The 72,089-nt window shown below is 44.2% G+C and overlaps 1 protein-coding gene across 14 annotated transcripts; it reads left to right on the top strand.

Moving 5' to 3' along the window:
- Positions 1 to 32,713: 32,713 nt before the first annotated feature.
- LOC100216660 (Armadillo/beta-catenin-like repeat) lies at positions 32,714 to 43,860 on the top strand. Of its 14 annotated transcripts, XM_020547463.2 has the most exons (10): positions 32,869 to 32,981; positions 33,702 to 33,720; positions 33,826 to 33,894; positions 33,979 to 34,160; positions 34,934 to 35,061; positions 35,705 to 38,756; positions 39,678 to 42,222; positions 42,504 to 42,958; positions 43,035 to 43,151; positions 43,263 to 43,860. In XM_020547463.2, the coding sequence occupies exons 5-10, from the start codon at positions 34,967 to 34,969 to the stop codon at positions 43,419 to 43,421; spliced, it is 6,423 nt and encodes a 2,140-aa protein (XP_020403052.1). In that variant the 5' UTR covers positions 32,869 to 32,981; positions 33,702 to 33,720; positions 33,826 to 33,894; positions 33,979 to 34,160; positions 34,934 to 34,966; the 3' UTR covers positions 43,422 to 43,860. The 14 variants fall into 14 exon arrangements, with proteins under 14 accessions (XP_008667329.1, XP_035820473.1, XP_035820470.1 ...); XM_035964580.1 differs by having other exon boundaries at positions 32,779 to 32,981; positions 33,720 to 33,894; positions 34,111 to 34,160; XM_035964577.1 differs by having other exon boundaries at positions 32,779 to 32,981; positions 33,720 to 33,894; positions 33,984 to 34,160.
- Positions 43,861 to 72,089: the final 28,229 nt, after the last annotated feature.

Below are 72,089 nucleotides of genomic sequence, written 5' to 3'. Positions count from 1 at the left end.
TAGGATTCCAATTAAAACATCTCAATGATGGAACATTCATCTCCCAAATGAAGTGCACGCAAGATCTTATTAAGAAATTTGGGATGAAGGACGCAAATCCTATCAAGACGCCGACGGCAACAAACAGACATTTAGACCTCGACGCGGGAGGTAAGTCTGTAGATCAAAAGGTATACCAGTCTATGATAGGTTCCTTGATTTATCTTTGTGCAAGTAGATCAAATATTATGCTTTCCATTTGCATGTGTGCTAGATTTCAATCCGATCCTAAGGAATGTCAACTTGTGGCTGTGAAGAGAATTCTTCAATATTTAGTTCATACGCCTCACCTCGGGCTCTGGTATCCTAAAGGGTCTACCTTTGACTTAATTGGATACTCAGACTCCGACTATGCCGGGTACAAGGTTGATAGGAACAACACATCAGGAACTTTGTCAGTTTCTAGGAAGGTCCCTAGTGTCCTGGAGCTCAAAGAAACAAAATTGTGTTGCCCTATCTAATGAGGACATTACTCCCATACAAACAATAAATGGACCGACAACACGAGCATGCGCACGATAGTTAAATCTTCAGGTTCATTCTTACCTAGTCAATTGTGTTTTAGAGCTTATGCTTGGTGCCATGGATGTTTTGATTATTAGGAACCTTGGAGAGGACCAGCAATGACTTGGAAAAGGCCAAGATGTCTAGGAGCAGAAGCTAGGATGTTCACAACAATAGAAAGCTAAGTCTGACTCAACTTCGTCTCCACATCGAAGTCCAGGACCAATTTGCACTAAAACGGATGTCTAGGACACATGAACTCCGATTGCATCGGGCTTGTTATGGTTGGAAAGCTAAGGAGATGAGCTAACCAACTCAACCGGTCCCGATTAAAATTCTTCCGAAGTCAATAGGGATCATCAAAACAAGTCAGAGTCCAGATTTTGTTTTGGTGTTGTGACACCGTCTGTTGGGCTATTGGGTTGTGTATTGTGTTGGAGCCCATTAGGAATACCTCCAGGGATTGTGCACGCCCCTAAGCTCTATTCTATCAGCAGTCGCCACCACATTAGGGTTTGGGTTTTGCTTAGATCATATCTGTCATCGAACAGTATCGCTGTTCATCGGTTTGTGAGACTCCAACTTGTAATCAACACAGTTTTGGTTGTGTTTTTCCTATTCTTGCTTGTGTTCTTGATTGCGCTTGTAGGGATAAACCTTCTTGGCGAGGTTACTCGTGTGTCACGAGTGATAACCAACGGAGTAGTGGTGTAGTGATTGTGAGGATCCGTTCACTCAGAGTCTTAGATCATCAATCTCCACCCAATCAAGTTATCGTACCTCACGGAAGATCGGGTCTTTCCCTCTATCAATTGGTATCAAGATTTAGGTTTCCTGTGAGGTATAATACTACCTTTAGATTCGTTTTGTTTGTCCTATAACCCACAAAAAAGCCAAAGAAAAAAAGACATAACAATATGTCATATCTTCATATGTTTTAAAACCATTAGTGTATCCTGACCTACAGACTTTGCCTTAGCCTTTCCATAATTTGGTTTAAGATTCCATCGTATTGAGTTTATGTCCTATGTCAAGGTCTTATTGCTATTTTAGTTTTGTTTTGGTTCAGTTTAATCATTTTTATCCGCTGCGATCTCACAATTTCAATATCCAAAATAGATCACATCATTTTTCATCTAATCATCTCGTTCTTATGAGATCAGTTTATGCCTAGTTCGGTATTTTAAACATAAATCTCGCATACAAACTTTAATGTTCTTGTACTTTATGGAAAGCTTAGAAAATAATCTACAACTTTCTTATTTATGAGATTTCCAGAAAATGACAGTATCAGAAAGTTATCTGTATTCGAAGTAAATCTATTTTTTATCATGAAATTTCGGACCAGTCTATGTTTAGGGGTCCATATCTCCCACTTCCTTTATCCAAAATAGGTGATCCGTATATCTAAAAGAAAGAAAAAACAGAGACCTACAACCTTCGTGTTGTGAGTTTTTGCGTATGAGGTCTCTAAATTTGTCAAACAGTCTATTGAAGTTAGAGCAAAAAATATGTGTCAGACGTACGAGATTTTTTGATACTCTTCTATTATATCTTGATTTTGCAGCACTCTTGTGAAAAAAGAGAATTTAAAATACAATTGCAAAAAAGCCGCACAAAACAAAAAAAGAAAAAATTTAGAGAAAAAGTGATAAAGAGTGCGCATAAGCTGGAACATAATTGATCTATGTACCTCTGTGATTGTTTTTATTCCAACTTGTTCCCTTGTTCTTCCTAGATCATTGTCACCTCCTTTGTGGATTCCTCTAACTATACTAATACATTCTCTAGGCCAACAGCTAAGACGAGTACTTTGGACACTTATTCAGCATCTGTTACTGACTTGTGTGCCATAGATATATATATTTAGTGAGCCTTGTCCGGTGAGCCCACAGACACGAAAGTTTTCTAGCTTCCATGTGAAGAAAGTAACGGCTACTAGGCCTCTTGCGGCTATAAATGGAGCCCCTTGGCGCTCTATCTTGATACCCCAAGCATCACAAGTGCACACTATAACTTCGAGACTTCGTGACTGAAAGTCGCCTAAAGGGGGTGAATAGGGCGAATCTGAAATTTATAAACTTAAGCACAACTACAAGCCGGGTTAGCGTTAGAAATATTAACGAGTCCGAGAGAGAGGGTGAAAAACAAATCGTGGGCAAATAAAGAGTGAGACACGATGATTTGTTTTACCGAGGTTCGGTTCTTGCAAACCTACTCCCCGTTGAGGTGGTCACAAAGACCGGGTCTCTTTCAATCCTTTCCCTCTCTCAAACGGTCACTTAGACCGAGTGAGCTTCTCTTCTCAATCAAACGGGACACAAAGTCCCCGCAAGGACCACCACACAATTGGTGTCTCTTGCCTTGGTTACAATTGAGTTGATCACAAGAAAGAATGAGAAAAAGAAGCAATCCAAGCGCAAGAGCTCAAATGAACACAAGTCACTCTCTCACTAGTCACTATTTGATTTGGAATGAACTATGGACTTGGGAGATGATTTGATCTCTTTTGTGTGTCTTGTATTGAATGCTATAGCTCTTGTAAGGTGTGTGAAGTTGGAAAACTTGGATGCAATGAATGGTGGGTGGTTGGGGGTATTTATAGCCCCAACCACCAAACTAGCCGTTTGGTGAAGGCTGCTGTCGCATGGCGCACCGGACAGTCCGGTGCGCCTGCCACATCACCTGGCCGTTGGAGCTTCTGTCTTCTGGGCCACCGGACAGTCCGGTGGTGCACCGGACAGGTCCTGTAGACTGTCCGATGCGCCTTCTGGCGCGAGCCTGACATCTGCGCGCACTGTAGCGCATTGAATGCTGTTGCAGGCGACCGTTGGCACGGAAGTAGCCGTTGCTCCGCTGGCACACCGGACAGTCCGGTGAATTATAGCGGAGCGGCCTCCAGAATTCCCGAAGGTGAGCAGTTCGGAGTTGGAGTCCCTGGTGCACCAGACATTGTCCGGTGGTGCACCGGACACTGTTCGGTGGCACACCGGACAGTCCGGTGCGCCAGACCAGGGCACACTTCGGCTGACTTTAGCTCTTTATATTTGAATCCTTTCTCGGTCTTTTTATTGGTTTGTTGTGAACTTTTGGCACCTGTAGAACTTATAATCTAGAGCAAACTAGTTAGTCCAATTATTTGTGTTGGGCAATTCAACCACCAAAATCAATTTGGAAAAGAGGTGTAAGCCTAATTCCCTTTCAATCTCCCCCTTTTTGGTGATTGATGCCAACACAAACCAAAGCAAATATAGAAGTGCATAATTGAACTAGTTTGCATAATGTGAGTGCAGAGGTTACTTAGAATTGAACCAATAAATTCTCATAAGATATGCATGGATTGTTTATTTACTTTTAACATTTTGGACCACGCTTGCACCACATGTTTTGTTTTTGCAAACTCTTTTGTAAATTCTTTTCAAAGTCTTTTTGCAAATAGTCAAAGGTAAATGAATAAGATTTTGAGAAGCATTTTCAAGATTTGAAATTTTCTCCCCCTGTTTCAAAAGCTTTTCCTTTGACTAAACAAAACTCCCCCTCAATAAAATCCTCCTCTTAGTGTTCAAGAGGGTTTTGGATATTAGTTTTGGAAGGGTTGTTCCAATTTGAAATTCTATCAAAACAAGATACCAATTGAAAAATCACCAATTGAAAAAATCTTTTCTTAACTCAAAATTTTGAAATTGGTGGTGGTGCGGTCCTTTTGCTTTGGGCTAATACTTTCTCCCCCTTTGGCATGAATCGCCAAAAACGGATACTTTGTGAGTGAAATATAAGCCCTTTCAACTACTTTCTCCCCCTTTGGTGAACAAAATATGAGTGAAGATTATACCAAAGTTGGAGAGCGGCACGGAGTGACGACGAAGGATGAGTAATTTCGATGGAGTGGAGTGGAAGCCTTTGTCTTCGCCGAAGACTCCAATTCCCTTTCAATCTATGACTTGGTTTGAAATATACTTGAAAACACATTAGTCATAGCATATAAAAGAAATATGACCAAAGGTATATTAATGAGCTATGTGTGCAAAATATCAAAAGAAATTCCGAGAATCAAGAATATTTAGCTCATGCCTAAGTTTGTTAAATGTTTGTTCATCTAGTAGCTTGGTAAAGATATCGGCTAATTGTTCTTTGGTGTTAATATAAGCAATCTCGATATCCCCCTTTTGTTGGTGATCCCTTAAGAAATGATACCGAATGGCTATGTGTTTAGTGCAGCTATGTTCAACGGGATTATCCGCCATGCGGACTGCACTCTCATTATCACATAGAAGAGGAACTTTGGTTAATTTGTAACCATAGTCCTTGAGGGTTTGCCTCATCCAAAGCAATTGCGCGCAACAATGGCCTGCGGCAATATACTCGGCCTCGGCGGTAGAAAGAGCTACAGAATTTTGCTTCTTTGAAGCCCAAGACACCAGAGACCTTCCCAAGAACTGACAAGTCCCCGATGTGCTCTTTCTATTAATTTTACACCCCGCCCAATCGGCATCCGAATAACCAATTAAATCAAATGTGGATACCCGAGGGTACCAAAGCCCAAACTTAGGAGTATAAACTAAATATCTCAAGATTCGTTTTACGGCCCTAAGGTGAGCTTCCTTAGGATCGACTTGGAATCTTGCACACATGCATACGGAAAGCATAATGTCCGGTCGAGATGCACATAAATAGAGTAAAGAACCTATCATCGACCGGTATACCTTTTGATCTACTGATTTACCTCCCGTGTCGAGGCCGAGATGCCCATTGGTTCCCATGGGTGTCTTGATGGGCTTGGCATCCTTCATCCCAAACTTGTTTAGAATGTCTTGAATATACTTCGTTTGGCTAATGAAGGTGCCCTCTTGGAGTTGCTTCACTTGAAATCCTAAGAAGTACTTCAACTCCCCCATCATAGACATCTCGAATTTTTGTGTCATGATCCTACTAAATTCTTCACATGTAGATTCGTTAGTAGACCCAAATATAATATCATCAACATAAATTTGGCATACAAACAAATCATTTGCATGTGTTTTAGTAAATAGAGTAGGATCGGCTTTTCCGACTTTGAAGCCATTAGTGATAAGAAAGTCTCTTAGGCATTCATACCATGCTCTTGGGGCTTGCTTGAGCCCATAAAGCGCCTTAGAGAGTTTATATACGTGATTAGGATACTCACTATCTTCAAAGCCGGGAGGTTGCTCAACATAGACCTCCTCCTTGATTGGTCCATTGAGGAAGGCACTTTTCACGTCCATTTGGTAGAGCTTAAAGCCATGGTAAGTAGCATAGGCAAGTAAAATACGAATTGACTCTAGCCTAGCTACGGGTGCATAGGTTTCACTGAAATCTAAACCTTCGACTTGTGAATATCCCTTGGCCACATGTCGGGCTTTGTTCCTTGTCACCACACCATGCTCATCTTGCTTGTTGCGGAAAACCCACTTGGTTCCTACAACATTTTGGTTAGGACGTGGAACTAAATGTCATACCTCATTCCTAGTGAAGTTGTTGAGCTCCTCTTGCATCGCCACCACCCAATCCAAATCTTGTAGTGCTTCCTCTACCCTGTGTGGCTCAATAGAGGAAACAAAAGAGTAATGTTCACAAAAATGAGCAACACGAGATTGAGTAGTTACCCCCTTTTGAATATCGCCAAGGATGGTGTTCACGGGGTGATCTCGTTGGATTGCTTGGTGGACTCTTGGGTGTGGCGGTCTTGGAACTTCCTCATCTTGATCATGGGCATCTCCCCCTTGATCATTGCTCTCCTCTTGAGGTGGCTCATCTTCTTGATCTTCTCCTTTATCATCTTGAGCCTTATCCTCATCTTGAGTTGGTGGAGATGCTTGCATGGAGGAAGATGGTTGATCTTGTGCTTGTGGTGGTTCTTCGGATTCCTTAGGACACACATCCCCAATGGACATGTTCCTTAGCGCGACGCACGGAGCCTCTTCATCCTCTAGCTCATCAAGATCAACTTGCTCTACTTGAGAGCCGTTAGTCTCATCAAACACAATGTCACAAGAAACTTCAACTAGTCCAGAGGACATGTTAAAGACTCTATATGCCCTTGTGTTTGAATCATATCCTAGTAAAAAGCCTTCTACAGCCTTAGGAGCAAATTTGGATTTTCTACCTCTTTTAACAAGAATAAAGCATTTGCTACCAAAGACTCTAAAATATGAAACATTTGGCTTTTTACCGGTTAGGAGTTTGTATGACGTCTTCTTGAGGATTCGGTGTAGATACAACCGGTTGATGGCGTAGCAGGCGGTGTTGACCGCCTCGGCCCAAAACCGATCCGAGGTCTTGTACTCATCAAGCATGGTTCTTGCCATGTCTAATAGAGTTCTATTTTTCCTCTCCACTACACCATTTTGTTGTGGCGTGTAGGGAGAAGAGAACTCATGCTTGATGCCCTCTTCCTCAAGGAAGCCTTCGATTTGTGAGTTCTTGAACTCCGTCCCGTTATCGCTTCTTATCTTCTTGATCCTTAAGCCGAACTCATTTTGAGCCCGTCTCAAGAATCCCTTTAAGGTCTCTTGGGTATGAGATTTTTCCAGCAAAAAGAACACCTAAGTGAAGCGAGAATAATCATCCACAACAACTAGACAGTACTTACTCCCGCCGATGCTTATGTAAGCAATCGGGCCGAATAGGTCCATGTGTAGGAGCTCGAGTGGTCTGTCAGTCGTCATGATGCCTTGTGTGGATGATGAACACCAACTTGCTTTCCTGCTTGACATGCGCTACAAACCCTGTCTTTCTCAAAATGAACATTTGTTAGACCCAAAATGTGTTCTCCCTTTAGAAGCTTGTGAAGATTCTTCATTCCAACATGTGCTAGTCGGCGATGCCAGAGCCAGCCCATGTTAGTCTTAGCAATTAAGCAAGTGTCGAGTTCAGCTCTATCAAAATCTACTAAGAATAGCTGACCCTCTAACACTCCCTTAAATGCTACTGAATCATCACTTCTTCTAAAGACAGTAACACCTATATCCGTAAAAAGACAGTTGTAACCCATTTTACATAATTGCGAAACTGAAAGCAAGTTGTAATCTAAAGAGTCTACAAGAAAAACATTGGAAATGGAATGGTCAGGTGATATAGCTATTTTACCCAATCCTTTGACCAAACCTTGATTCCCATCCCCGAATGTGATAGCTCGTTGGGGATCTTGGTTTTTCTCGTAGGAGAACATCTTCTTCTCCCCTGTCATATGGTTTGTGCACCCGCTGTCGATGATCCAACTTGAGCCCCTGGATGCATAAACCTACAAAACAAATTTAGTTCTTGATTTTAGGTAACCAAATGGTTTTGGGTCCTTTGACATTAGATACAAGAACTTTGGGTACCCAAACACAAGTCTTTGACCCCTTGTGCTTACCCCCAACATACTTGGCAACTAATTTGCCGGATTTGTTAGTCAAAACATAAGATGCATCAAAAGTTTTAAATGAAATGTTAGAATCATTTGATGTAATAGGAGTTTTCTTCTTAGGCAATTTAGCATGGGTTGATTGCCTAGAGCTAGATGTCTCACTCTTATACATAAAAGCATGATTAGGACCAGAGTGAGACTTCCTAGAGTGAATTCTCCTAATCTTATGCTCGGGGTAACCGACAGGGTACAAAATGTAACCCTCGTTATCCTGAGGCATGGGAGCCTTGCCTTTAACAAAATTACACAATCTTTTAGGAGGGGCATTAAGTTTGACATTGTCTCCCTTTTGGAAGCCAATGCCATTCTTGATGCCAGGGCGTCTTCCACTATAGAGCATGCTTCTAGCAAATTTAAATTTTTCATTTTCTAAGTCATGCTCATTAATCTTAGCATTGAGTTGAGCTATGTGATCATTTTGTTTCTTAATTAAGGCTAGGTGATCATGAATAGCATCAACATTAATATCTCTACATCTAGTACAAATGGAAACATGCTCAACGGTAGATGTAGAGGGTTTGCAAGTTTTTAGTTCAACAATCTTAGCATGTAAAATGTCATTTTCACTTCTAAGATTGGATATGGTAACATTGCAAACATCTAAGTCATTAGCCTTAACAATTAATTTTTCATTTTCGTTTCTAAGGCTAGCAAGAGTAACATTCAATTCTTCAATCTTAGCAAGTAAACTAACATTATCATCTCTAAGATTGGAAATTGAATCATCACAAACATTTGAATCAACCTTAGGAGTTAATCTAGCATTCTCATTTTTAAGGTTGGCAATAATATCATGGCAAGTGCTTAGCTCACTAGATAATTTTTCACATTTTTCTACTTCTAGAGCATAAGCATTTTTAACCTTAACATGCTTCTTGTTTTCCTTAATTAGGAAGTCCTCTTGGGAATCCAAGAGTTCATCCTTCTCATGAATAGCACTAATTAATTCATTTAACTTTTCTTTTTGTTGCATGTTCAGGTTGGCAAAAAGGGTGTGCAAGTTATCCTCCTCATCACTAGAATTGTCTTCATCACTAGACGATGCATATTTAGTAGAGGATCTTGATTTTACCTTCTTCCTTTTGTCGTCCTTTGCCATGAGGCACTTGTGACCGACGTTGGGGAAGAGGAGCCCTTTGGTGACGGCGATGTTGGCGGCGTCCTCGTCGGAGGAGGAGTCGGTGGAGCACTCGTCGGAGTCCCACTCGCGGCACACATGGGCATCGCCGCCCTTCTTCTTGTAGTATCTCTTCTTTTCTCTCCTCTTGCCCTTCTTGTCGTCGCCCCTGTCACTGTCACTTGATAATGGACATTTTGCAATAAAGTGACCGGGCTTACCACACTTGTAGCACACTTTCTTGGAGCGGGATTTGTAGTCCTTCCCCCTCCTTTGCTTGAGGATTTGACGGAAGCTCTTGATGATGAGCGCCATCTCCTCATTGTCGAGCTTGGAGGCGTCAATGGGGAGTCTACTTGATGTAGACTCTTCCTTCTTCTCCTCCGTTGCATTGAATGCGACCGGTTGTGCTTCGGGCGTGGAGGGGGCATCTTGCTCGATGATTTTCTTTGAGCCTTTGATCATCAACTCAAAGCTCACAAATTTTCCTATTACTTCCTTGGGAGACATTAGTGTGTATCTAGGATCACCACGTATTAATTGAACTTGCGTAGCGTTAAGAAAGACGAGTGATCTAAGAATAACCTTGACCATTTCATGGTCATCCCATTTTTTGCTCTCGAGGTTGTGCACTTGGTTCACCAAGGTCTTGAGTCGGTTGTACATCTCTTGTGGCTCCTCCCCTTGGCGAAGCCGGAAGCGACCGAGCTCCCCCTCGATCGTCTCCCGCTTGGTGATCTTGGTCACCTCGTCTCCTTCGTGCGCGGTCTTGAGTACGTCCCAAATTTCCTTGGCGCTCTTCAATCCTTACACCTTGTTATACTCCTCTCGACTTAGAGAGGTGAGGAGTATAGTGGTGGCTTGGGAGTTGAAGTGCACGATTTGGGCCACCTCGTCCTCATCATAATCTTCATCACCTACGGATGGTACCTGTACACCAAACTCAACAACATCCCATATACTTTTGTGGAGTGAGGTTAGGTGATATCTCATCATATCACTCCACCTAGAATAATCTTCACCGTCAAATGTCGGTGGTTTGCCTAATGGGACGGAAAGTAATGGAGTATGCTTAGGAATGCGAGGATATCGTAGGGGGGTCTTACTATACTTCTTGCGCTCTTGGCGCTTAGAAGTGACGGACGCGGCGTCGGATCCGGATGTAGAGGGCGAGGAAGAGTCGGTCTCGTAGTAGACCACTTTCTTCATTTTCTTCTTCTTCTCGCCACTCTTGTGTGATCGAATGCGTGAAGGGGTCCATCCTTCTTCTTGTTGGCGGACTCCCTTGATGGAGCCTTCCCGTGGCTTGTAGCGGACTTCTCACCGCCGATCACCATCTTCTTGGCGTGATCTCCTGACATCACTTCGAGCGGTTAAGCTCTAATGAAGCACCGGGCTCTGATACCAATTGAAAGTCGCCTAGAGGGGGGGTGAATAGGGCGAATCTGAAATTTATAAACTTAAGCACAACTACAAGCCAGGTTAGCGTTAGAAATATTAACGAGTCCGAGAGAGAGGGTGAAAAACAAATCGTGGGAAAATAAAGAGTGAGACACGATGATTTGTTTTACCGAGGTTCGGTTCTTGCAAACCTACTCCCCGTTGAGGTGGTCACAAAGATCGGGTCTCTTTCAACCCTTTCCCTCTCTCAAACGGTCACTTAGACCGAGTGAGCTTCTCTTCTCAATCAAACGGGACACAAAGTCCCCGCAAGGACCACCACACAATTGGTGTCTCTTGCCTTGGTTACAATTGAGTTGATCACAAGAAAGAATGAGAAAAAGAAGCAATCCAAGAGCAAGAGCTCAAATGAACACAAGTCACTCTCTCACTAGTCACTATTTGATTTGGATTGAACTATGGACTTGGGAGAGGATTTGATCTCTTTTGTGTGTCTTGTATTGAATGCTATAGCTCTTGTAAGGTGTGTGAAGTTGGAAAACTTGGATGCAATGAATGGTGGGTGGTAGGGGGTATTTATAGCCCCAACTACCAAACTAGCTGTTTGGTGAAGGCTGCTGTCGCATGCCGCACCGGACAGTCCAGTGCGCCACCGGACACTGTCCGGTGCGCCTGCCACGTCACCTGGCCGTTGGACTTCGACAGTTGGAGCTTCTGTCTTCTGGGCCACCGGACAGTCCGGTGGTGCACCGGACAGGTCCTGTAGACTGTTCGGTGCGCCTTCTGGCGCGAGCCTGACATCTGCGCTCACTGTAGCGCATTGAATGTTGTTGCAGGCGACCGTTGGCGCGAAAGTAGCCGTTGCTCCGCTGGCACACCGGACAGTCCGGTGCGCCACCAAACACTGTCCGGTGCTACGCCGGACAGTCCGGTGAATTATAGCGGAGCGGCCTCCAGAATTCCCGAAGGTGGGTAGTTCGGAGTTGGAGTCCCTGGTGCACCGGACACTGTCCGGTGGCCCACCGGACAGTCCGGTGCGCCAGACCAGGGCACACTTCGGCTGACTTTAGCTCTTTATATTTGAATCCTTTCTTGGTCTTTTTATTGGTTTGTTGTGAACCTTTGGCACCTGTAGAACTTATAATCTAGAGCAAACTAGTTAGTCCAATTATTTGTGTTGGGCAATTCAACCACCAAAATCAATTTGGAAAAGAGGTGTAAGCCTAATTCCCTTTCAGTGACCACACTGTTCAATGATTTGAGAGAGATTTGAGTGCATTTCTGAGTTGTTACTCTGTCGTTTTGTTGTTGCGCTCTTGTCTTTGCTTTTGTGCGTGTTGCTACTGCGCTGTGTACTTGTGTGTGTGCTCTAACTCCCTCCCTTACTCTAATTTTTTATTTGTGATCATCCTGTGTAAGGCGTGAGAGACTCCAACTTGTGGAGATTCCTCAGAAACAAGTTGAGATATAAGGAAGACTGTGGCACTCAAGTTTGACCTTTGGATCACTTGATATGGGTTGAGTGCAACCCTTGACCAAAGGAGGTCACCACAACGTGTAGTAAGCTTTGACCAAACCATAAGAAAAATCGACGTGTCTCTTGTCCATTTTACTTTATTGCGATTTCTATCTTCCTTAGTGCTTAAACTTCACTTATAAATTGCTCCTAGTTTAATACAATCCCAAGAGAGTAATCAAGTGAAGAGTCTATTTTCTCTCCTTTTCTCATCTAAACTTAGTTTTAGTTTACTGAAAGGAAATTAGGCTTACACCTTTTTCCTAATTGATTTTGGTGGTTGAATTGCCCAACACAAATAATTGGACTAACTAGTTTGCTCTAGTCTATAAGTTTTACAGGTGCCAAAGGTTCACATTAAGCCAATAAAAAGACCAAGAAAGGGTTCAAACAAAGAGAGCAAAAGACAACCCAAAGGCACCCTGGTCTGGCGCACCGGACAGTGTCCGGTGTGCCACCGGACAGTGTCCGGTGCACCAGGGCACTCGACGTTGAACTCGCTACCTTCGGGAAAATGGGAGTCCGCTCCGCTATAATTCACCGGACTGTCCGGTGTGCCAGCGGAGCAACGGCTACTTCGCGCGCAACGGTCGACTGCAACGCATTTAATGTGTGCCTGCGCGCGCAGAGGACAGAGCACGCGCGGTTGGTGCACCGGACAGTCTACAGGACCTGTCCGGTGCACCACCGGACAGCCCAGAGGCCCCACAAGTCAGAGCTCCAACGGTCGAACCCCAACGGCTAGCTGATGTGGCTAGCGCACCGGACTGTCCGGTGTGCCATGCGACAGCAGTCTTCCAACGACCATTTTTGGTGGTTGGGGCTATAAATACCCCAACCACCCCACATTCAATGGCATCCAAGTTTTCCACCTTCAACACATTACAAGAGCTATAGCATTCAATTCTAGACACTCCAAAGAGATCAAATCCTCTCCCAAGTCCAAAGACAACTCAAATCAATTGTGACTAGTGAGAGAGTGATATTTGTGTTCATTTGAGCTCTTGCGCTTGGATTGCTTCTTTTCTTTCTCATTCTTCTTGTGATCCACTCAATTGTAACCGAGGCAAGAGACACCAATTGTGTGGTGGTCCTTGCGGGAACTTCGTGTTCCGTTTGATTGAGAAGAGAAGCTCACTCGGTCTAAGTGACCGTTTGAGAGAGGGAAAGGGTTGAAAGAGACTCGGTCTTTGTGACCACCTCAACAGGGAGTAGGTTTGCAAGAACCGAACCTCGGTAAAACAAATCATCATGTCTCAATCTTTATTTGCTCACGATTTATTTTGCGCCCTCTCTCGGACTCATTTATATTTCTAACGCTAACCCGGCTTGTAATTGTGCTTAAGTTTTGTAAATTTCAGATTCGCCCTTATCACCCCCCTCTAGGCGACTTTCAATTGGTATCAGAGCCCGGTGCTTCATTAGAGCCTAACCGCTCGAAGTGATGTCAGGAGCATCCGCCAAGAGGGAGTTCGGGACCGGCAAGAAGCCCGCCACAAGCCATGGGAAGGCTCCATCCGGGGAGTCCGCCAACAAGGTGAAGGGATCCCCTTCACACAACAAGTCGCGTCGGAGCGGTGACAAGAAGAAGATGAGGAAGGTGGTCTACTACGAGGCTGACTCTTCGTCGCCATCCACCTCCGGCTCCGACATGCCATCCGTAACTTCTAAGCGCCATGAGTGCAAGAAGTTTAGTAAGATTTGAAAGGGAATTAGGCTTACACCTATTTCCTAATTGATTTTGGTGGTTGAATTGCCCAACACAAATAATTGGACTAACTAGTTTGCTCTAGTCTATAAGTTATACAGGTGCCAAAGGTTCACAATAAGCCAATAAAAAAACCAGGAAAATGGTTCAACAAAGAGAGCAAGGGATAACCGAAGTGTTCCCTGGTCTGGCGCACCAGACTGTCCGGTGTGCCACCGGACAGTGTCCGGTGCACCACCAGACAATGTCCGGTGCACCAGGGAACTCCAAGCTGAATTCAACACCTTCGGGAATTCTCAGAGGCGCTCCGCTATAATTCACCGGAATGTCCGGTGTACCACCGGACAGTGTCCGGTGCCCCAGGGGAGAGCGGCTCTGAACTCGCCAGCTTCGGAAATCCGCTCCGCTATAATTCACCGGAGATGTCCGGTGCACACGGACTGTCCGGTGAGCCAGCGGAGCAACGGCTACTTCGTGCACAACGGTCGACTGTAACGCATTAAATGCGCGCCTGCGCGCGCAGAGGGCAGAGCACACGCGGGTGGCACACCGGACAGTCTACAGGACTTGTCCGGTGCGCCACCGGACAGCCAGGCAGGCCCACAAGTCAGAGCTCCAACGGTCGGAACCCAACAGCCTGGTGACGTGGCTGGCGCACCGGACAGTGTCCGGTGGTGCACCGGACTGTCCGGTGCGCCCGTCGACAGCAGCCTTCACCAAACGGCTAGTTTGGTGGTTGGGGTTATAAATACCCCCAACCACCCCACATTCAAGTGATCCAAGTTTCCATCCTTCAACTACTTACAAGCATTCAATACAAGACACACCAAAGAGATCAAATCCTCTCCCAACTCCACACGAAGCTTTAGTGATTAGAGAGAGTGATTTGTCGTGTTCATTTGAGCTCTTGCGCTTGGATCGCTTCTTTCTTTCATTCTTTCTTGCGAACAACTCAATTGTAACCGAGGCAAGAGACACCAATTGTTTGGTGGTCCTTGCGGGGAAGTTTGTTCCCGTTTGATTGAGAAGAAGAAGCTCACTCGATCTGAGGGACCGTTTGAGAGAGGGAAAGGGTTGAAAGAGACCCGGTCTTTGTGACCACCTCAACGGGGAGTAGGTTTGCGAGAACCGAACCTCGGTAAAACAAATCCGCGTGTTACACTCTTTATTCGCTTGTGATTTGTTTTGCACCCTCTCTCTCGGACTCGATTATATTTCTAATGCTAACCCAACTTGTAGTTGTGATTAAGTTTGTGAATTTCAGATTCGCCCTATTCACCCCCCTCTAGGTGACTTTCAATTGTTATCAGAACCCAGTGCTTCATTAGAGCCTAACCGCTCGAAGTGATCATGCCAAGAGGGAGATGGAGACCGGTGACAAGGCCACTACAAGCCACGGGAAGGCTTCATCGGAAGAGTCCCACAACAAAGGGAAAGGGAAGGAGAATAAATCCTCTTCCCACAAGTCGCATCGGAGTGGCGACAAGAAAATGAAGATGAGGAAGGTGGTCTACTACGAGACCGATACTTCATCACCTTCCACCTCCGGCTCCGATGCGTCATCCATTACTTCTAAGAGCCATGAGCGCAAGAAGTTTAGTAAGATCCCCCTACGCTACCCTCGCATTTCTAAACATACACCTTTACTTTTCGTCCCATTAGGCAAACCACCAACATTTGATGGTGAAGATTATGCTAGGTGGAGTGATTTAATGCGATTTCACCTAACCTCACTCCACAAAAGTATATGGGACGTTGTTGAGTTTGGTGTACAGGTACCATTCGTAGGGGATGAAGATTATGATGAGGACGAAGTGGCCCAAATTCAACACTTCAACTCCCAAGCCTCAACTATACTCCTCGCCTCTCTAAGTCGAGAGGAGTATAATAAGGTGCAAGGGTTGAAAGGTGCTAAGGAAATTTGGGACACACTAAAGATCGCGCACGAAGGAGACGAGGTGACCAAAATCACCAAGCGGGAAACGATCGAGGGGGAGCTCGGTCGCTTCCGACTTCGCCAAGGGGAGGAGCCACAAGACATGTACAACCGGCTCAAGACCTTGGTGAACCAAGTGCGCAACCTCGGGAGCAAAAAATGGGATGACCACGAAATGGTTAAGGTTATTCTAAGATCACTTGTTTTCCTTAACCCTACTCAAGTTCAATTAATTCGTGGCAATCCTAGATATACACTAATGACTCCCGAGGAAGTAATCGGGAATTTTGTGAGCTTTGAATTAATGATCAAAGGCTCAAAGAAGATCAATGAGCTTGACGGCCCCTCCACGTCCGAAGCACAACCGGTCGCATTCAAGGCGACGGAAGAAAAGAAGGAGGAATCTACTCCAAGTCGAACATCCATCGACGCCTCCAAGCTCGACAACGAGGAGATGGCGCTCATCATCAAGAGCTTCCGTCAAATCCTCAAGCAAAGGAGGGGGAAGGATTACAAGCCCCGCTCCAAGAAAGTGTGCTACAAATGTGGTAAGCCCAGTCATTTTATTGCAAAATGTCCACTATCCAGTGACAGTGACAGGGGCGACGACAAGAAGGGGAGAAGAAAGGAGAAGAAGAGATACTACAAGAAGAAGGGCGGTGATGCCCATGTTTGCCGGGAGTGGGACTCTGACGAGAGCTCCACCGACTCCTCCTCCGACGAGGACGCCGCAAACATCACCGTCACCAAGGGACTTCTCTTCCCCAACGTCGGCCACAAGTGCCTCATGGCAAAGGACGGCAAAAGGAAGAAGGTAAAATCAAGATCCTCCCCTAAATATGAAACCTCTAGTGATGAGGATAATGCTAGCAATGAGGAGGATAACTTACGCATTCTTTTTGCCAACCTAAACATGCAACAAAAAGAAAAATTAAATGAATTGATTAGTGCTATTCATGAAAAGGATGATCTCTTGGACACCCAAGAGGACTTCCTTATTAAAGAAAATAAGAAGCATGTTAAGGTTAAAAATGCTTACGCTCTAGAAGTAGAAAAGTGTGAAAAACTATCTAGTTAGCTAAGCGCTTGCCATGAGACTATTAACAACCTTAGAAATGACAATGCTAAACTTATTGCTAAGGTTGATTCAAATGCTTGTGATGTTTCAATTCCCAATCTTAGAAATGATAATGTTGATTTGCTTGCTAAGATTAAAGAATTGAACATCTCTCTTGATAGCCTTAGAGATGAAAATGAAAAATTGCTTGCTAAGGCTAAAGAATTAGATGTTTGCAATGTTTCAATTTCCGATCTTAGAGATAAAAATGATATATTGCGTGCTAAGATTGTTGAACTTAATTCTTGCAAGCCTTCTACATCTACCACTGAGCATGTCACTATTTGCACTAGATGTAGAGATGTTGATGTTAATGCTATACATGATCACTTTTCCATGATTAAACAACAAAACGATCATATAGCTAAATTAGATGCTAAAATTGCCGAGCATGAACTAGAAAATGAAAAATTTAAGTTTGCTCGTAGTATGCTTTATAATGGGAGACGCCCTGGCATTAAGGATGGCATTGGATTCCAACAGGGAGGCAATGTCAAACTTAATGCCCCTCCTAAGAAATTGTCCAACTTTGTTAAGGGCAAGGCTCACATGCCTCAGGATAACGAGGGTTACATATTGTACCCTGTCGGTTATCCCGAGAGCAAAATTAGGAGAATTCATTCTAGGAAGTCTCACTCTGGCCCTAACCATGCTTTTATGTATAAGGGTGAGACATCTAGTTCTAGGCAACCAACCCGTGCTAAGTTGCCTAAGAAGATAACACCTCGTGCATCAAATGACCATAATATTTCATTTAAGACCTTTGATGCATCTTATGTTTTAACTAACAAATCCGGCAAGATAGTTGCCAAGTATGTTGGGGGCAAGCACAAGGGGTCAAAAACTTGTGTTTGGGTACCCAAAGTTCTTGTGTCTAATGCCAAAGGACCCAAAACCATTTGGGTACCTAAAGTCAAGAACTAAACTTGTTTTGTAGGTTTATGCATCCGGGGGCTCAAGTTGGATCATAGATAGCGGGTGCACAAACCACATGACAGGGAAGAAGAAAATGTTCTCCTCCTACGAGAAAAACCAAGATCCCCAACGAGCTATCACATTCGGGGATGAAAACCAAGGTTTGGTCAAAGGATTGGGTAAAATTGCTATATCTCCTGACCATTCTATTTCCAATGTTTTTCTTGTAGATTCCTTAGACTAAAATTTGCTTTCCGTATCTCAATTATGTCAAATGGGCTACAACTGTCTTTTTACTGATGTAGGTGTCACTGTCTTTAGAAGAAGTGATGATTCAATAGCGTTTAAGGGAGTGTTAGAGGGTCAGCTATACTTGGTAGACTTTAATAGAGCTGAACTCGACACTTGCTTAATTACTAAGACTAACATGGGTTGGCTCTGGCACCGCCAACTAGCCCATGTTGGGATGAAGAATCTTCATAAGCTTCTAAAGGGAGAGCACATTTTAGGATTAACAAATGTTCATTTTGAGAAAGACAGGATTGTAGCGCATGCCAAGCAGGGAAGCAAGTTGGTGCTCATCATCCACACAAGAACATCATGACGACTGACAGGCCACTGGAGCTCCTACACATGGACCTATTCGGCCCGATTGCTTACATAAGCATCGGCGGGAGTAAGTATTGTCTAGTTATTGTGGATGATTATTCTCGCTTCACTTGGGTATTCTTTTTGCAGGAAAAATCTCATACCCAAGAGACCTTAAAAGGATTCTTGAGACGGGCTCAAAATGAGTTTGGCTTAAGGATCAAGAAAATTAGAAGCGACAACGGGACGGAGTTCAAGAACTCTCAAATTGAAGGCTACCTTGAGGAGGAGGGAATCAAGCATGAGTTCTCTTCTCCCTACACCCCACAACAAAATGGTGTAGTGGAGAGTAAGAATAGAACTCTACTGGACATGGCAAGAACCATGCTTGATGAGTACAAGACTTCGGATCGGTTTTGGGCCGAAGCGGTCAACACCGCCTGCTACACCATCAACCGGTTGTATCTACACCGAATCCTCAAGAAGACATCATATGAACTCCTAACCGGTAAAAAGCCTAATATTTCATATTTTAGAGTCTTTGGTAGCAAATGCTTTATTCTTGTTAAAAGAGGTAGAAAATCTAAATTTGCTCCTAAGACTGTAGAAGGCTTTTAACTAGGATATGATTCAAACACAAGGGCATATAGAGTCTTTAACAAGTCCACTGGACAAGTTGAAGTTTCTTGTGACGTTGTGTTTGATGAGACTAACGGCTCTCAAGTAGAGCAAGTTGATTTTGATGAGATAGGTGATGAAGAGGCTCCGTGCATCGCTCTAAGGAACATGTCCATTGGGGATGTGTGTCCTAAGGAATCCGAAGAGCCTCCAAATGCACAAGATCAACCATCCTTCTCCACGCAAGCATCTCCACCAACTCAAAATGAGGATGAGGCTCAAATTGATGAAGGAGAAGATCAACAAGATGAGCCACCTCAAGATGACGGCAATGATCAAGGGGGAGATGCAAATGATCAAGACAAGGAGGATGAAGAACCAAGGCCGCCACACCCAAGAGTCCACCAAGCAATCCAATGAGATCACCCCGTCGACACCATCCTCGGCGACATTCATAAGGGGGTAACCACTAGATCTCGTGTTGCACATTTTTGTGAGCATTATTCTTTTGTTTCCTCTATTGAGCCACACAGAGTAGAGGAAGCACTACAAGATTCGGATTGGGTGGTGGCGATGCAAGAGGAGCTCAACAACTTCACTAGGAATGAGGTATGGCATTTGGTTCCTCGTCCTAATCAAAATGTTGTAGGAACCAAGTGGGTTTTCTGCAACAAGCAAGACGAACATGGTGTGGTGACAAGGAACAAAGCACGACTTGTGGCCAAAGGATATTGACAAGTCGAAGGTTTGGATTTCGGTGAAACCTATGCACCCGTAGCTAGGCTTGAGTCAATTCGTATATTATTAGCCTATGCTACTTACCATGGCTTCAAGCTTTACCAAATGGACGTGAAAAGTGCCTTCCTCAATGGACCAATCAAGGAAGAGGTCTATGTTGAGCAACCTCCCGGCTTTGAAGATAGTGAATACCCTAACCATGTGTATAAACTCTCTAAGGCGCTTTATGGGCTCAAGCAAGCCCCAAGAGCATGGTATGAATGCCTTAGAGATTTCCTTATCACTAATGGATTCAAAGTCGGAAAGGCCGATCCTACACTCTTTACCAAAACACTTGAAAATGATTTGTTTGTATGCCAAATTTATGTTGATGATATTATATTTGGGTCTACTAACGAATCTACATGTGAAGAGTTTAGTAGGATCATGACACAGAAATTCGAGATGTCAATGATGGGGGAGTTAAAGTATTTCTTGTGATTTCAAGTAAAGCAACTCCAAGAGGGCACCTTCATTTGCCAAACAAAGTATACTCAAGATATTCTAAGCAAGTTTGGGATGAAGGATGTCAAGCCCATCAAGACACCCATGGGAACCAATGGGCATCTCGACCTCGACACGGAAGGTAAATCCGTCGATCAAAAGGTATACCAGTCGATGATAGGTTCTTTGCTTTATCTATGTGCATCTCGACCGGACATTATGCTTTCCGTATGCATGTGTGCAAGATTCCAAGCCGACCCTAAGGAAGCTCACCTTACGGCCGTAAAACGAATCTTGAGATATTTAGCTTATACTCCTAAGTTTGGGCTTTGGTATCCTAGGGGATCCACATTTGATTTGATTGGTTATTCGGATGCCGATTGGGCGGGGTGTAAAATTAATAGAAAGAGCACATCGGGGACTTGCCAGTTCTTGGGAAGATCCTTGGTGTCTTGGGCTTCAAAGAAGCAAAACTCTGTCGCTCTTTCCACCGCCGAAGCCGAGTACATTGCCGCAGGCCATTGTTGCGTGCAACTACTTTGGATGAGGCAAACCCTTAGGGACAACGGTTACAAATTAACCAAAGTTCCTCTTCTATGTGATAATGAGAGTGCAATCCGCATGGCGGATAATCCCGTTGAGCATAGCCGCACTAAACACATAGCCATTCGGTATCATTTTCTAAGGGATCACCAACAAAAGGGAGATATCGAGATTGCATATATTAACACTAAAGATCAACTAGCCAATTTCTTTACCAAGCCACTAGATGAACAAACCTTTAACAAACTTAGGCATGAGCTAAATATTCTTGATTCTAGGAATTTCTTTTGATATCTTGCATACATAGCTCAATTAATATACCTTTGATCATGTCTCTTTTATATGCTATGACTAATGTGTTTTCAAGTGAATTTCAAACCAAGTCATAGGTATATTGAAAGAGAATTGGAGTCTTCGGCGAAGACAAAGGCTTCCACTCCGTGACTCATCCTTCGCCGTCGCTCCGAGCATCTCTCCGTTTTTGGTATAATCTTCACTCATGTTTTTATTTGCCAAAGGGGAGAAAGTAGTTTTATAAGGGCTCTAATGATTCTGTTTTTGGCGATTTATGCCAAAGGGGGAGAGAGCATGAGCCCAAAGCAAAAGGATCGCTCCACCACCAATTTCAAAATTTTTAGTCTTTCAATTTGGTTTCAAAGAAGTATTTTCAAATTGGTATCTTATGTGTGATATAATTTCAAATTGGTATACCCTCTTGAACACTAAGAGGAGGATTTCATTAAGGGGGAGTTTTGTTAAGTCAAAGGAAAAGCATTTGAAACAGGGGGAGAAAATTTCAAATCTTGAAAATGCTTCGTAAAATCTTATTCATTTACCTTTGACAAATTTGCAAAAGGACTTTGAAAAGAATTTACAAAAGAATTTGCAAAAACAAAACAAGTGGTGCAAGCGTGGTCCAAAATGTTAAAAACAAAGGAACAATCCATGCATATCCTATGAGTATTTATATTGGCTCAATTCTAAGTAACCTTTGCACTTACAATTATGCAAACTAGTTCAATTATGCACTTCTATATTTGCTTTGGTTTGTGTTGGCATCAATCACCAAAAAGGGGGAGATTGAAAGGGAATTAGGCTTACATCTATTTCCTAATTGATTTTGGTGGTTGAATTGCCCAACACAAATAATTGGACTAACTAGTTTGCTCTAGTCTATAAGTTATACAGGTGCCAAAGGTTCACAATAAGCCAATAAAAAGACCAAGAAAAGGGTTCAACAAAGAGAGCAAGGGATAACTGAAGTGCTCCCTGGCCTGGCGCACCGGACTGTCCGGTGTGCCACCGGACAATGTCCGATGCACCAGGGAACTCCAAGCTGAATTCAACACCTTCGGGAATTCTCAGAGGCGCTCCACTATAATTCACCGGACTGTCCGGTGTACCACCGGACAGTGTCCGGTGCCCCAGGGGAGAGCGGCTCTGAACTCGCCAGCTTCGGAAATCCGCTCCGCTATAATTCACCGGACATGTCCGGTGCACACCGGACTGTCCGGTGAGCCAGCAAAGCAACGGCTACTTCGCGCACAACGGTCGACTGCAACACATTAAATGCGTGCCTGCGCGCGCAGAGGGCAGAGCACACGCGGGTGGCACACCGGACAGTCTACAGGACTTGTCCGGTGCGCCACCGGACAGCCAGGTGGGCCCACAAGTCAGAGCTCCAACGGTCGGAACCCAACGGCCTGGTGACGTGGCTGGCGCACCGGACAGTGTCCGGTGGTGCACCGGACTGTCCGGTGCGCCCATCGACAGCAGCCTTCACCAAACGGCTAGTTTGGTGGTTGGGGCTATAAATACCCCCAACCACCCCACATTCAAGTGATCCAAGTTTCCATCCTTCAACTACTTACAAGAGCTTTAGCATTCAATACAAGACACACCAAAGAGATCAAATCCTCTCCCAACTCCACACAAAGCTTTAGTGATTAGAGAGAGTGATTTGTCGTGTTCATTTGAGCTCTTGCGCTTGGATCGCTTCTTTCTTTCATTCTTTCTTGCGAATAACTCAATTGTAACCGAGGCAAGAGACACCAATTGTGTGGTGGTCCTTGCGGGGAAGTTTGTTCCCGTTTGATTGAGAAGTAGAAGCTCACTCGGTCCGAGGGACCGTTTGAGAGAGGGAAAGGGTTGAAAGAGACCTGGTCTTTGTGACCACCTCAACGGGGAGTAGGTTTGCGAGAACCGAACCTCGGTAAAACAAATCCGCGTGTCACACTCTTTATTCGCTTGCGATTTGTTTTGCACCCTCTCTCTCGGACTCGATTATATTTCTAACGCTAACCCGGCTTGGAGTTGTGATTAAGTTTGTGAATTTCAGATTCGCCCTATTCACCCCCCCCCTCTTGGCGACTTTCAAGATTCCCCTATGCTACCCTTGCATTTCCAAACATACTCCATTACTTTCTGTCCCATTAGGCAAACCACCTATGTTCGATGGTGAAGATTATAATATGTGGAGTGATAAAATGAGGCATCATCTAACCTCACTCCACACTAGCATTTGGGATGTTGTTGAGATTGGAGTACAGGTACCATCATCAGGGGATGAAGACTATGATTCGGACGAAGTCGCCCAAATCCGACACTTCAACTCCCAAGCCACCACTATACTCCTCGCCTCTCTAAGTCGAGAGGAGTATAACAAGGTGCAAGGACTAAAGAGTGCCAAGGAGATTTGGGACATACTCAAGACCGCGCACGAAGGAGATGAGGTGACCAAAATCACCAAGCGGGAGACGATCGAGGGGGAGCTCAGTCGCTTCCGGCTTCGCCAAGGGGAGGAGCCACAAGAAATGTACAACCGGCTCAAGACCTTGGTGAACCAAGTGCGCAACCTCGAGAGCACCAAATGGGATGACCATGAGATGGTCAAGGTTATTCTAAGATCCCTCGTTTTCCTTAACCCTACGCAAGTTCAATTAATTCGAGGCAATCCTAGGTATACACTAATGTCTCACGAGGAAGTAATAGGAAGTTTTGTGAGCTTTGAGTTGATGATCAAAGGCTCAAAGAAAATCATCGAGCTAGATGGCCCCTCCACGCCCGAAGCACAACCGGTTGCATTCAAGGCAACGGAGGAGAAAAAGGAGGAGTCTACATCAAGTAGACAACCCATCGATGCCTCTAAGCTCGACAATGAGGAGATGGCGCTCATCATCAAGAGTTTCCGCCAAATCCTCAAGCAAAGGAGGGGGAAGGATTACAAGCCCCGCTCCAAGAAAGTGTGCTACAAATGTGGTAAGCCCGGTCATTTTATTGCAAAATGTCCACTATCTAGTGACAGTGACAGGGGCGACAACAAGAAGGGCAAGAGGAGAGAAAAGAAAAGATACTACAAGAAGAAGGGTGGCGATGCCCATGTGTGTCGTGAGTGGGACTCCGACGAGAGCTCCTCCGACTCCTCCTCCGACGAGGACGCCGCCAACATCGCCGTCACCAAGGGACTCCTCTTCGCCAACGTCGGCCACAAGTGCCTCATGGCAAAGGACGACAAAAGGAAGAAGGTAAAATCAAGATCCTCCACTAAATATGCTTCCTCTAGTGATGAAGATAATTCTAGTGAAAATGAGGAGGATAACTTGCGCACCCTTTTTGCCAACCTAAACATGCAACAAAAGGAAAAATTAAATGAACTAATTAGTGCTATTTATGAGAAGGATGAACTCTTGGACTCCTAAGAGGACTTCCTAATTAAGGAAAATAAGAAGCATGTTAAGGTTAAAAATGCTTACGCTCTAGAAGTAGAAAAATGTGAAAAACTATCTAGTGAGCTAAGCACTTGCCATGATACTATTGTCAACCTTAGAAATGAAAATGCTAAATTAATTGCTAAGGTTGATTCAAATGTTAGTGATGATTCAATTTCCAATCTTAGAGATGATAATGCTAATTTGCTTACTAGGATTGAAAAATTGAATGATTCTCTTGCTAGCCTTAGAAATGAGAATGAAAATTTGATTACTAAGGCTAAAGAATTAGATGTTTGCAATGTTTCCATATCCAATCTTAGAAGTGAGAATGACATTTTACATGCTAAGATTGTTGAACAAAAATCTTGCAAACCCTCTACATCTACCATTGAGCATGTTTCCATTTGCACCAGATGTAGAGACATTAATGTTGATGCTATTCATGATCACCTAGCTTTAATTAAGAAACAAAATGATCACATAGCTCAACTTAATCCCATAATAAATGAGCATGACTTAGAAAATGAAAAATTTAAATTTGCTAGAAGCATGCTCTATAGTGGGAGACGCCCTGGCATCAAGGATGGCATTGGCTTCCAAAAGGGAGACAATGTCAAACTTAATTCCCCTCCTAAAAGATTGTCTAACTTTGTTAAGGGCAAGGCTCCCATGCCTCAGGATAACGAGGGTTACATTTTGTACCCTGTCAGTTATCCCGAGAGCAAAATTAGGAGAATTCATTCTAGGAAGTCTCACTCTGGCCCTAATCATGCTTTTATGTATAAGGGTGAGACATCTAGTTCTAGGCAATCAACCCATGCAAAATTGCCTAAGAAGAAAACTCCTACTGCATCAAATGATCATAACATTTCATTTAAAACTTTTGATGCATCTTATGTTTTAACTAACAAATCAGGCAAGGTAGTTGCCAAGTATGTTGGGGGCAAGCACAAGGGGCCAAAGACTTGTGTTTGGGTACCCAAAGTTCTTGTATCTAATGCCAAAGGACCCAAAACCGTTTGGGTACCTAAAATCAAGAACTAAAATTGTTTTGTAGGTTTATGCATCCGGAGGCTCAAGTTGGATCATCGACAGCGGGTGCACAAACCACATGACAGGGGAGAAGAAGATGTTCTCCTCCTATGAGAAAAACCAAGATCCCCAACGAGCTATCACATTCGGGGATGGAAATCAAGGTTTGGTCAAAGGATTGGGTAAAATAGCTATATCTCCTGACCATTCCATTTCCAATGTTTTTCTTGTAGATTCTTTAGATTACAACTTGCTTTCAGTTTCTCAATTATGTAAAATGGGTTACAATTGTCTTTTTTACAGATACGGGTGTTACTGTCTTTAGAAGAAGTGATGATTCAATAGCATTTAAGGAAGTGTTAGAGGGTCAGCTATACTTAGTAGATTTTGATAGAGCTGAACTTGACACTTGCTTAATTGCTAAGACTAACATGGGCTGGCTCTGGCATCGCCGACTAGCACATGTTGGAATGAAGAATCTTCACAAGCTTCTAAAGGGAGAACACATTTTGGGACTAACAGATGTTCATTTTGAGAAAGACAGGATTTGTAGCGGATGTCAGGCAGGGAAGCAAGTTGGTGTTCATCATCCACACAAGAACATCATGACAACTGACAGGCCACTCGAGCTCCTACACATGGATCTATTCGGCCTGATAGCTTACATAAGCATCGGCGGGAGTAAGTACTGTCTGGTTATTGTGGATGATTATTCTCGCTTCACTTGGGTGTCCTTTTTGCAGGAAAAATCCCATACCCAAGAGACCTTAAAGGGATTCCTGAGACGGGCTCAAAATGAGTTCGGCTTAAGGATCAAAAAGATTAGAAGCGACAACGGGACGGAGTTCAAGAACTCTCAAATTGAAGGCTTCCTTGAGGAGGAGGGCATCAAGCATGAGTTCTCTTCTCCCTACATGCCACAATAAAATGGTGTAGTGAAGAGGAAGAATAGAACTCTATTGGACATGGCAAGGACCATGCTTGATGAGTACAAGACTTCGGATCGGTTTTAGGCCGAGGCGGTCAACACCGCTTGCTACGCCATCAACCGGTTGTATCTACACCGAATCCTCAAGAAGACATCATACGAACTCCTAACCGGTAAAAAGCCCAATGTTTCATATTTTAGAGTCTTTGGTAGCAAATTTTTTATTCTTGTTAAAAGAGGTAGAAAATCTAAATTTGCTCCTAAGGCTGTATAAGGCTTTTTTACTAGGATATGATTCAAACACAAGGGCATATAGAGTCTTTAACAAGTCCTCTGGGCTAGTTGAATTTTCTTGTGACATTGTGTTTGATGAGACTAACGGCTCTCAAGTAGAGCAAGTTGATCTTGATGAGATAGGTGATGAAGAGGCTCCATGTGTCGCGCTAAGGAACATGTCCATTGAGGATGTGTGTCCTAAAGAATCCGAAGAGCCACCACATGCATAAGATCAACCATCTTCCTCAATACAAGCATCTCCACCAACTCAAGATGAGGATGAGGCTCAACATAATGAAGGAGAAGATCAAGATGTTGAGCCACCTCAAGAGGAGAGCAACGATCAAGGGGGAGATACCCATGACCAAGATGAGGAAGATGAACAAGCTCCAAGGCCGCCACACCCAAGAGTCCACCAAGCAATCCAATGAGATCACCCCGTGAACACCATCCTCGGTGATATTCAAAAGGGGGTAACTACTCGATCTCGTGTTGCTCATTTTTGTGAACATTACTCTTTTGTTTCCTCTATTGAGCCACACAGGGTAGAGGAAGCACTTCAAGATTCAGATTGGGTGGTGGCAATGCAAGAGGAGCTCAACAACTTCACTAGGAATGAGGTATGGCATTTGGTACTTAGTTCCACGTCCTAATCAAAATGTTGTAGGAACCAAGTGGGTCTTCCGCAACAAGCAAGATGAGCATGGTGTGGTGACAAGGAATAAAGCCCGACTTGTGGCCAAGGGATATTCACAAGTCGAAGGTTTGGATTTCGGTGAAACCTATGCACCCGTAGCTAGGCTTGAATCAATTTGCATTTTACTTGCCTATGCTACTTACCATGACTTTAAGCTTTACCAAATGGACGTGAAAAGTGCCTTCCTCAATGGACCAATCAAGGAAGAGGTCTATATTGAGCAACCTCCCGGCTTTAAAGATAGTGAGTACCCTAACCATGTTTACAAACTCTCTAAGGCGCTTTATGGGCTCAAGCAAGCCCCAAGAGCATGGTATGAATGCCTAAGAGATTTTCTTATCACTAATGGCTTCAAAGTCGGAAAGGCCGATCCTACTCTATTCACTAAAACTCTTGACAATGATTTGTTCGTATGCCAAATTTATGTTGATGATATTATATTTGGGTCTACTAACGAATCTACATGTGAAGAATTTAGTAGGATCATGACACAAAAATTCGAGATGTCGATGATGGGGGAGTTGAAGTACTTCTTGGGATTTCAAGTGAAGCAACTCCAAGAGGGCACCTTCATTAGCCAAACGAAGTATATTCAAGACATTCTAAACAAGTTTGGGATGAAGGATGCCAAGCCCATCAAGACACCCATGGGAACCAATGGGCATCTCGACCTCGACACGGGAGGTAAATCCGTAGATCAAAAGGTATACCGGTCGATGATAGGTTCTTTACTCTACTTATGTGCATCTCGACCGGACATTATGCTTTTCTGTATGCATGTGTGCAAGATTCCAAGCCGACCCTAAGGAAGCTCACCTTACGGCCATAAAACGAATCTTGAGATATTTAGTTTATACTCCTAAGTTTGGGCTTTGGTACCCTCGGGGATCCACATTTGATTTAATTGGTTATTCGGATGCCGATTGGGCGGGGTGTAAAATTAATAGAAAGAGCACATCGGGGACTTGCCAGTTCTTGGGAAGGTCTCTGGTGTCTTGGGCTTCAAAGAAACAAAATTTCGTAGCTCTTTCTACCGCCGAAGCCGAGTATATTGCTGCAGGCCATTGTTGTGCGCAATTACTTTGGATGAGGCAAACCCTTAGGGACTATGGTTACAAATTAACCAAAGTTCCTCTTCTATGTGATAATGAGAGTGCAATCTGCATGGCGGATAATCCCGTTGAACATAGCCGCACTAAACACATAGCCATTCGGTATCATTTTCTAAGGGATCACCAACAAAAGGGAGATATCGAGATTGCATATATTAGCACCAAGGAACAATTAGCCGATATGTTTACCAAGCCATTAGATGAACAAACTTTTAACAAACTTAGGCATGAGCTAAATATTCTTGATTCTCGGAACTTCTTTTGATGTTTTGCACACATAGCTCATTCATATACCTTTGATCATGTCTCTTTTATATGCTATGACTAATGTGTTTTTCAAGTATATTTCAAACCAAGTCATAGATTGAAAGGGAATTGGAGTCTTCGGCGAAGACAAAGGCTTCCACTCCACTCCATCAAGTTACAATCCTTCGCCGTCGCTCCGAGCCACTCTCCAACTTTGGTATAATCTTCACTCATATTGTGTTCGCCAAAGGGGGAGAAATTAGTTAAAAGGGCTTATATTTCACTCAAGTATCCGTTTTTGGCAATTCATGCCAAAGGGGGAGAAAGTATTAGCCCAAAGCAAAAGGACCGCACCACCACCAATTTTCAAAATTTGAGTTAAGAAAAAGTCTTGAAATGATGAATTTTTCAATTGACATCTTATTGTATTCAAAAGGGGGAGAAAGTAGTATTTTCAAATTGGTATCTTAAAACCCTCTTGAACACTAAGAGGATGATTTTATTAAGGGGGAGTTTTGTTTTAGTCAAAGGAAAAGCATTTTGAAACAGGGGGAGAAAATTTCAAATCTTGAAAATGCTTCTCAAATTCTTATTCATTTACCTTTGACTATTTGCAAAAGAGCCTTGAAAAGAATTTACAAAAGAATTTGCAAAAACAAAACATGTGGTGCAAGCGTGGTCCAAAATGTTAAAAATAAAGAAACAATCCATGCATATCTTATGAAAATATTTATTGGTTCAATTCTAAGTAACCTTTTCACTTACATTATGCAAACTAGTTCAATTATGCACTTCTATATTTGCTTTGGTTTGTGTTGGCATCAATCACCAAAAAGGGGGAGATTGAAAGGGAATTAGGCTTACACCTTTTTCCTAATTGATTTTGGTGGTTGAATTGCCCAACACAAATAATTGGACTAACTAGTTTGCTCTAGTCTATAAGTTTTACAGGTGCCAAAGGTTCACATTAAGCCAATAAAAAGACCAAGAAAGGGTTCAAACAAAGAGAGCAAAAGACAACCCAAAGGCACCCTGGTCTGGCGCACCGGACAGTGTCCGGTGCACCAGGGCACTCGACGTTGAATTCGCTACCTTCGGGAAAATGGGAGGCCGCTCCACTATAATTCACCAGACTGTCCGGTGTGCCAGCGGAGCAACGGCTACTTCGCGCGCAACTGTCGACTGCAACACATTTAATGCACGCCTGCGCGCGCAGAGGACAGAGCACGCGCGGTTGGCGCACCGGACAGTCTACAGGACCTGTTCGGTGCACCACCGGACAGCCTAGAGGCCCCACAAGTCAGAGCTCCAACGGTCGAACCCTAATGGCTGGCTGACGTGGCTGGCGCACCGGACTGTCCGGTGCGCCATGCGACAACATTCTTCCAACGACCATTTTTGGTGGTTGGGGCTATAAATACCCCAACCACCCCACATTCAATGGCATCCAAGTTTTCCACCTTCAACACATTACAAGAGCTATAGCATTCAATTCTAGACACTTCAAAGAGATCAAATCCTCTCCCAAGTCTAAAGACAACTCAAATCAATTATGACTAGTGAGAGAGTGATATTTGTGTTCATTTGAGCTCTTGCGTTTGGATTGCTTCTTTTCTTTCTCATTCTTCTTGTGATCCAATCAATTGTAACCGAGGAAAGAGACACCAATTGTGTGGTGGTCCTTGCGGGAACTTCGTGTTCTGTTTGATTGAGAAGAGAAGCTCACTCGGTCTAAGTGTTCGTTTGAGAGAGGGAAAGGGTTGAAAGAGACCCGGTCTTTGTGACCACCTCAACGAGGAGTAGGTTTGCAAGAACCGAACCTCGGTAAAACAAATCATCGTGTCTCACTCTTTATTTGCTCATGATTTGTTTTGCGCCCTCTCTCTCGGACTCGTTTATATTTCTAACGCTAACCCGGCTTGTAATTGTGCTTAAGTTTTGTAAATTTCAGATTCGCCCTATTCACCCTCCCCTCTAGGCGACTTTCATTTACTCTAACACCTTCTATAGACCAAGTTTGTATTGGTTGAAGCATTTTTGCAGGATCACCTATTCACCCCCTCTAGATGCTCTTAGTGAGGCTGAAGGTGAAGGCACCGACGAGGTCCCCTCCGTCAGAGAGAGAGAGAGAAAGCTATTTTGGACGTGGGGTTGAAGGCGAGGGCCCACGTCCTACGAATGGCCAAGGAAGGAAGCCAAGGCCCCTCTCAGCGAGGGCTGCAGGAACACCTCCTCCCAACGAAGGCCCCAATGACTTCGGGCTAATCGACAAGAATGGGTTTGCAATAGCGACACCTATCTAGAAAGAGAGCCACCCCGCTCCTGGGTGGCCCCACTTGTCAGTGGTTACCGAGGGTAGAGAGATTGTTGTAACTAGGGCTATGTGCATACAACTCTGTAATTACCCCGTGTATAACATATTTAGAGAATTTAGCAGGTAACCAGGGACACAGACGTATTTAGGCCACCTATCCCGGTTACCCTATAAATACCCCCACACTATAGCTGGACGAAACACGTTTAACAAGATATACATGCTCATTGCCTACTGTTTTGTTGAGCCATCCGTTTGCCACCTATACCTCTACTCCCGAGTGATTGGGCCCACTACTCTCAACCCCACAATTTTAAAATTTAAACATTAATTGGTATACATACACTAAATTATACAATAAATGTTATATTTAAATATTAAGTTAAAAACAATAATAAGTCATAACTTTTAAAATTAAGTTAAAAATCTTCCCAAACTATAATATAAAATAACTGAAAAGCTATATTGATAGTTTATAAAATATAGTGTAGACATGAAAACAAGATTTATCTAACTTTTTAGCTGAGACCTTCCAAGCGACATAGTCGTATATCCAACAGTGTAGCATCGAGTGGCATCTCACACCCGCACCTATCGAAGAATCTGAGCGATCGAATGTTAGATTGTCGATTTTTTGTTTATATTGTTCGTTCAGCATGCATCCTAATACTTCGTTACATAGGTCCCGAGAACATAGGTCTGAACAAAAAAAAAATTCATAGACTACAAGACATTTAGCGCAATATTCTTTCTATGTTTAAATCATAGACTACAAGACATTTAGCGCAATATTATTTGTGTGTTAAACATTATATATATATATATATATACACTGTATATGTTAGACACGTGTGTATGCGAGGGCATACCTGGCATACCCTATCTGGGATGGATCCTAAACATCCGAATTATATGATAAATTTAATATTTTAATATAAATATGCATAAAATTTGGTGCTAATCTTTAGTTATATTGTTAAATATATTATCGAGGACAAGAATAATTTTTTTGCATTATTTTCTCCCTACAACAAAAAAGGTAAAAACATCCAAATCCGAAATGTATCCGTATCCAAAATTTTAATTTTATATCAATTATTTAAAAAAGATATATTACAAATTTGAGATTTATTATTTAAGATGACCTTAATAAGCTCAATATCGAAAACAGTAATATAAATTTACATAACAAATTTTATGTCCTATTTATTCACAATTGAAGAAAAAAGATATAAAATTTATTATCCGAATAAATATCCGGATCCATACCTGCTATGCCACCTTAACAATTTGCTTAATAATTTGCTGGAGCTGTTTTATAGTGAAGCTGGAAAATTAAAGCTGAAGTTTTTGAAATACATCTCTCCTAAAGAGGCTCTAAGTACTCCTAAGGGCATGTACAGTGATGTTTAATGTGGAGGCTCTTAAGATGTTTAAGAGGGTTATTTGCAAAAAAATCTTAGAGCCGTCTGTCCGTGAAGAGACGCCTCTGGCTCGTAAACCAAGTAGCAACAGACGCCTCACTTCCCACTGTACGAATTTGTCGTCTGTTCTATCGATCTGATGCTATACAAATACATTTAATTCTGTATTTATTAATAGATTACGTTTATAGACACTCCATTGTACAATAGAGTCTCTTAGTTGTCTCCTATGCTTGGAGAACCGTTTTGGTGTCTCTTCACTGTACATGCCCTAAGAAGGTACCACTTGTGTAGTTATGCTGCACGTACATTATACGACTGTACACCGTATCGGAGCTGTCCACAGCCAAAGTGGAATTTGCCCAAGGACGCGCAGGTGGCTGTCCATTTCCGAAATAACGCGACAACGACAGGAGTGACCCGCAAAAAAGGCACCCAGTCCTATCGCTCCTCCCAACGCAGTTCCTCACATCTCTCACTCTCCCTAACGGACGCACCAGCACACACACACCGCCAGCGCAGTGGGCGAGCGAGTGCAGCGACAGTGAGACGAACCGCCGCCGTCGCCCACCACCGTCCACCCGCCAACGGTGAGTCCACGCCCCCTTCTCGATCTCGCGTCCGTCGATATCGCCCAATTGTAGCAACTCGCGTGGGGCCACTGGGGTTTCGCTGACGCTGAGCTCCACCCGTCTGAGTTTTGACGGGCCGCGCGACACCATCCTCCTCTTCTTGCCGCGCCGTCGTCCTCGCGGCCGACCACCGCCGTCCCAGCCTCCTCCAGCGCTCCCGCCGCCGACCGTCACGGCTTCACTGCCCTCCCTTAGCTCGCCCGACGTGCTTCCTCTGCCCCAATTGCGCCCACCAGCCGCATCCGCCTCCCGCGGCCGGCGGCGCGCCGCTGCCTCGTCACCCCAGCCACCCACCGCTGGGCCGCCCTCCCGCCATTGCAGGTCTAGGGGAGAGATCAGCCTCCGGGACCCAAAGTCCCCACCCCTAACCCGGCGGCAGGGGATCGCTCTTTGTCTTCAACGGACTTTCTGCCAGCGCCCAGCGGAATATTGGATGCGGCGGCCGAGATCTCATCGCCTGGGGGCTCTGTCGGTAGGGTGAGGTGGAGGAGGGCATGATTTTTTGGCCGTTTCTGTGATCCTGACAGATTCGGTGGGTGTAGGTGTCACTGGCACAGGAATTCTATAGCTAGCGAAGGTATATTTGTTTCGTGAAGGTGTCTGTCGGTGTCCTCATCTAATGAAATTTACAAATCTTTTTTCCTTGGTTAGTTAGAATGGTACTAATGTTGGACACAGCCTATCTGCAAAATGCAGGGTAAGACTTGCCTTGGTTATTCCTTCCACATACGCCACTCAGGTGGGATCCGCTAGCAACTGTATGTGTCCTTTTTTATGTTAGAATGGTACTAAAAATCTACAGAACACTATGGAAGAGTCAAGAGTCCATGATGGATGCTTCTGCTGCTGCATTGTAGCCTCATGAATTTGGGTGAGTGAAGGTTCGAGATTGCTGTCTTTCAAGATTTGGGGGGATTGGCTATGTCATAAACTCATAATCAAATTGCTCTTCAAGTTAAGGTATATAAGAGGAAGTGTTGCTCGTTGAATCAGTACCTTGTCTGATGAACATCTAACTACGAAAAGTTCAATAAGTCTCATCCACATACCTTCTGCCCCATAACAAATCTAACACTCTACTTGAAAGGACTGTCTTGGAGGAAGCGTTGGGGCCTGTGCTTCTGGCCTCCTTTACTTGTGAGTGCTGCTACATGTGCAAACCTTTGATTACAATACAACTCAAGTGCAAGTCATGATCCAAATGTATCAGATGATCTGGATGCATGATTGTACTATTGTACTATTTCAATGTGGGCTTGTTGGTGGCTGTGATACAACCTATGTTATATGAGTACCAGACTACCATGGAACCTACCATGCACGGAATTTCAGTTCACGCCTCCATTTCACATTGTTTTTGGTTATTGTGTATGTTCTAATGTTTCATGTGCTCGACTACTTTCCCAGTGATCATTTCCTATAAAATCAACTAAATCTCATTGTCAGCACGGTGTGCCAGATTTAGTGAAACTTGATTATTTGAAGTTCAAAAGAACCTTTTATTCATGTTTTACATGGACCAAAGTTAAATACATTTCTCGGTGAGATTGAAGACCTTGCAGAAGTTTTGGATTGAAATTTTTAGCCACCACGACAAGAGAGTTTGTTGGTTCAACCTTGAATGTTATAGTATTTCCTTGAACTATGTTTAAGCTATGGTACTACTATCTCCTTTTGTTTTGCTGTTAGAACTGGATCTGGCTGTGCTATGACGCATTAATGCATTATTCCACAGGATCTGGCTGCATGCTTTAAAACGGATATTAATTCATTATTCTCTTGGTAATTGCATGATTAAGTGGCACCACCTCTTTTCCTTTTGCTTCCTTCTTTCCCCTTTATGTCAATGCAAAAATGACACAGACTGGCAATTATTTATTATGCTCATTACTTTCATTTTTATCCTGTAGGAATTATAAAATAATTCAAGGTGTAAAGCTGGTATGGATCTAAGCATGGCAAGTTTGAACTTGTCAGAACCTCGAGACTCTAGAGAATCAACTTCGCCCGCACCATCAACATCATCTTCTATATCAAGGTATAAAATATCCCTGTTTTAACCTGTTACTCATTCACAATGTTTTGAAATAGCTTACTCATATGAGCACTAATCAGCTGACTAATTGTGGTTTGTCATCATCAGATCCATTTAGTTGGTGGCTAGTCTGCTAGTCAAGCAGTATAGTTATCCTGCCCACTTGCCCTGCTACCAGGATATATATAGTACAACCGTATAAATCACAAGTTGTTTACTACTGCTACTAGACTATAGCACCACACACTGCACAACAATATTATCATAAATTGGTAAACAAACCATACACCAATGGTGGGACAAAAGCAAAAATCCCTGTGTAAAGTGCCCCTGGTCCAGCTGGCCAGCTTACAATTTGCACTCCGGGCTAGTCGTCAATGAATTAATCAGACGACTAATCATGATTACTGATTAGTTGTTGGTTATTTTCTCAAAGAACGTTGCTTCACACAATTAGCTTAGCTGGCTGTTCCTGTTCCATTTTCATCTTACATGCTTTTGTGTTTGTTTGAAGCCTCTCCATCTCACATTTTTTCTTATTTCCTTTTTTTGTCAGAATCACAGTAGCAAACACACAACCTATAGTATATAACTTTTTTTGAACATTAACTATAGTATATAACTCATTACTTATTTGTTGTTACAGAGAAAAAGGTGACCTGGCAGAAGTTGATGATCCTGAAAGTGCAATGTCCACTGTTGCTAGATTGTTGGAAGACCTCCATGCTAGCATGGTGTCTCCATCGGGGAAGGAAGCTACAACCAGAAGGTTACTTGAACTGGCTAGAGCGAAAAAGGAGGCAAGGATTTTGATAGGTAGCCATTCTCAGGCAATGCCACTACTCATATCTACCCTTAGAGTTGGGTCATCTGCAGCAAAAGTAAATGCTGCAGCTCTACTTAGTGCACTCTGTAAGGAAGAGGACTTGCGTGTGAGGGTCCTCTTAGGAGGCTGTATACCACCCTTAATCTCTCTTTTGAAGTCTGAGTCTGCTGAAGCGAAGAAGGCTGCTGCTGAAGCTATTTATGAAGTATCTTCTGGTGGGCTTTTGGATGATCACATAGGCAGGAAAATATTTGTGACTGAAGGTGTGGTGCCAACTCTGTGGGACTTGCTTAATCCTAGGTCTCACCAAGATAGAGTAGTTGAGGGCTTTGTGACTGGGGCTTTAAGGAATCTTTGTGGGGACAAAGATGGTTATTGGAAGGCCACACTTGAGGCTGGAGGTGTTGAAATTATTACTGGTCTTCTTTCATCCAAGAATACTGCTTCACAGTCGAATGCTGCTTCTCTGTTGGCACGGTTTATCTCTGCTTCTGGTGATAGCATTCCCAAAGTTATAGATGCTGGGGCTGTTAAGGCTCTCCTTCACCTTCTAAATCGAGATAATATCATTTCTGTTCGTGAAAGTGCGGCTGATGCTTTGGAGGCCCTGTCTTCCAAGTCCAGTATTGCAAAGAAAGCTGTGGTGGATGCAGGAGGCCTTCCTATTCTGATTGGAGCTGTTGTAGCGCCCTCAAAGGAATGCATGCAGGGTGGGACATGTCATTCTCTGCAAAGCCATGCTGTCCGTGCTTTATCAAATATTTGTGGGGGAACAACTTCTCTGTTGCTTTACCTTGGTGAGCTCTGCCAAGCACCCCGGTCACCTGTTCCCCTCGCTGATATTCTTGGAGCGCTTGCTTATTCCTTGATGGTTTTTGACGGCTCTGATGATAAATCATTTGACCCTGTTGAGATTGAAATTACTTTGGTTGCGCTCCTAAAATCTCATGACAGCAAGCTTGATCGTATTCTTGAGGCTTTAGCAAGTCTATATGGGAATGATTGTTTCTCCGACAGGCTTGATCACTCTTATTCTAAGAAGGTTCTTGTTGGGCTGATTACCATAGCTCCTGCTGATGTTCAAGAGCTTCTTGTTCGTGCCTTAACTAGCTTGTGTTGCGATGGTGTTGGAATATGGGAGGCTCTTGGAAAGAGAGAAGGGGTTCAGTTGCTAATATCATTACTTGGGCTTTCCAGTGAGCAGCAGCAGGAATATGCAGTTTCCTTATTGGCTATCTTGAGTGATGAAGTAGATGACAGCAAATGGGCAATAACAGCTGCTGGAGGTATCCCTCCACTTGTCCAGCTACTAGAAACAGGATCTCAAAAAGCAAAGGAGGATGCAGCTTACATCATGTGGAACATGTGCTCTGACAGTGATGATATCAGGGCATGTATTGAGAGTGCTGGGGCTGTTATGGCGCTAATTTGGCTTCTAAAGAGTGGTAGCCCTGGTGGACAGGAGGCATCAGTTAAAGCACTGAAGAAGTTGATACGATCAGCAGATTCTGCTATGATCAATCAGTTACTAGCATTACTGCTCAGTGACTCATTGAGCTCAAAGGCCCATGTCATTACTGTTCTCGGGCATGTCCTTGTGCTGGCGCCTCAGAGAGCTCTAATCCAGAGTGGAGCTCCAGCTAATAAAGTTCTTAGGTCACTGGTTCTTGTTCTTGAATCATCAAATGAAGAAACACAGGAGATTGCTGCAACTGTGTTGGCTGATATTTTCACTATGCGTCAGGATATTTGTGATGTAATGGCAATTGATGAAATTGTCCAGCCATGCATGAAGCTTTTGACAAGTGGAAACCAAGTGATTGCCACACAATCTGCCAGAGCTTTAGGAGCACTGTCATGTTCAGCTAGTTCCATGTCAAAAAACAAAATGTCTTGCTTAACTGAAGGTGATGTGCGACCTCTTATAGAGATGGCAAAGACATCATCTATTGATGTTGCTGAAACAGCATTTGCTGCATTAGCAAATCTCCTATCAGATGCACAGATTGCTAAAGAAGCATTAGATGACAATATTGTCTTGGCTTTGACTAGAGTGCTCAAGGATGGGAGTTTAGAAGGCAAGATTAGTGCTTCGCGGTCACTTCGTCAGTTGGTCAACCAGTTTCCCCTCAGTGAAGTTCTCCCAGATTACTTGCAGTGCTGTTTTATAATTCATGCACTGTTGGTATGTCTATCTGGCATCAGTTTAGAAAATGTTACAAGTTTGGAACCCCTTGATGTTCTTACATTGATGGCTACAACAAAGGAGGGTTCGCATTATAGCCCCCCTCTATGCACTGGTTTTCTTGAAGTTCCAGAAAGCTTAGAACCTTTAGTTCGCTGTATTAGTATTGGGCTTCCACCTGTTCAAGATAAGTCCATTCAAATCCTAGCAAGTCTCTGTCAGGGTCGACCTTCGCTACTTGGTGAATATTTAAACAGAAGTCAAGGATGCATCACTTCTCTTGCTACTAGAGTTATAGAGTCAAATGACATGGAAATAAGGATCAGCAGTGCAGTCATCCTCATATCTGCAATGAGGGACAGCAGAGAACGGTCCATCGATGTTCTGGAAGCATCAAAAGTTCTGAAGAATCTGATATCTGCACTCATTGATATGCTGAAGCAACATTCCTCTTTAACATCCCTAGACATTGAAATCTGGAAACCTTCCACAGAAAAAAGTTCGCTTAATTATGAGCAGGATGTTTTGAGTGTGCCTGAACTTGGAAAGGTTTCTGAAGAAACTGTTGCACTATGGTTGCTCTCACTGATTTGTTCTTATCATGGAAGGAGTAAATATACTGTTATGGAGCTCAATGGCGTTGACACAGTATCTGATAGACTTGCTAGCTATACTGCTAACCGACAGGTGCATGTTTCACATTTAATTTTTTCTATTTTCATAGAACTCACACTATCTGAGTAACTTGTTGCTTAATTCGAGATATTTTCTGCTTCAAAATGCTGTACTGCTGCATGGAGTAATCTATGATGTACTGGTAATGTGAAAATCTTAGATCCATTTTGAATCGTTATCGTGACTAACAATGTTGGGTCTAAGTTTTCCTGTATTTTTACATCCTCATTTTGATTAATGCTGGATAAAAAAGATAGGTCACTTCATATATCCATCCATTACCCATGCTTTTAACTCAAGTCTAAAGGACTTCTTTACTCTGGATTGGTTCCTGTAACAGACTGCTTGTTGATCAATTTTAGGTGATCTGTTGACAAGTGACACCAGCTATACAGATGCATCAGCACATATGGTGTCACTAAGTCTTCCATGTTACATATTAAAAAGAAAACCAATGGCCATTTAGACTGGTGATGACTTTTAAATTTTGGGCTATTGGTTATTAAAACATTTAGCCTAGAAACAGAAGTCCACTCATACACCCACATATAAAATGTTGTATTTTGCAAGATCAAAGCTTTTGGTTGGTCTGCCCATCTGTTTCATTTTTTATATGCCAACTTGCCTAGTAAGTTGTTGGAAACGCTGGGCTCCAGATTTGTACCCTTTGTTCTTGATAACTCCATTGCTTAGATACCAGGTGCAGATGTGCATAAATATTGGACATACTAGTTTTACTATTCAGTTGGTGCTGACTGCTGAGAACAGAACAAACGAGCAGAATTGTGGCGGTCTATTTATCATAGCTGAATTGTTCTGCATTCCATAGATCAGATAATTTTCATTATTTGTTGCATTACTTGTCTTTTTGATATTGTACTATTTCTACTGTTATGCCTATTTCCAAGTGGTAATAGCTGTTCCATGTTACAGGAACAGTATGAAGACTCAGAAAATATATGGACTTGTGCCCTTCTGTTGGCTACTCTGTTTCAGGATTCAGTGGTTGTTCAGTCTTCTGAAATAACACGAACCATACCTTCCTTAGCATCCTTGCTAAAATCTGATGATATTATCAATAAATACTTTGCTGCTCAGGCACTGGCTAGCCTTGTTTCCACTGGGAGCAGAGGTATACAGCTTGCTATTGCGAATTCTGGTGCAGTTTTGGGTGCTGTAGCATTGATCGGACAGGTAGAATCTGATATGCCAAACCTTGTTACAATGGCTGAAGAATTCAAGTTGTCAGACAATCCATGTCAAATAATGTTGAGAAGCCTTTTTGAGCTTGAAGATGTCTGCACTGGTGCTTCCGCCCGGAGGTCCATACCCTTGCTAGTGGATCTACTTAAACCAATGCCAGATAGGCCAGGTGCACCTCTGATTGCTTTGCACCTTCTGACTCAACTAGCGGAAGGTAGTGAGTCAAATAAAATTGCTATGGCAGAGGCTGGAGCTTTGGATGCCTTGACTAAGTATCTATCTTTAAGCCCTCAAGACTCAACTGAAACTACTATAACCAATCTGTTGGGGATTTTATACACTAATCCTGATCTTCTTTACCATGAATCATCACGTAGCACTTCAAATCAGCTGGTAGCTGTCTTGCGTTTGGGTTCGAGAAGTTCTAGGCTTAGTGCAGTAAGGACGTTGCAGAAACTCTTTGATTCAGAGAATATAAGGGACACCGAAGTGGCCCGGCAAGCTATTCAACCACTACTTGACATGCTTGAGTCAGGAACTGAAATAGAACAGCAGGCAGCACTTGGTGCGCTTATCAAGCTTTCTGCTGGGAACATCGCTAAGGATTCTGCTATGTTTGATGTAGAAGGCAACACACTTGAAAATCTTTACAAAGTTTTATCCTTCAGTTCGTCATTGGAGCTGAAGAAGGATGCTGCTCAACTCTGCTATATTTTATTTGAGAACTCAACTGTACGTGCATCACCAATTGCAACAGAATGTCTTCAACCCCTGATATCACTGATGACATCAGGATCTAGTTTGGCTATTGAACCAGCAGTTTGTGCTCTAAACAGATTACTGGATGAGGACTACAATGCAGAAATTGCTGCAACTAGCGAAGTTATTGATCTTCTTGTCAGTTTTGTTCCTGGTACAAACTATCAGTTGTCTGAAGCATGTATCGGTGCTCTCATAAAGTTGGGCAAGGATCGTCCAAACTGCAAGCTTGACATGGTTAAAGCTGGTATCATTGAGCATGCACTTGATATGATTCTTGATGTTCCTGTATCTGTTAGTTCATCCATTGCTGAATTGCTTCGCATTTTGACAAACAACAGTGGCATTGCTAAAAGTTCTGCTGCTGCAAAAATGGTGGAGCCACTTTTCTTGCTTTTACGTCGCCCTGATGTTACTATGTGGGATCAGCACAGTGCCTTGCAAGCACTCGTAAATATTTTGGAGAAACCTCAGAGTCTAGCAGCATTGAAGTTGACTCCCAGTCAAATAATTGAGCCTTTAATATCATTTCTTGAGTCTCCCTCTCAAGCAATTCAGCAACTTGGCACTGAGGTGCTCTCACATCTTCTAGAACAGGAACATTTTCAACAGGATATCACTACAAAAAATGCAGTTGTTCCTCTGGTGCAGCTTGCTGGTATTGGAATCTTGAGCTTACAACAAACTGCAGTTAAAGCACTTGAAAACATCTCACAGAGTTGGCCCAAGGCAGTAGCCGATGCAGGTGGAATTTTTGAACTTTCAAAGGTAATTGTCCAGGATGATCCTCAGCCAAGTCAAGCATTATGGGAATCTGCAGCACTTGTGTTATGCAATGTTCTGCGTTATAATTCTGACAACTATGTCAAAGTCTCAATGGCTGTACTTGTGAGATTGCTGAACTCCACCATGGAGAGTACCGTCACGATAGCTCTCAGTGCTCTACTTGTTCAAGAGAAAAGTAGCTCACGCTGTGCTGTGGCCATGGCTGAGGCTGGGGCAGTACGGGCACTCTTGGAGCTCCTGAAGAGCCATCGATGTGAGGAATCTGCAGCAAGATTGCTTGAAGCCCTGATAAACAATTCAAGGGTCCGTGAAACAAAAGTTGCCAAGTATGCTATTGCTCCACTGGCACAGTACCTGTTAGATCCTCAATCTAAGAACCAGTCAGCAAAGTTTCTGGTTACTCTTGCACTAGGTGACATTTTCCAGCATGAAGCTCTTGCAAGGGCAAGTGACTCTGTGTCTGCCTGCCGTGCTCTTGTAAGCCTACTTGAGGACCAGCCTACGGATGACATGACAACAGTTGCTATTTGTGCACTGCAAAGCTTAGTGATGCACAGCAGGACAAATAGGCGTGCTGTTGCTGAAGCTGGGGGCATTTTGGTTGTGCAAGAATTGCTTCTTTCACCAAATGTGGATATTTCAGGACAGGCTGCCCTTCTAATGAAGTACCTATTTTCAAATCATACGCTGCAAGAATACGTGTCGAATGAGCTTATTCGATCTCTTACTGGTGAGTCGGCAATCTTAATGGTGAAGTGTGTCCATGATATTCTTATTTAAAATGTGTATTTGCTCATGTCCATGGGTGAAGTTTCATGCCCTTCTATTTTGAAAATGAAATGTTTTTTTTTCCATTTGCCATTTTGTCTTTGTTACTATAGACAAGAATATCTAATAAAAGCAGATGCATTAAGTTATGAAATGATTGAATTGCAAATGCTTATGGGTGTTATCCTGCTTGCTGATGGATCGATTTGATTATTTTCTAATGTCAAATACAATTTGTATCAGCTGCCTTAGAGAGAGAGCTGCTCTCTACGTCAACTATCAATGAAGTTATTCTGAAGACCATATATGTGATATTCAGCAACTTCAAAAAGGTTCGGTTTTCTGAGGCCGCAACCTTGTGCATACCACACCTGGTTTGTGCTTTGAAGGATGGAAATGAGGCTGCCCAAGAGAGCGTGCTTGACACCCTTTGCTTGCTTAAAGAATCTTGGCCGCAAATGAATGAAGACATCGCTAAAGCCCAGTCCCTGATTTCAGCTGAAGCCATACCTGTACTACAAATGCTTATGAAGACATGTCCTCCCAGTTTTCACGAGAGAGCCGATAGTTTGCTTCATTGCTTGCCTGGTTGCTTGACAGTGACCATCATTCGTGGGAATAATCTGAAACAGACAATGGGGGGTACAAATGCATTTTGTTGCCTGCAAATAGGAAATGGTCCTCCAAGGCAAACTAAGGTAATTCTTGTAGATAATTGTACTCAATAGTTAATTTGCGGTGCAGTTGGTTACTTATGTCTGTGCTGAACGTCAGGTGGTAAACCACAGCATGTGCCCAGCTTGGAACGAGGGTTTCACTTGGTTATTTGACGTGGCCCCTAAAGGGCAGAAGCTCTACATCATATGCAAAAGCAAAAATACGTTTGGAAAGGTATGGTCGTAACTCGTAAGAATGTCATGCCTTCTTCTCTTGGTCCTTGGCTTATTTATTGCCTGTGATTCTTGTGTGTTATTTTCTCAAATGTTGGTACTTCCATTGCAGTCAACCCTTGGAAGAGTGACCATCCAGATCGACAAGGTTGTCACCGAGGGTGTATACAGCGGGTTCTTCAGCCTCAGCCACGACGGAGGTAAGGACGGCTCAAGGACCCTAGAGATAGAGATCGTATGGTCCAATAGGCCATCCAACGACTGTATGTAGCGTACGGATGATTTACCTGACGCCAATTCTTGTACTCTTGGCTTCCATGTAAATCAGCCCCCCCCCCATAATCATCCGAATTCATTTATTTGTACGTAGAAAGTTAAGACACTTAGATAACTCGCGCCATCATTCAATTATTGAGGTCATTTCCGGGATTGTGGCCCTGCTGCTGTAAACTGATTTTGCACCCGGGTATTTTTTTTTGTACAGGTGAATTTATTTCATGTAGTTATAGCTTAGTGTAGATTGGTGGTGAGTACGGACAAGCCCTAGTGACAGTAACATTGGGTGTGATGTGTGGCGTGATATTTGCTCCCGTGGGTGTGTTTCCGGCACTTGTAGCCTCAGGATACACATGGCTGAGCTTGGCACTGTTCTATTTGTCAGGCATGTTTGTTTACCTGTTTGGTTCTGGCTACGCAAAACTTTTTTTTTACATCCACCTTGCCATAGCCGTACCAGCGGTACGAGGAATCTGAGGTACCTTTTTCTTCCATCTCGGCAGAAGTTTGATGTTTGGCGAAACTGTCTCAGGTTACATGGTAATAACAATACTATTTGCAAAACCAAACACGCCACATACCAGTACTGCTTGCTGGCAGCCTGAACCAATGTTTTAACGGTCCCACAATATGCTAACACATTTGAATGCTATACTGTAGTAGTACTTGGTGGTCAACGTAGCGGAAGTCGCAGAGTGTGCCGTGGCTGCCTATGTATTTTCTTTTTATTGATTTGGTTAAACTTTTATCTTTCTTGAAAGGTAGAACAAGGCTGCAGGCTGACAGCCTGACAATATAAAGCTGCAGACTTGGCGGCTTTGGCATCGACCGTCCAGGTCGTATCTATTGTAACCATAACTCCTATTGGTCGCTTGATTTTGATTACTATATAGTATAAAAAGTAAGTCAGATATAAGTTAAAGAGTGATGACCTTCTTTTTTTATTACCTCTTCTAAAAAGGGTGATTTAGGGGGTAGGTAAAAAAGAGGGAGTGAAGACAAAGTAACAATGTATGGAAACATGATGGAGAACAAAGTTTGTTACCCATCTTATGTGTTTTAACACTCTTCATTCTATCTTCCTCTATATATTATAAATTTACAGGCATACCTTCAGCTTTACAAGTGAGACAGCTCGAACATACTTCGAAAGCTAAGAAGAATGAAGCCTAGGATCCTCCAAAAGGTGAATGTATGCATGAAACTGTTCACCTATTTATAGAGAAGAGGCACAACTTCATGTAAAGTTTAAAATTATGATTTACAAAATATTATGGGGGCATCAATGTCTTTTCTCTTTCTTTCTTGCTGCACAACTAGATGCCTTCTCCATCACCGCTTTGCATAGAAATCCTTTTCCACGCCGAAGCTGGTGACTTCGGCTCATTCCTTCGCCACATACGTGCCCAGTCGAAGCCTCTTTTTAGGCTGCTTCGGCCAAAGGCTATCTTCGTCCACCCTTCGTTGTGTGCATGAAACACATTTTCTTATGCCGAAGGTTAGGTGTTTTGATGATCTTCGGCAGACTAGGCCTCAACAGTAGCCCCTTGCGGGATGAACTCGTTTTTTCATATCGAGCCAGGAACACAAAAAATATATCTAGGAGGCCTTGTGCTGACGGTTCGAAAAACAACTTCCCAAAGCTCGTTATCGAAAAGGTTAAACAAATACTTCGATACAAATGGAGCCAAACTCGCGGTCCACTAGATAGGGAGAAGGTGGAAGGGCTATCGTCCACGCGCGCAAATTTTTCCATGGCTCGCGCCCTTTCGTGCCCATTTCTTAGTATAAAAGCGATAGAGCAGGTGGGGTGAGTCACATTAACTACCCTAAACCTCGTGCTGCCAAAATATTAGGTGACTTCAAAGCTTTTTCTCCACCGCCGCTTCAAAGACTAATTTCGGCAAAACATCTTCGGGTAAAATACCCTCGATGGCTAGAATCTGCTCAACTTTTGCATGGTGTTTCTATGTGCAAAAAGTGTTTGAAACATGTTAGTATATCCTATAGACGCTCTCGATAGATTTTCATATTTTTCGGGATATTTTTCTATTTTTTCGGAAACCAAAACCTATTTAATTGAGGTACTTAAAATTGTTTTTTTAGAAACTCTAAGTATGTTTTTTAGTTCATTAGGTGCCAAGACATTTTAGGATTTTTCCTGGAATTTTTGAAAGCATCTATAATATTTTGAGCACAAAATATAGATTTCTAGGCTTTTTGAATTTTTTAAAAAATGGTAAAATCCGAATTTTAACCAAATCTATCTCGTCCGAACCCTATATATATATATATACATGTCCGGCTTCTCATCGAGCCCGTTCTAGAGCACGAAACTGTTTTCTTAGATTCAATTCCCAGCTCCTGGAATTGCTCGCCGAAGTTCGGAGCGGTTCCAACTCCAGCGACAACTTCGGCGAGCAATTATTCCCAATCCGTACATCGTCCGAGGAATCTGAGGGTACCGCTGCGTTCATCTCGTCGGGGCGCATCTGGTTCGCCGATCGGACCACTGAATCTCTATCAATCGACAAATTTCTTCTCGGCTCCGGCGATGGTCTTCTTCCCTAGTGAGAAACCTACATTGTTGTACCTAGGGTTTCTTCGTGTTCTTCGTTTTCCCGTCCATGCATGGCCTCCCTCACTCTCCCCTCACCTTCCCCGGCGACGACACCCCTCCCCCGTCTGTTTCCCCTCCCCGGCGCGGCCCCTCACCTCCCTGCGGCGGTGGCGGCCGATCGGCCAACCGGCTCGGCTCGGCTCGGCCGCACCCCATGCGTGTCGTGCCCCCCCCCCGCGGCCCCGTGGCACCGGCCGACCTGACCTCATCCTCCCCCTGTGCATTCCCCTCACCTTCCTCCTACTCTCTCTTCCATGGATAGGAGGAAGAAGATGAGGTGAGTAAGAAGATGACGTTTTCGTAATTTAGTACGCGTGAATTACAGTCTAGTTTAAAATAGTGATAACTTTTGCGTTTTAAACCCGATTCGATCCATTCAAGTTGTGTTAGATTCGTATTAAAATTATATTAATTTAGAAGTATTTATCCCCACTGTTGCACAATTTATTTAATTTATTTAAACGTTTGTTTAACCGATGGCTACTAGAACGATGTTTCAATTTTAAAATCTAATTTATGAATTTAATTTACGTATTTATAATTAGTTACCAATATGATTAAGTGGAAGAACTCCTCATATGATGCAGGACAATAAGACCAACTGCTCGCCCTACCTAGTGAGAAGAAAGCTTATAACTATAAGCATAAACGGATTCCTAGCCGAGCCCTATACTTACCTGCTTGTATGGTCAATGGCCTAGTATATATCAACTTGTTCATAAAGTCCAGCCTTATCTACGCTGCTTTACCGGACCCAGGTGACCTACTTTCTCATATGAGAGATTCAGCGGAGTAGTAGGAAGTCCCCGTGGAAAACTAGAAGACAACGAATATAGCAGACCAAGTAACGATCTAGGCACTGTCTCAGAGAGAGGCTTGGTGAAATAGACATGTCTGTGAAGATGCGGACTACCTGCACCTGGACAAAGAGACCCTATGAAGCTTTACTGTTCCCTAGGATTGGCTTTGGGTTCTTTCTGCGTAGCTTAGGTGGAAGGCGAAGAAGGCCCCCCTTCCGGGGGGCCCGAGCCATCAGTGAGATACCACTCTGGAAGAGCTCGGCTTCTAACCTTGTGTCACACCCTCAGGCCAAGGGACAGTCTCTCGTAGACAGATCTTAATTGAAATATTTCTTATTAATAAATGTTTAGTTTAATTATGTTGTCTATTTATTAATTTCCGCGTATCGTGTTGGCCTGCGCGTACCGTGCGGGTGCCGCGGTGCTGTTTCGTGCGCGTCGTCATGTGTCATTCGGGAGTGTCGCGCATGTTGTTCGCACACATTGTCGCACGCCGTTCGCACGCGTTGTCGCGCGCCGTTCGCGTGTGTCGCACGCCTTGCCGTGCGCCGTTCACGCGGATCACGTTATCCGTGCGCGAGATTAACTGTTCGCTTATAATCACTCATGTCAGTTAATTAGTTATTTATTTAATCATCCACAATTAAAACAGTAAGTTAGTCAAAACTAAATAACTTTAATTTATATTTCATAAATGTCAATTATTTATATTTCACAATGTCGAATTAAAAGTTATAGTTAATATTTGTTTAGCGTAAACCCATTAATTTCTCGACTGTAGCTTTGAGTTCGACGTTTCTTTTCCTCGTGTGACTGTAGTAGCGAGCTCTATTTCACACTGCATGTTTCTATAATGTTTTATCTTGTATGGTTTAATGTTCTTATGCATGTATATATTTGTTTGTGCCTGTTTGTATTCGCTGTGCGTCGTGAATAGATTGTGATCCGTTTCCGAGCTTCGAGGAATCGAAGATCAAGCGTTGGCGACCAAGTGATCTAGCTCTTCGAGTTCTACAAAGTTGAATACCCTGAGCATCTGTTTGGTGAAGGAAAGTGTCCTTTGACCCATTATGTCCCACTTACTTTATAATTCACTGCCCCGCATCACTTAATTGAAACCTAAGGATTGACTAGTTTGTATTTACCTTGCCCTTGATTACCTTTTGGGTTATTATGGTTAGCTTCATGTTATTGCTCTACTTTAATCAACGAATATGATGCGAACATTTATGATACGGTGATGTTATTATGATTATGGTGATGTTCTTGTGACACTTTAGGGAACTCAGGCTGTTTCCTGAGTACCTCTTTGTAAGGACCTGTTCGTTGAGTGACCACCCGAGATAATAGTGCAACCATGAGGGTGGAATGGGACGCCATTAGCTGAATAATTAGATGAACTATGGGTTTAGTTGGCTTTGCCAGAGGACCGTCAATGGGAGCGGGGGCATAGTGCTCGCTCTGCTAAGGGTGGGTGCCGAGGTTTATTCGATTTGGTTTTTGAAAGGGAAATGTGCCCTTGGGCCATTTCTATAATGTTTTGGTGATTAAATGCCCAACACGATTGATTAAGTTCTTATGTGCTAAACAAAGAGAGAAATACAAATCGTATTACAAGGTATGGTTGTAGACTTAGTACATTGTTTTTGAATACTAATGTGTTTGTATAAGTGCTAGAAACAGTGACAAAAGAAGGAGAAAAGAAATGGGAAAGAGTTGGCTGTGTGCAGCCAGCTCGGCCTGGCACAGCGGACTGTCCGGTGCCCTAGGCTGGCCGACGTTGAATCGGCTGCTCTCGGGAATCGACAGAGTTGTACGGCTATAATTCACGGGACTGTCCGGTGAGCCAACGGTGCCAGCGGCCAACGCTCGTTCGCGTGATCAACGCGCGACACATGGCCCGCTCCAACGGTCGGCTAGGGGCACCGGACTGTCCTGTGCGCCAACCAGCCCCGAGGAGCAACGGTCGGCTGCGCTCGATATGGAAGGAGATCACACACCGGACATGAACAGTGGCTGTCCGGTGGTGCACTAGACTGTCCGGTGCACCACTCGACAGAAGGCAAGAATGGCCTTCCAAATTGATCTCCAACGGCTCCTAGCTGCCTTGGGGCTATAAAAGGGACCCCTAGGCGCATGGAGCAGGACACCAAGCATTCTCTAAGCATTCTAAGAATCCCAGACTCCGCCTCCACGCATTTGATCGATTGTGTTAGTGATTTGAGCTCTGTTTGAGTTGTGAACTCACTGTGCTACGTTTCGAGCTCAAGTCTTGGCTTGTGTGCGTGTGTGTGATGCGGATTGAATCTTGTGTGTGTTGCTTTTCCCTCCCTTACTTTTGTGTTTCTTTTGTGATCATCATTGTAAGGGCGAGAGGCTCCAACTTGTGGAGATTCCTCGCAAACGGGAGAAAGACTATAAGGAAGAAAGTCGTGGTATTCAAGTTGATCATTGGATCGCTTGAAAGGGGTTGAGTGCAACCCTCGTCCATTGGGACGCCACAACGTGGAAGTAGGCAAGTGTTACTTGGCCGAACCACGGGATAAAAATCGTGTGTCTCGTGTGCTGCTTCTTGTGATTGTTTTGTTCGCACAAGCGTGTTCCGTAGCCACTTGATCTAACTAACACTTTAATAATCAAGTATGTGGCCATCTAGTCACCCCCCTCTAGTTGCTCTCAATTGGTATTAGAGCCATACTCTTCATCTAAGGGACTAACCGCCTGAAGAGATGGATCATAAGGGAAAGGGGATGGTGGTCAACGACAAGGAAAAGGAGTCCATCTTCAACGAGCCAAGAGGCGACAAGCCCACTGACTCAGGCTCGAGTCACAAGAAGAGGGATGGGAAGAAGAAGAGGCGCATCAAGAAGATCATCTACTACGACAGCGATGCATCTTCTTCTTCACCAAGACACGACGATGACGACGACGATTCTTCGTCAAAGAAAAGACGGTTAATCAAAACTATTCCTTTGATTATTCCCGTATTCCGTACAATTCAAATGCCCATTTACTTTCTATTCCTCTTGGAAAACCCCCACACTTTGATGGAGAGGATTACTCATTCTGGAGCCATAAAATGCGTAGTCATCTATTTTCTCTCCATCCTAGTATCTGGGAAATTGTGGAAAATGGGATGCATGTTGATAGTACGGATAATCCTGTGATCATTAATGAACAAATTCATAAGAATGCCCAAGCTACTACTGTCTTGCTAGCTTCACTTTGCAGGGACGAATATAATAAAGTGAGTGGCTTGGACAATGCTAAGTTAATTTGGGACACCCTCAAGATATCTCATGAGGGAAACGATGCCACTATGATCACAAAGATGGAACTAGTGGAAGGCGAGCTGGGGAGGTTTGCGATGATCAGGGGAGAGGAGCCAACTCAGACCTACAACAGGCTCAAGACTTTGGTCAACAAGATCTGAAGCTATGGAAGCACAAGATGGACGGATCATGATGTCGTCCGACTCATGCTAAGGTCATTCAATGTAATTGACCCCCATCTTGTCAATCTTATTCGTGAAAACCCCAGGTACACCAAGATGACGCCCGAGGAGATCCTTGGAAAATTTGTGAGCAGGCGCATGATGGTGAAGGAGGCGCAATACGTGGACGATGCACTAAATGGTCCACTGCCCATCTACGAGTCGCAGCCCGTTGCTCTCAAAGCAACAAGCAGCAAGGAGGCGCTACCAAGCAAGGTAGCACAAGTAGAAGCTGCCGGACTCAACGAGGACGAAATGGCGCTTATCATCAAGCGCTTCAGGATCGTGCTTAAGGGACGCAAGGAGTACCCTAACAAGAACAAAACAAAGGGAAACGCTCCTGCTTCAAATGCGGTAAGACTGGTCATTTTATTGCTCAATGTCCCGATAATGAAAATGATCAGGCACAAGAAAGACATGGGAAGAAGGACAAGAAGAAGAATTACAGGGAGGCGAAGGGCGAGGCGCATCTAGGAAAGGAATGGGATTCTGACTGCTCCTCATCAGACTCCGACGATGAAGGACTTGCTGCCTCGGCCTTCGACAAGTCTTCACTCTTCCCCAACGAACGCCATACATGTCTTATGGCCAAGGAAAAGAAGGTACATATTCGAGATGCCCCCAAGTACACTTCTTCTAGTGATGAGGAATCTTCTGATGATGAGATAGATTACTCGAATTTATTTAAGGGGTTAGATCAAGCTAAAGTAGAGAAAATCAATGAATTAATCGATGCTCTCAATGAAAAAGATAGACTGCTAGAAAAGCAAGAGGATATTTTATATGAGGAACATGACAAACTTGTTAGTGTGCAAAAATCTCTTGCTTTATAAATTAAGAGAAATGGAATGCTGTCTTCTGAGTTATCTGTTTACCATGAATCTGTCTCTAGTTTAAAGAAGTTAAATGATGAATTAAAAGTTAATCTAGAGGAAGCTAACAAAACTAGTTCATGTGTAGAGCATGTTGTTATTTGTAATAGATGTAAGGATTTTGATGTTGATGCCTATGATGAACATCTTGCTTCTATTACTAAATTAAATAATGAGGTGGCAAGTCTTAATGCTCAACTTAAGACTTGCAAGGTTGATTTTGATAAATTGAAATTTGCTAGGGATGCCTACACTGTTGGTAGACACCCTTCAATTAAGGATGGACTTGGTTTTCGAAAGGAAACCAAGAATTTAACAAGCCAAAGGACTTCCGTTCTCAACGAGGAGAAATGGAAGGCCCCTAGGGCAAGTAGTCCTCAAAGGAACCATGCTTTTATTTATGATAAGAAAATTGCTAGCCGTTCTCATTATAATAAGAGTTATGTTCATGTTGCTTATAATGATTCACATGCTATGTTTGCCTCTAGCTCCACTTTTGTTCATGGTAGAAGTAGGCCTAGGAGAAATCATGTTGTGTCTCATGCGCCTAGGAGAATGTGCAATGAACCTTCTACCATTTATCATGCTTGCAATACTTCATTTGTACTTTCATGTAATAACACAAAAGTAGTTGCTAAGAAGTTGGGATCCAAATGCAAGGGAGACAAGACTTGTATTTGGGTTCCAAAAGTTATTGTGACTAACCTTGTAGGACCCAACAAGAGTTGGGTACCTAAAACCCAAGCTTAAATTCCTTGCAGGTCTATGCATCCGGGGGCTCTTGCTGGATTATTGACAGCGGATGCACAAACCACATGACGGGGGAGAAGAAGATGTTCACCTCCTATGTCAAGAACAAGGATTCCCAGGATACGATCATCTTTGAAGATGGGAACCAAGGCAAGGTCAAAGGCTTGGGCACGATAGCCATCACTAACGAGCACTCAATATCGAATGTATTTCTAGTAGAGTCGCTTGGGTACAACCTTCTGTCTGTAAGTCAATTGTGTCACATGGGTTACAATTGTCTATTTACAAATGTTGATGTATCTGTCTTTAGAAGGAGTGATGGTTCATTAGCTTTTAAGGGTGTATTAGACGACAAACTCTACTTAGTTGATTTTTCGAAAGAGAATGCTGATCTAGATGCATGCTTAATAGCTAAGACTAATATGGGCTGGCTTTGGCATCGCCGTCTAGCACATGTTGGGATGAAGAACCTTCATAAGCTTCTAAAGGGAGATCATGTGTTAGGACTAACCGATGTCTGTTTTGAGAAAGACAGACCTTATGCAGCATGTCAGGCAGGGAAACAGGTGGGAAGCACTCATCACAGCAAGAATAAGATGACAACATCAAAACCACTGGAGCTTCTTCACATGGACCTCTTTGGACCCGTTGCCTACCTTAGCATCAGGGGAAATAAGTATGATCTTGTAATTATTGATGATTTTTCCCGCTTCACTTGGGTGTTCTTTTTGCAGGACAAATCAGAAACTCAAGGGACCCTAAAGCGCTTTCTAAGGAGGGCTCAAAATGAATTTGAGCTAAAGGTGAAAAAGATAAGGAGCGACAATGGGTCCGAGTTCAAGAATCTACAAGTCGAAGAGTTTCTTGAGGAGGAAGGCATCAAGCACGAGTTCTCCACTCCCTACACACCACAGCAAAATGATGTGGTAGAGAGGAAGAACAGGACACTTATTGACATGGCGAGAACAATGCTTGGAGAGTACAAGACGCCTGAGCGGTTTTGGTCGGAAGGTGTGAACACAGCCTGCCACGCCATAAACCGGCTCTATCTGCATCGCCTCCTCAAGAAGACCTCCTACGAACTCCTTACCGGTAACAAACCCAATGTCTCTTACTTTCACGTATTTGGGAGCAAATGCTACATTCTAGTGAAGAAAGGTAGACACTCTAAATTTGCTCTCAAGGCAGTAGAAGGGTTTTTACTAGGGTATGACTCAAATAAAAAGGCGTATAGGGTCCTCAACAAATCATCAGGATTAGTTGAAGTCTCTAGCGACGTTGTATTTGATGAGAATAATGGCTCTCCAAGAGAGCAAGTTGATCTTAATGACATAGATGAAAATGAAGTTCCGACAGCCGCAATGTGCACGATGGCGATAGGCGATGTGAGACCACAAGAACCACATGAGGAAGATCAACCATCTTCCTCAACAATGGTGCATCCCCCAACTCAAGACGATGTACAGGTACCTCAAGAAGGACAGGATCAAGGGGGAGCACAGGAAGATCTAATGATGGAGGAAGAAGCACCACAGACCCCTCCAACTCAAGTCCGAGCGTCGATCCAAAGACATCACCCCGTCAATCAAATTCTGGGTGATATCAGCAAGGGAGTAACTACTCACTCACGTTTAGCTAATTTTTGTGAGCATTACTCGTTTGTCTCTTCTATTGAGCCTTTCAGGGTAGAAGAGGCCTTGCAGGATCCTGACTGGGTGTTGGCCATGCAGGAAGAGCTCAACAACTTCAAGAGAAATGAAGTCTGGAGCCTGGTGCCACGTCCAAAGCAAAAAGTTGTGGGAACCAAGTGGGTGTTCCGCAACAAGCAAGACGAGCACGGAGTGGTGACAAGAAACAAGGCTCGACTTGTGGCAAAAGGTTATGCCCAAGTCGCAGGTTTGGATTTCGAGGAGACTTTTGCTCCTGTGGCTAGGCTAGAATCAATTCGAATTTTATTAGCCTATGCCTCTCACCATTCTTTTAGGCTATTTCAAATGGACGTAAAGAGCGCTTTCCTCAATGGGCCAATCAAGGAGGAGGTATACGTGGAACAACCCCTTGGCTTTGAGGATGACAGGTATCCCGACCATGTGTACAAACTCTCTAAGGCGCTCTATGGACTTAAGCAAGCCCCAAGAGCATGGTATGAATGCCTTAGAGACTTCCTTATTTCTAATGCTTTCAAGGTTGGGAAAGCCGATCCCACTCTTTTCACAAAGACATGTAATGGTGATCTCTTTGTTTGCCAAATTTATGTTGATGACATAATATTTGGTTCTACTAATCAAAAGTCTTGTGAGGAGTTTAGCATGGTGATGACACAAAAGTTCGAGATGCCGATGATGGGCGAGTTGACCTACTTCCTTGGGTTCCAAGTGAAGCAACTCAAGGACGGCACCTTCATCTCCCAAACGAAGTACACTCAGGATCTTCTCAAGAGGTTTGGGATGAAGGACGCCAAGCCCGCGAAGACACCGATGGGAATTGACGGGCATGTTGACCTCAACAAAGGAGGTAAGTCCGTTGATCAAAAGGCATACCGGTCCATGATAGGTTCATTACTTTATCTTTGTGCTAGTAGATCAGACATTATGCTTAGTGTATGCATGTGTGCTAGATATCAATCCGACCCCAAGGAGTGTCACCTTGTGGCCGTTAAGCGAATTCTTAGGTATTTAGTTTCTACACCTTGCTTCAGGATCTGATATCCAAAGGGGGTCTACCTTTGACTTGATTGGATACTCAGACTCCGACTATGCCAGGTGCAAGGTTGATAGGAAGAGTACATCAGGGATGTGCCAATTTCTAGGAAGGTCCCTGGTGTCCTGGAGTTCCAAGAAACAAACATCTGTTGCCCTATCCACCACTAAGGCCGAGTACGTTGCGGCAGGACAGTGTTGCGCGCAACTACTTTGGATGAGGCAAACCCTCCGGGACTTTGGCTACAATCTGAGCAAAGTCCCACTCCTATGTGACAATGAGAGTGCAATCCGCTTGGCGGATAATCCTGTTGAACACAGCCGCACTAGCCACATAAACATCCGGCATCACTTCCTGAGAGACCACCAGCAAAAAGGAGATATCGATGTGTATCACGTTAGCACCGAGAACTAGCTAGCCGATATCTTCACTAAGCCTTTAGATGAGAAAGGTTTTGCAGGTTGCGTAGTGAGCTAAATGTCTTAGATTCGCGTAACTTGGATTGATCTAGAGCATACATGTGTTCTATGCCTTTGATCATGTTACTTTATGCATTTACATTATTCGTTGTATATTTATGGTGCTCAAGTTGTACAAGTCCTCCCCGGACCTCACAAGTCCATATGCAAATGGTGCACATATTTAGGGGGAGATGTGCTACAACTTGACCCTTTGAGACTAACATGTTTGTTTAAGTACACCTGATGTAGTCTCAAAGGTACATTGAAAGGGAAACTGAACTTGGACGACACAAAGACTTCCACTACACTCTGGTATTAGTGTATTTAATTCCAAGTTCATACTTATGCTCTCATTGAATTTTTGCTCTTAATTGACATTTTTGGTGAGGCAATGTGGTTAAAGGGCCAAGAATGATCCCGTTTTTGTGCTTAATGCCAAAGGGGGAGAAATTAAGGCCAAAACAAAATGGATCAGCCAACCACTTGTGAATTTTTGAAAATAATAGAGTAAGAATTTATGATTTTCTCAAAATACTCTTATTGCAAAATTTGGTCTCTTGTGGGGGAGAATTTTGATTATGGGAAAAGGGGGAGTTTTTTGCACTTGATTAATTTTACTCTTAGAATATCTCTCTATGTGCCCAAACAACCGTGTTTAACTTAGAGATAGGAAAATGAATTTGATTTGCAAAAACAAACCAAGTGGTGGCAAAGAATGATCCAAATATGCCAAATCCTAAGTAAAGAGAATTTGGTCTTCATTTGCATGAATCACCAAAAAGGGAGAGATTGAAAGGGAAATGTGCCCTTGGGCCATTTCTATAATGTTTTGGTGATTAAATGCCCAACACGATTGATTAAGTTCTTATGTGCTAAACAAAGAGAGAAATACAAATCATATTACAAGGTATGGTTCTAGACTTAGTACATTGTTTTTGAATACTAATGTGTTTGTATAAGTGCTAGAAACAGTGACAAAAGAAGGAGAAAAGAAATGGGAAAGAGTTGGCTGTGTGCAGCCAACTCCAGCTCGGCCTGGCACACTAGACTGTCCGGTGGCGCACCGGACAGTGTCCGGTGCCCCAGGCTGGCCGACGTTGAACCAGTTGCTCTCGAGAATCGACGGAGTTGTACGACTATAATTCACCGGACTGTCCGGTGAGCCAACAGCGTTAGCGACCAACGGTCGTACGCGCGATCAACGCGTGACACGTGGCCCGCTCCAACGGTCGGCTGGTGGCACCGGACAGTGTCCGGTGTGCCAACCAGCCCCGAGGAGCAACGGTCGGCTGTGCCCGATATGGAAGGAGATCACACACCGGACATGAACAATGGCTGTCTGGTGGTGCACCGGACTGTCCGGTGCACCACTCGTCAGAAGGCAAGAATGGCCTTCCAAATTGATCTCCAATGGCTCCTAGCTGCCTTGGGGCTATAAAAGGGACCCCTAGGTGCATCGAGCAGTACACCAAGCATTCCTTAAGCATTCTAAGACTCCCAGACTCTGCCTCCGCACATTTGATCGATTGTGTTAGTGATTTGAGCTCTGTTGGAGTTGTGAACTCACTGTGCTACGTTTCGAGCTCAAGTCTTGGCTTGTGTGCATGTGTGTGCTGCAGATTGAATCTTGTGTGTGTTGCTTTTCCCTCCCTTACTTCTGTGTTTCTTTTGTGATCATCACTGTAAGGGCGAGAGGCTCCAACTCGTGGAGATTTCTCGCAAACGGGAGAAAGACTATAAGGAAGAAAGCCGTGGTATTCAAGTTGATCATTGGATTGCTTGAAAGGGGTTGAGTGCAACCCTCGTCCATTGGGACGCCACAACGTGGAAGTAGGCAAGTGTTACTTGGCCGAACCACGGGATAAAAATCGCGTGTCTCGTGTGCTGCTTCTTGTGATTGTTTTGTTTGCACGAGCGTGTTCCATAGCCACTTGATCTAATTAACACTTTAAAAATCAAGTCTATGGCCATCTAGTCTTTGATTTTACAGGATCACGTACTCACCCCCCTCTAGGTGCTCTCAGTTTTGTTAGTCACTCACCTTAGGGAGGAGTACTGTGTTTGTACAACTGGCAAAACCTAACAAGCAGCTATGCACCAGGGGTGTCTTTGTAAAGGCTACATAGTGTATCTCTGGCCATTCACCTTGGTAGTGAAGATCGGGTCTTGCAAAACCCAGGCTGGAAAGGGATCACGGCTCGTGGGTAAAGTGTGCAGCCTCTGCAGAGGAAAGAAACTGATATATCAGCCGTACTCACGGTTGAGCGGTCTTGTGATCCTCTTTGATTAGAGATACAAATGATCTGGGATACAATGGTTCTATTGATGAGTTTGGTTATGATGATGATAATGTTGTTCCTCGATGAGGAAATGATTCATGGGTTGGTTATTGCTAAAACTTGGCTTCCACTAATAATAAATACCTGACCAACTAAAAGCAACTGCTTTGACTTAACTTCACATAAAGCTAGTCCACCTCAGCCAAACGGGACATTTGCTGAGTACGTTGATGTGTACTGACCCTAGCTTTCACAAAACACCAGGTTGCCTTTGTTGCAATCTATGCTCAGGTAAAGAAGAAGGCGTCGAGGCGGATCTCCAAGAGTTCTAGGACTTCGACGAGTTCGATGATTAGGCTAGCGACCTCCCCTAGTCAACTACCTATGGTGGATTTATTTACGTTGGCTACGTTTCGATTCTGTGTACTTTGATTTATATTATGTAAATAACTCTAGTCTTTAATATTATTATTTACTCTTTATTGTTATTCGAAGCATTGTGATTTGACGTAGTCATTTATGTAATCGCTGTGTACATGAATTTCTGATCCTGGAACATACATGGTATGCATTTGGTTTACCTTCAAAAACCGGGTGTGACATGAAGGCTTCGATTCAGTGAAGACTGCAAAGGATTTACCTAAGGATAGTCCATTGAAACCAAGCTACATCGAGATACGCCGATCCACCCTGAAGGAGAAAGATTTGCAAACAATGAAGAAGCTTGGTTATTTTAGCAATAAGGTCAACATATGACTTCCTGTAGAAGTTATGACTCGAAACCCAAAGAAGGACAAAGTTGTCGTATATAGAAGCTTCTTTAAGGCTGGGCTTTGGCTGCCAATGTACGAGCTGATTGCAAAAATATTGCAAAAGTATAGGCATTCATGCATCAACTGACACCCAATGTTATAATTCACCTTGGCATTTTTATTTGGGCTATACAAAGCCAAGGCGATCACACCGAAGTTGATGCATTTTGCAGAGTTCATGATTTGAATTACCAGACAAAGGCTAGAGCCCCGGATGTAGTATCCCAAAAATTCAAATCTTGAAAATTTCTCAAACTCACTCTAAATTCAAAATGAATTTTAAATTTCATTTCAAAATGTTTGTTTGCGAGTTGATATCAACAAATAAAATATAGTGGTCTATATTATATTCAAAATCCTCCTCAAAATATCCTACAAATATTTCCCCAATGACCCCCTCAAATTCTTTCAAGAAATACTGCCCAGATATTTCCCGAGTGACCCCCTCAAATTCTTTCCAGAAACACTGCACAGATATTCCACCGAAAATTCTCCAAATATTTTCCTCCTCAGAAATACCTTCAAAATCATTTTTAAAGTCCCTACAAATATTTTCTCCATAATTTTCCTCGTGCTCATACATATATGTATGCCTCCGGTGTCATACGCTGAGCTCTACAAGCTAAATGCACTTATACAAGACAAATACATGCTTATCTCCCACTAATACTCGCATCCTCCCACTAATCCTCACCTCCTTCCCCCTAATCCCCCCACATAGCCTATAAATAGAGGGGCAAGGGCCTCCTCTCAAGCCACCCAAGCCATTTCATGGCAACTCTCTCCCTCTCCCCCCCACACACCCACTCCACCTCCCACACAAGCACACACTAGCACAAGGATCGTTCGGTCGTTCTTCAATCGTTCGTCACCTGTTCTTAGTTTGTTCGTTCGTTCGTCCGATCGTTTGATCGTTCGTCCGTTCGTCCGATCATTCGTCCAAATAATCTTTGTTCAGCCGTTATGCTGCCGAAATTCCGATCGTTCGTTCGTCCGATCATTCGATCGTTCGTCCGTTCGTTCATAGTTCCTATTCATCGTTCATCGTTCGTTCATAGTCACTATTCATCGTTCGTCCATTTGTTCGTCCAAATAATCTTTGTTGAGCCGTTATGCTGCTGAAATTCCGATTGTTCGTTCGTCCGATCATTCGATCGTTCGTCCGTTCGTTCATAGTTCCTATTCATCGTTCATCGTTCGTTCTTACGAACTATTCACCATCACTATTCATCGTTCGTTCATAGTCACTATTCATTGATCATCCTATCACCCCAAATTTCAACCACTCATCCATCATGCTGTCCAATTCACCTAAGACCAGCCAGACCAATATTCCAGTCATACGAACTCCAGTGACTATGATTTTCCTTCCAGTAAGAACTTTTCATCTGGTCACCCATCCTAGATTTCTTCAAGTTGAGCACGCTTAACTTTGGGATTCTTTCGAGCCAGGCTTCCAAACTCAGATTCCAATAATTCTTGTTTCTGAATCAAATTATTCCCTATCCCACCATGTCATCCCTTAAGCATGGTTCATATTCCAGAAAACTCCCAAAATACTCTTGTTCCATATTCTGCCTATAATTTCCCTGTTCAGACTAAGACGATTCATTCGTCACTATTCTCACCAACAGTGAAATCTACTATACTAAACCACATACACCCAACTATAAATAGACCCAGTTACCCTCTCCCTCTCCCTCTCCACACACTCAACACCCTCAGCCAAGGCAAACCCCCACCCACTCAGTTATCCTGCTCTGCCGGCTACACGCATAGTGTCGCTTCACCTCCAATCCACCCTCCTGGTAAGCACCTCCGCTCCACCACCAGTAATATCACAACACCACATGACATAGATTCTGCTCAAGAATCTACACATTCATATATCGCCATTCTGACCACTATACTAAATATTTGTTTATATACTTGCTGGTCTGCATGTTTGCTTGTTCATGTTGCATATTTATCGGAGCGTTCGTGCCGTCTCGTGAAGGCTAGATCTGCAAGTCTATGCCAGGCAGTGGAGCCAGAAGCCAGTTCCGCGAGCTCTCGCCCCTTTCGCCGGATAAGCACGACAAGCTCACTGGATCCCTTTGATGCATAAATTACCTATGCTTTTTCAACAACAACCCTCAGCCTATTATTTTATGCATGATATGATTTTGAGACAAGTTATTATGGCCACCCAGCCACTTTCCGCAATCAATCTTTATACTCCTTGACTTATTTGTTACAAATGATTTGAGAAAAGGTGTGAGTTTTCAAAAGAAAATGTTTTTCAAAATGGGTATGATGAAGGGTTATCACTCTTATCACCCTTGAGCGGGATGATCAGGGACTCCCTAGTTTAGGGGAGGGCCTAAGGTGATGGCTCAGCTGGTTTAGGTGTGAGCATGAAGGATTGTCCCTCTCGCCTAAGGACCGGTTTGTCATCACTCCTTACCTATACTCTTATCAAGTACAACCACTTGAGACTATATGGGTGGTCGCTCAATCTGAACTTGTACAGTCCGAACCCCAGGGTTATGATGGCTAGGGAGCACTGGGAGGATAAGGAGGGGGAATGTTTTGTCTAGTTTGGGCATGGTGGTGGCCTGACTCCTTCCGGTATAATCGTAAAGGTAAGGACGTGCAAGGAAAGAGAGAGATTCGGCATTCGGATCTCACGACGGTGAGATTGCAGAAACCGGACTAGTGGGTAAAGTGTACACCTCTGCGCAGAGTTTGAGAACCTATTTGAATAGTCCACGTCCACGGATATGGATGAGTCATGACATAGATTTGACAATTAGTGTTTTGTTTTCCAAAAATGCTTTTGAAAAGTGGTTTTAAAAGGTCCGGCGGTTGAGCCGTGAGCTATGGTGGACGGGAAGTCGAGTAGCTGTTTTTGAAAATGAAAACCAGTGGGAAACTGCTGAGATACCTGGATGGTTTAGTCTAGGGGATTTTGTTCTATATTGAAAAAACTTCCTGTTCCTTTGAGAGAGGATGCACTTTGAAAAATACAAAATGTTTTACAAAATAACCCTGCATCAAATATTGCTATTTCTGCAAAATATCCTGAGCTCCACATACTCCATACATTATATCTGATTTCCCCATTCCGTGGGTGAAGGTGGGTTGCTGAGTATGTAAGTATTCACCCTTGCTTATTTGTTGTTTTTCAGAGAAGGAGATCGCTGATCGGGTAAGAGTTACGCCTGTTCCCAACCTTGCCTGTGGCTGTTGGACCGCTGATTTGCTTCGCTGCGTATATCGGGCTGCTTCAGTGTAACACCCCTAGTGTTACTATCACTAAAACTTGAGCATAACATCATGAGCATTGACATATCATGTGTTTGTTACACCTAGAGTGCATTCACTAGGTAAAAATTTCAAATAAGTTGTACTGATATGACTTGATGTGTGGTTAACCCTAGAGTAATGTGCTTAACCCTAGATCAGGCTTATGAATATAAGTGAAGCCCAAATGTGTGAAAACCTCAAAAGACATGAGACATTATCATAAGATATCATCTTTGATGGACTTTAGTGACACCAAAACCCTAAAATGCTAAAAACCCTGAAAAGACCCCTAGAAAACCCTAATTAAAACCCTAGGGGGGTAGATGCAAAATTTGAGCACTTTTGGATCAAAATGCAAATACCAAAGTAATAGCACCTCACAAATTATGTGTTTTTCACATTGGAGGGTTTACAAGTGGAATAGTGGAATTTGAACCTATTTGCAAAAAGTACCCATGAACTCCATAAGTTTAAGTCTGAATTCAGTTGAATAGGGCTGACTTTGGAGCTCTATATTTTTAAAATTACAAGGAATTTACTCAGGGTCAATACATCAAATTTGTAGAGCTACTATAGGAGCATAACTTTGCTTAAGTAATTAATACTTAGTGTCATACAAAATTTGGAGATAACTAGCACTACAGGAAATGCATAAAATTTCGTGGGCCTAGATATTTTCATCGGCCGACCCACGAAAATACGGAAGGTATTTTCGTCGGCCTCGTCACCGACGAAAATAAAGGGTATTTTCGTGGGCCCGGGCATATGTTCGTCGGCAGGCCCACGAAAATAAGGAAGATATTTTCGTCGGCCTAGTAACCGACGAAAATAGGGGTTATTTACGTGGGCCGGGGCCGTGCCGACGACAATACGACATCTATTTTCGTCGGCCACAGTGGGGCCGAGGAAAATACGACATCTATTTTCGTCAGCCTCAATGCGGCCGACGAAAATAGAAGCCCTAAATCGTCCCGGTCGCGCGCCCGCACCTTCTCTCTCCCTCTCGCTCCTTTCTCTGTTTTGAGCGCCGCCGCACGTCGAGTCCCCGCCGCACTCCCATCGCCGCGCGCTCGCATGCCGGGCCCTCTCCTCGCTGCCGCACGCCGCACTCCCCTCGCCGTCGCACGCCCCTCGCCGCCGCAATCTCCGTCGCGTGCGCCCGTCCGTCGCGCGCGCCCCCGCCTGCCCTCGCCGTGCGTCGCGCGCTCGCACGCTTGGCCCTCCCCTCGCCGCAGCACAACGCACTCCCCTCGCCGCCGCACTCTCTGTCGTGTGCGCCCATCCGTTGCGCGCGCCCCGCCTGCCCTCGCCATGCGTCGCGCCCCCGCCTGCCCTCGCCGGCCGTTGCGCGCGCCCGTCCGTCCACGCCCGCCGTCCATCGCGCACGCCCATCGTCCGTCCACGCCGAGCTCCGTCGCGCGTGCTCGCCGTCCATCCACGCCGAGCTCCGTCGCGCTCGCCCGCCGTCCGTCCACGACGCCCTCGTTCCCTGCTGTGAGCCTCCCCGTCTCCCTTCTTCCACCTCTGTCTTGTGCAACGAATTCGTCTTCGGCGCCGTGCACGCCCGTTCAACGCTCGCTGCTTTGGTATTCGTCCGTCCGGCCTGTGCCAAGTGGCTGAGGGAGGGACGTGGCTGCGGCCTGCGACTTGGCGCTAGCTAGCTAGCGGGGCGCGACGGGGAGGAGAGGGATGCCGCCAGCCAGCCGAGGACCAGTGTCGCGGACCCGTCATCAAGGGGGTTTCTACCCGATTTGACTATATAATTCTTATTATGGTGCAAGCTTGTGTCATACTTGTGATATCATTTCAAAGGCATGAGGGTTGCTATGCATAACTAGCAATATCAAATTCTAACAAACCAATCTCGATATATAGTAGCACCCTTGACCTCTTGCCCAAACCTTCCCCTATCCAACTTTCTCCTCCACTGTAATTGCAAGCACCTATCGATTTCACCCTGATGGTTCTTGGACTCCAATCCACACCCAACTACATCATTTCCTTGCTTGCCGAAGTGTGCTACGACATATGTTTGTCTTTCATTATGGTTGGATGACCTTGAAGTGTTGTCGTCATTAAGAACACCTATATTGACCATATTGTGACCTCCTAATCTCATGCCACTCGTTGGAGTTTGGTGAGAACAATAGTGTTGTCGTGATTGAGCTTGGCATGAGTGGCGAAGAGGTTGGCAGTGAGAGACTTGGCGCTAGCTAGCTAGCGGGGCGCGACGGGGAGGAGAGGGCTGCCGCCAGCCAGCCGAGGACCGGCGTCGCGGACCCGTCAGCGCACACGCGGACCCGTCGGCACACGCGTATTTGGACCGTAGCGAACCGTTATTTTTTAATGTTTATTTTTTAATTCATATTTGTCTCTGAGTTATTTTTTAATGTTTAGAGTTTAGTTTTAATCGTTAACCGTAGCGAACCGTATGCGTCACCCATTCGGGAACTGCGAACGTCACATTGGCTTGTGAGGTTCGCCGTTCCGGAATTGTCCACGTATTTTGGACAGCCTGAGAGTGTAGGCCGATGCTTGTGATTTGTGACATGTGCCTTACTATTGAGGTGGAATTTCGGTTGTGTAACCCAGTTGTTCTCCAACACACCATGTTCAGGCGTGTGCTTGGAGAGCAGCGGGGTTATGCTGCCGAAATTTCGCGGCAATCGTAGGCTACACGACACAAATCACAAGCATCAGCCTACACTCTTGGGTGGGTTTAGGGCCTTTACCTAATAGGGAGTTCACCTGAGCCATGGACGATCGTTGATGTTCTTTGTCTTTTGTTTAGCCTTTGAAATGGACGGTGATCGGAGGGTGATGTATGACGGGTGGAGAAAGGATGGGGCACATTCAAATGAATGGATGGGTGTAACAAAGGCTTTTCTTGAGCACGCTTTCAAAGATGCAACTGGTCGTCTAGTGAAGTGTCCTTGCAATCGCTGCGAGAACAAGTGGCCTCAGAAGAAGGAAGAAATGGAGAAACACCTTTGCAAAAGTGGGTTTATGCCGAACTACCTTGTATGGTACCAGCATGGAGAGTCTATTAGACACATTGACGCGGAGGTGGAACTTGATGACGATCATGATAGGATGGACGACATGTTGCATGATCTTGGTAGAGATGTTGAAATGAACGCTGAGGAGCCGGGGCAGCTTCCACGCGATGCTCAGGAATTCTTCCGGCTACTCACCGCGGGAGAAGAGAGACTGCACGAGCACACTCAGATGTCAGTTCTTGGGACTCTCACAAGACTAATGGCGATAAAGTCGAAGCACAACATTTCAAACAGTGCTTACAACGACATCGTCCAACTGATGGGCGAGGTTCTCCCGGAGAATCATAAGTTGCCAAAGAATATGTACTTCGCAAAGAAGATGTTGGCTGGTCTTGGGATGACATATGAGAAGATCGACGTGTGTCCCAACATTTGCATGCTATTCTTTGAGGAGTATGACAAGCTGGACCGTTGTAAGCATTGCGAAGCTTCTAGATATGTCGAGGTGACAAATGATGAGGGTGAATTGGTAGTTACGAAGGTCGCAGCTAAGCAACTTCGTCGGTTGCCCATCATTCCTCGGCTTTCAAGGTTGTTCCTCAACAAGGAAATAGCTCTGCATATGACGTGGCCAAAGAATGGTGTACGTCTCGTCACTGATCTAGACATAATGGTCCATCCGTCGGACGGTGATGCGTGGAAGGCATTTGACGAGTTTGATCCCGAATTTGCAAACGACCCTAGGAGTGTACGGCTTGGTCTATCGACGGACGGATTCACACCTTTCAATAGCAGTGCAAGCCCTTACTCGTGTTGGCCTGTCTTCATTGTGCCATATAATCTTCCTCCTGAGTTGGTCAATAAAGAAGAGTTCATGTTCCTTGCACTAGTCATCCTAGGCCCCGAGCATCCAGGGCCAAAGCTGAATATGTTTGTTCGCCCTTTAATTGAAGAGCTGAAACAATTGTGGAGAGGTGTGAAGGCTTATGACAGCCATACTGAAAAGGAGTTTACCATGCGCGCTGCTTATTTGTGGTCAGTGCATGATCTGCTGGCGTATGGAGATTGGTCTGGATGGTGTGTCCATGGTCGGTTGTGCTGTCCCATATGTATGAATGATACAGATGCATTCAGATTGAAGCATGGTGGGAAAGTGTCATTCTTTGATGCTCATCGACGTTGGACTCCATTCAAGCATGATTTCAGGAGTTCGCTTAATGTTTATTTTTTAATTCATATTTGTCTCTGAGTTATTTTTTAATGTTTAGAGTTTAGTTTTAATCGTTAACCGTAGCGAACCGTATGCGTCACCCGTTCGGGAACGGCGGACGTCACATTGGCTTGTGAGGTTCGTCGTTCCGGAATTGTCCACGTATTTTGGACAGCCTGAGAGTGTAGGCCGATGCTTGTGATTTGTGACATGTGCCTTACGATTGAGGTGGAATTTCGGTTGTGTAACCCAGTTGTTCTCCAACACACCATGTTAAGGCGTGTGCTTGGAGAGCAGCGGGGTTATGCTGCCGAAATTTCGCGGCAATCGTAGGCTACACGACACAAATCACAAGCATCAGCCTACACTCTTGGGTGGGTTTAGGGCCTTTACCTAATAGGGAGTTCACCTAAGCCGTGGACGATCGTTGATGTTCTTTGTCTTTTGTTTAGCCTTTGAAATGGACGGTGATCGGAGGGTGATGTATGACGGGTGGAGAAAGGATGGGGCACATTCAAATGAATGGATGGGTGTAACAAAGGCTTTTCTTGAGCACGCTTTCAAAGATGCAACTGGTCGTCTAGTGAAGTGTCCTTGCAATCGCTGCGAGAACAAGTGGCCTCAGAAGAAGGAAGAAATGGAGAAACACCTTTGCAAAAGTGGGTTTATGCCGAACTACCTTGTATGGTACCGACATGGAGAGTCTATTAGACACATTGACGCGGAGGTGGAACTTGATGACGATCATGATAGGATGGACGACATGTTGCATGATCTTGGTAGAGATGTTGAAATGAACGCTGAGGAGCCGGGGCAGCTTCCACGCGATGCTCAGGAATTCTTCCGGCTACTCACCGCGGGAGAAGAGAGACTGCACGAGCACACTCAGATGCCAGTTCTTGGGACTCTCACAAGACTAATGGCGATAAAGTCGAAGCACAACATTTCAAACAGTGCTTACAACGACATCGTCCAACTGATGGGCGAGGTTCTCCCGGAGAATCATAAGTTGCCAAAGAATATGTACTTCGCAAAGAAGATGTTGGCTGGTCTTGGGATGACATATGAGAAGATCGACGTGTGTCCCAACAGTTGCATGCTATTCTTTGAGGAGGATGACAAGCTGGACCGTTGTAAGCATTGCGAAGCTTCTAGATATGTCGAGGTGACAAATGATGAGGGTGAATTGGTAGTTACGAAGGTCGCAGCTAAGCAACTTCGTCGGTTGCCCATCATTCCTCGGCTTTCAAGGTTGTTCCTCAACAAGGAAATAGCTTTGCATATGACGTGGCCAAAGAATGGTGTACGTCTCGTCACTGATCCAGACATAATGGTCCATCCGTCGGACGGTGATGCATGGAAGGCATTTGACGAGTTTGATCCCGAATTTGCAAACGACCCTAGGAGTGTACGGCTTGGTCTATCGACGGACGGATTCACACCTTTCAATAGCAGTGCAAGCCCTTACTCGTGTTGGCCTATCTTCATTGTGCCATATAATCTTCCTCCTGAGTTGGTCAATAAAGAAGAGTTCATGTTCCTTGCACTAGTCATCCTAGGCCCCGAGCATCCAGGGCAAAAGCTGAATATGTTTGTTCGCCCTTTAATTGAAGAGCTGAAACAATTGTGGAGAGGTGTGAAGGCTTATGACAGCCATACTGAAAAGGAGTTTACCATGCGCGCTGCTTATTTGTGGTCAGTGCATGATCTGCTGGCGTATGGAGATTGGTCTGGATGGTGTGTCCATGGTCAGTTGTGCTGTCCCATATGTATGAATGATACAGATGCATTCAGATTGAAGCATGGTGGGAAAGTGTCATTCTTTGATGCTCATCGACGTTGGACTCCATTCAAGCATGATTTCAGGAGTTCGCTTACTGCATTCAGAAGTGGAGCCAAAATCAGAAATGGGCCACCAAAGAGGCAAACTGCACCGTAGATAATGGCATGGCATGCTTGTCTGAAGCAAGGAGAAAATGATAGGTTCCAAGGCTACGGGGAGGACCACAACTGGACCCATATTTCATCAATATGGGAGCTTCCGTATGCAAAAGCCTCGATCATGCAGCACAACATAGACTTGATGCACCAAGAGCGTAACATTGCTGAAAGCATCATAAGCACATGTTTCGATGTGACTGATAAAATGAAAGATAATATGAAGGCAAGAAAAGACATGGCTGAAATTTGTAAGAGGCCGATGCTCGAGTTGAAAGTAAGCGATAAAGGGCATGAAAGTAGGCCGCGAGCTGATTACTGCCTCAAGCCGGATGAAAGGAAAGAAATATTTAAGTGGTTGAAGAATCTGAAATTTCCAGATCGGTATGCGGCAAATCTGAAACGGGCAGTCAATCTGAAGACCGGTAAATTGATCGGTTTGAAAAGCCATGACTACCATATTATTATGGAGAGGCTGATGCCCGTGATGTTTCGAGGCTATTTTAAGGATGAGCTTTGGAGCATATTTGCAGAGCTGAGTTACTTCTATAGGGAAGTATGCGCAAAGACGGTATCGAAGAGGTTGATGCAGAAATTTGAGAAAGAAATTCCAATTCTTATTTGTAAATTTGAAAAGGTTTTCCCGCCAGGATTCTTCAATGTGATGCAACATCTAATTGTGCATTTGCCTTGGGAAGCTTTGGTAGGCGGACCAGTGCAATTCAGGTGGATGTATCCTATAGAAAGGGCGTTGAAAAAGCTCAGGTCGTCTGTTCGCAACAAGGCTAGAGTCGAAGGGTGTATTGCGGAGGCTTTTGCCCTTAAGGAGATATCTCAATTCTCAACCAGGTATTTCACTCGAGCCAACAATGTGTTTGCGCCTTCAGTGCGACTTCATGTCGAGAAAAGGGAGTGTACGTCACATTGAAGCATCAGATTGAACACGCTAATGCTATATATGTATAGCAATATTGACAGCACACAGGAGGCGTTCGAGTAAGTTTTCCTCATAGTTACGTCCATTTTCTCATCTCATAATTTCTATAGTGTGTAATCTCCATGTTTCTCATCTCATAATTTCTATAGTGGGGGCAGCGCGGCCAGCGAGGACAGCTCGGGCAGTGGGCTTTTTCAGGGCACCTCACAGAGCCGACAGAGGCAGCAACAACTTCTCGACTGTCTAGACGAAGTGCAAGGTGAGGAGGGTGAGCAGAGGCTCCTCAGCAGGATGCTCATGTGCAGGGTGACGAGGGTGAGCAGGATGAGGAGGGTGAGCAGGATGAGGAGGTTGACCCTATGGGGGCAGGCAGCGCGGGCGACGCGTCAGATGGTTCTACGTCCTTCAGGTATTATTATGCATATTAGTTTAATTGATATTAGTTTTTAATCATTTCATCATATTGAATTTACTTGTATACTTAGGTATAAAAAGAGCAATGCGCTTGGTCCGAGACCTGCCGAGAGGAGGCTCATCCGGCCGCATGGAGAATGGTGGGGTTTATTTCTGTTGTGTTAATTTTTTAATGTGAATGTGATTGCACTGATTTACTTATTTTATTAATGTTTGTAGGTCATGGGAAGACTTGAATTGGGACGGTACAGGCAGACGTCCCAAGGTGAACGCGGTGTTGGGTAGCCTCTGTCGCTTCTACTACCCTGGCATGGTAGAGCTCAATGGCGAGAGGTTCGCGGCTATGCAGTGGGCCGACTGGGGTCTAAAGGACTATGTCCAGCCAGGGGAGCCAGGGGAAAGCAGTAGCGGAGGGGGAAGTTCGGAACAAAAACGAAGGACTTGTCAGGTGGCTGTGTTGGACGAGTTCTGGGTGAGTTTACTTTCGTATATAAGCAATTCACTGAATTATTGCTTCTCCTAATCTTACTTTAACTTAACTTCTCCATTGATATGTAGGGAAGGTTCCAATTGCAGAATGAGATCGAGGAGGATCAGGCTCAGTGGGCACGTGTGAAGAGGCACTTTCGGAAGTGCGCTGATAAGGTCATCAAGGATGCCATGTACAATGCTCGCATCGCGGCCGTCAACTACTACTACAAGAAGATAAAGGGGCAGAAAATGAGCAAAGCATTAGGGGCCAATGAGATCTACCTCATAGAGGAGCAGTACCTGGAGAGCGTTGTGGATTGGTTAGCGAAGGACATGGAAGCCTGGAGGTGGTTAGCTAAGAGATGGGCGTCGCCAGAGTGGATTGCAGAGTCCCAGAATCACCGTACCAACCGTGGCACTGAAGGACCGGGGCACAGGTACGACGCCGATGGACACCTTGGTACCGCACGCCGCATGGTAAGTATATAAATCAAACTTGTATGTTACATCTATGAAAATTCTATGGTTTAACTCTTCTTTTTCATGCAGGAAGCTGAAAGTGGAGTTGCTCCAAGTTTTATGGAGGTTTACGTCCGGGGTCACCGTGGCCCTGATCCGGCGAACCCTGATGTGCTATGCAGCGAGGCGGCAAGGGAGAAAATGGTAAACAAGTTTGTATTTACGAATTAAATTGCATGTTTTGTGTCTAACTCCAACTCTAACTTTCTTTGCAGAATGCATATGGGGAGGAAATGACTCAACGCCATGGGCCTGACTTCGACTGGATGCATTCAGACTTAGATGCCTCGGCGTTGTACCACAGTGGTGGGGGTAGAAAGCATGGCAGGTGAGGTGTTTGTGTTTGATTCGACGATTTCATTAACAAGAATGTGTCCACTTAATGGCTCAACTATGTGTATCATGCAGGTTTGCCTTTGGCACCGGCGTTGTGGAGTATAACAGGACAATAGGTCAAGGGAAGGCATCGTCTTCGGGAGGGAGTTCTCGCTCCTCCAGGTCTGCTCGAGAGGCTCAGCTGGAGGAGGAGACTCGGGCAGCACAGGAGCAGGCTCGAGCAGCACAGGAGCAGGCTCGAGCAGCGCAAGAGCAGGTTGGACAGCTGACGCAATATATGGCTTCTTATTTTCAGGTAATTCGTCTAACTCATCACGTGCCGTCATTGAATTCAAAGTATAATGTTGCGATTCTAACGTTGCATCCATTTGTAGGAAATGACTACTCGACTCGGCCCTGATATGAACTTGCCCGCTTTTCGCCCTCCCCAGGTAACACTATCTGAACACTTCAATTCCATAGCAACTTTTTTTTATTATCAAAAATGGCTCGCAGGCACAAGGATGGGGACAGTGGCCAGGACAAGCTCTAGCGTCGCAGCCACAGTGGACCGGTGTTGGGTGGACGCAGGCACCTCCAGACACTTGGACGCCTCCACCACCCCAAGGATCGCAGCCAGTCCCGGGATGGGTGCCACCGGTCTCCCAGCCACCGGCGGGCTCTCAGCCATTTCAAGCGTGGATGGCACCGCCACCGACGGGGTGGGTGCCACCACCTCTGGGGTGGCCACCACAACAGTACCCGTGGATGCATGCACAACCTCCTCATCACCATGGATCACAGGTGACGTTCCATGTTTAGTTTTATGCAAATATTGAGCAAACACAACAATGTATAAGTATAGGGATAGCAAAACACAGCCTTATTTGAATGATTGATGAATTGCAGGGTTCAGTGTCACATGCTCATGGATCGGAGGGTGCTGTCAACGTTTTGGACTTCCTCGTCCATGGTTCTGGAGGGAGTGGCCACCTTCCTGGTGGCGGAGGAGGGAGTGGCCAAAACTCCCACAGCCCACCGTAGTGAGTAGTGAGTAGTGAGTAGTGAGTAGTGAGTGTGTTTTGTGAATTGTGTATTTGAATGGACAATGGACTTATGGACTTATTTGAATGGACTATGGACTATTTATGTATATGTGAATGTGTTTTGTGAATTGTGTATTTTGCTTGTGAATTTGTATATGTGAATTGTGATATTGTGTATTTTGCTGTGAATTAATAAAAGGTGCAGAAAAATCTGTTTTTGGGGGGGAACCATCAATTTTCGTCGGCCTAGGTGGTGGCCGACTAAAATAGCCTGGCACGTATTTTCGTCGGCCACCACCGGGCCCACGAAAATAGTTAGTCGACCAACTATTTTCGTTGGCCTTGGAAAAGCCGACGAAAATAGGTATTTTTCGTCGGTGCCGACGGAAATAGTTGCCTATTTTCGTCGAACTTATTTTCGGCGGCTATTTTCGTCGGTTTAGGCTTATTTTCGTGGGTTTTTGGCCCACGAAAATTTAGGCGTTTCCTGTAGTGTAGCCCTGAAGTCTGACTGTTAGTCAACTCAGAGACTAATATTGGTCTGACAGTGAGATCTGCTAAACTTTGGACTCAATTCAAGCTCGAAGGAGTAAGTAAATGAACCATGTCTCTATAGTCAATTTGTAGCTGGTTTATAGAAATACAACTTTGATACAGAGAGATGGTCAAGTCACTACATGAATTTTGGAGCAAATCGCCTTGCAAATTGCTCTGTCAGGCAGACTGAATAAGAATCTGA

This window comes from Zea mays, chromosome 2 (assembly GCF_902167145.1).
Source record: "Zea mays cultivar B73 chromosome 2, Zm-B73-REFERENCE-NAM-5.0, whole genome shotgun sequence".
Classification (NCBI taxonomy): Eukaryota; Viridiplantae; Streptophyta; class Magnoliopsida; order Poales; family Poaceae; genus Zea; species Zea mays.
Note: the sequence above shows the minus strand (reverse complement) of the source record. Positions and strands in the feature narration are given on the sequence as shown.

Bases quoted from the DNA above. Each gene is read 5' to 3' on its own strand.
- LOC100216660 (XM_008669107.2), top strand. From the start codon at position 34,967: ATGGATCTAAGCATGGCAAGTTTGAACTTGTCAGAACCTCGAGACTCT. The intron at 38,757-39,677 runs GTGCATGTTTCA...TCCATGTTACAG, and splicing joins GCTATACTGCTAACCGACAG to GAACAGTATGAAGACTCAGA. The intron at 43,152-43,262 runs GTATGGTCGTAA...CTTCCATTGCAG, and splicing joins GCAAAAATACGTTTGGAAAG to TCAACCCTTGGAAGAGTGAC.